The sequence below is a fragment of the Pleurodeles waltl genome, chromosome 2_2 (genome assembly GCF_031143425.1).
Source record: "Pleurodeles waltl isolate 20211129_DDA chromosome 2_2, aPleWal1.hap1.20221129, whole genome shotgun sequence".
Classification (NCBI taxonomy): Eukaryota; Metazoa; Chordata; class Amphibia; order Caudata; family Salamandridae; genus Pleurodeles; species Pleurodeles waltl.
In genome coordinates, this window is record NC_090439.1 from 22,730,326 (window position 1) to 22,802,414 (window position 72,089).

The 72,089-nt window shown below is 46.5% G+C and overlaps 1 long non-coding RNA gene across 1 annotated transcript; it reads right to left on the bottom strand.

Moving 5' to 3' along the window:
• Positions 1 to 20,284: 20,284 nt before the first annotated feature.
• On the bottom strand, positions 20,285 to 22,962 carry LOC138272836 (uncharacterized). Its single transcript, XR_011200261.1, has 3 exons — positions 22,689 to 22,962; positions 22,003 to 22,058; positions 20,285 to 21,602 (listed from the first exon to the last, which is right to left on the bottom strand). It is a non-coding gene; the product is annotated as an uncharacterized lncRNA (long non-coding RNA).
• Positions 22,963 to 72,089: the final 49,127 nt, after the last annotated feature.

Here is a 72,089-nt window from a genome sequence, read left to right on the forward strand (position 1 = left end):
AGCACTAATCCTACACAATCCATCAATAGCATTAACTATCATGTCACTACTGCACCTACTCTGCGCATGGTGCACCATATATTGAATGGGGAGCACATATGGTGGCGGTAGGGCTGCACTAAGGGTTGCAAGAATAGTGGCTCTGCTTTGGATGCTGCACCACTTTTCTAACATGTGGCCCTCAGTCCCTTAACTTTAGACTTGCTGGAGAGTGATGTGAGGTAAATTTGTACCTATTTTGTGTGTTGTGTGCCATGAAACTGGTGTTGCGCCCTGTGAGTTGCATGCGAATCCCAACCTTTTTCCCTTTGTAAACTTGGTGCCTCCCTTGCACAAAGTGTTGTTGTTGCTTATTGCTGACTGGCATGCATATGTGCATGAGTTTTATATGCAGTGTGACTCAGTTATAGGGGATGTATTGTGATGTATGCAAGAGTTTGCAGACACCTGTGGTACAGGACAGGGCATGGTGGGCTTTTCTGCACTGCCCTGCATCACCAGTCCATCCCTGCTAAGTCCTAGGTCTCCTAAATCATATGCATTTCTTGCCTCTACCAGTACATTGGCAGTAATTCAGCTGCACAGTCCACTGTCAGTACCCCTCTGTCATGGTAAGGAGATGTGGGATTTTCAGCTTTTATTGTTGGTGTGCTGTGAGGTGTCCATTTCTATACATGATCTTTCAATGATCACGATGTTGTATTTCAATGCGTGCTGCACTATGTACCACACAAGTCAAAGGTGTATAGAATGAGTACATCAGGTATGGTGATATGTGGACGGTGATGGCACCACTCGTGTCACATTAAATACGGGGTCTGCTTAAGGTTCCTACATCATGGTAAATGTGGGGCAGTGCCAATATGTGATTTGTTTGAAGGTGGTGTGGCCAATGCAAGACACATATCAGAGCTATTCCTTGGCAAAGGATCTGTATTTTATTGTCAACCTGTGGACACCTTTAGTGGTTTGGGCCCAGCTTTTGTATGCAAAGGGAACAGAGCTCCACCTGTCCATCATAGAAAATGTCAGTCAGGTGGTGCAAATAACTTGTATATATATGCGTATGTGAGGGTGATGTGCATTGAAAGCGGTGTAGTATGACTTGTGACATATGTGTTTTCAAAACATCTGTGTTTTCCTGTCCATGTGTGTTAAGTGTGGAGTATGTATTGTTTGTTACACACGTTTGGTGTGTTGTCTGTGTTATGAATTGTATGCTGACCTACCTGCCAGTAGGACATTGCCATATTGTTCATCCTGGACTAGTTGGTTGATTGTTGAGTGTCTGAAGATGTAGGCATAGTGTGCGCTGCCGGGATATTTTGCAAGAATGTTGGAGAATATTCCATGGTGGCCCACAATGGTCTGCACATTGATAGAGTACTGTGTATGTGGTTCCTGTAGAGGTGTTCCATTGCAGCAGGAGGGACAAGTTGGACATGGGTGCAGTCCAATGCACCCAGCAATTTGGCAGAATCCTTGCTTGGCTCCTGCTGCAGTTGCTGGGCATTGGGGAACTGGATGTGGTGGGGTGTGAGGCAAATGATGGCGTCCAGGAACATAGGAAGGAAGTCAGAAAGGGATGGTTGGGAGATACTACCCACTTGTGCAGCAGTGGTCTAGAATGATCATCAGCATGTGTAGGACAGCCAGGAGTCTGGTCATGGTATGGTTGTGTGGCTTGCCACTCTTGCAATGTTGTCAGGAGCAATGTGGTGGAGTAGCTGTACAATGGACTCCTGCTTCAGATGGTGGAGTCTGATCACCTCTTATTCCCAGAGGGCAAGGATGGATGCTCATTGGTGAAAAATCCTCTCCCTATTTCTGTGCTGCCTTTGCGGCTTGCCAGTGTTCCTTCTATGTGTTTCCCTTATGTAGTTGTGGATGGGCCTCTTTTTAAGGCCTGGTCTGACCAGGTGTTAAAATGTTGATGCTAATCGGAATTACTGGTCCTATTCGTGCATCATTTTTCCATCAGCTTGTAAATATGGAGCAAGCGGGCTAGCGTAATTCTTTTGGGAGAGAGCGCCTGCCTTGCATATCATTGTTGTTATACCACACAGGTGAGGTGGCGCTCTGAACAAATGACGCCAAGTCAGAGATGTTGTCGCTAGACTGCTGTAGCGACAAAATCTTAATATGCCACTGGGTTAGCTCCGCTTTTGCGTAAAAAAATGGTGCAAAGGCAGTTCGTACTTTTCTTAAATCTGGGCCATAGAGTGACACAACCCAAACATCAACTACACCTATACGTAAACTAACTACATATACAAACCTAAAAAAAAGATATTTTTGTATTTTGTTTCTCTCTCTCTCTCTCTCTATACTGTATATATATATATATATATATATATATATATATATATATATATATAATAATAGTTAGGCTCACATTTTAAAAATACAAAACCATGGAAACCAAGAGAGAGAAGAGAGTGAGAGGGAGAGAGATAGAACGTTTTTTAGGCTTTGATGGATGAAATGTTTAGAATGAGATTTTTCTGCACAATTTGAAAAGAAAAATGTAGTTGTCAATTAAAAAGAGTAAGATCACCGTTTAGTATGAACCTTAAACATTTTCACTTGAAAAAAAAATAAAGGAGGAATATTACCAAGGATACACCTGGACTTGAACCCTCAGCGCGAAGGTTTGTGACTTTCACCCTTGAGCTATTAATATATCTTTTTTATTTTGGCATTTTATTTCTTGCCCTTTACAGGCTAGCTGGGACTGCCGAGGGAGGCTCAAGGTCTCCCCGTGGTCCCACCCCATTTCTTTTGTTCTTTATAGGCTATCTTGGACTGCTGGGGGAGCCTCAAGGACTCTCCATCGTTCCATCGCTACAGCAAGCAAGGAGCTGCTTTTAACAGCAGCTCACTGGTTGCTGGAGCAATGTTTTAATCAGTCTTCAAAAAACAAAGGCAACAATGACTTATGATTGAAAAAAGAGTCTTTGTCTGCTCCACTGTATTTTGTTGTTGTTTTAAATCAGTCTTCCACCATATCTGTGTGCAGGAAGACTGATGAAAACTCTGCTTTCTGACGGCAGGATCTGTTTGACAGGTCCTGCTGTCAGAAAGCAGAGTGTTTGCTGGGACTTGGTTGCAGCTGTAAAGCTGCCGTTAAGCCACAGCAAACAGCTATGTCCCAGAGGTGGGTACACTGGGACATAGCAGGAGTTGGTCCTTAGGGGTGGCAGTCCCCAGGGCCATCTGTGGCTCCTCAAGGGGGGCTGCATGGCCCCCTCTAACATGGAGATAGCCCTGTGGAGATGATGGAACCCAGGGCTTGAGGGGCTAAAACTGACCCCCTATCATTATTTTCACTATTGTCTTGGGAAGGTGGTGGTCCCTGGGGTTGTGGAGGGGGGCTGGGTATCCCTTCGCAGTTTAATTGTTTAAAGCCCTGGGGAAGTGGTAGTTCCCAGGGCTGTGGAGGGGGAGCACAGCCCCTGCATTAATATTGCCAAAAGCCATGGGAAGGTGGCAGTGCCCGGGACTGTGGGGGAGGCCAATGGCCCTCCCCCACATAATTTAAATATAGCCCTGGGGTGGTTGGGGTCCCTGGAGTATGGGGGGCATGCAGCACCCTGCACATATCTCTTGCATTGTCTCAGGGAGGTGGCAGTCCCTGGGGCTACAGGGGGCAGGCAGCCCCCGTTACAAATAAACTTTGCCCTTAGAACTTGGCCTACATTGGACTAGCCAGCACATTTTTTAAAGTAATGTTCATAGGATCCACGGATCCACCATGGATCGCAGTAAATTAAAAAAAAAACAATGCCTTTTAGCCTTGTGGAGGGGGGTCCCTTTAGGACCCGCAGAGCTCAGGGGTCAGGGTGTTTGTATCCTGGCCCCTTTTGTATTTTTTCATTCTTTTTTTCTGGGACTCAGCTGAAGCCAAGTCCCATCATGGCTGCCAAAACTTGAACTAAATGGGCTACAACTTTAAAACAAGGACACTGTTCCAATATACATTGTGGGGCATATTTATACTCCGTTTGCGCCGAATTTGCGTCGTTTTTTTCGACGCAAATTCGACGCAAAACTAACTCCATATTTATACTTTGGCGTTAGACGCGTCTAGCGCTAAAGTTCATGGAGTTAGCGTTATTTTTTTGCGTGAACACCTTCCTTGCGTTAATGATATGCAAGGTAGGCGTTCCCGTCTTAAAAAATTACTGCGATGCATATGCGTCGTATTTATACTCCCGGGCAAAAATGACACCCGGGAGTGGGCGGGACTAAAAAACCCGCATTTGCGCCGGATTTTAGCGCCTGGGTCAGGACAGGCGTTAATGGACCTGTGGGCTCAGAATGAGCCCAGAGGTGCCCTCCCAAGCCCCCAGGGGCACCCCCTGCCACCCTTGCCCACCCAAGGAGGACACCCAAGGATGGAGGGACCCATCCCAGGGAACAAAAGGTAAGTTGTGGTAAGTATTTTTTTTAATTTTTTTGTGTGGCATAGGGGGGCCTGATTTGTGCCCCCCCTACATGCCACTATGCCCAATGACCATGCCCAGGGGACATAAGTCCCCTGGGCATGGCCATTGGGTAAGGGGGCATGACTCCTGTCTTTGCTAAGACAGGAGTCATGTTAATGGCGTCTGGGCGCCAAAAAAAAATGGCGCAAATCGGGTTAAGACGATTTTTTTGCCTCAGCCTGACTTGCCCCATTTTTGGACGCCCAAACGCCATTTTTCCCTACGCCGGCGCTGCCTGGTGTACGTGGTTTTTTTTCACGCACACCAGGCAGCGCCGGTCGGCTAACGCCATTCAATAAATACGGCGCCCGCATGGCGCTTCAGAATGGCGTTAGCCGGCGTGAATTTTTTTGCCGCAAAACTGCGTTAGCACAGTTTTGCGTCAAAAAGTATAAATATGGCCCTGTATCTTTGGTGCCCATAACACTATTTTAAGCAGTACAATGATTCAGCACCAGAGTTTAAGAACACAGAATGGTGCATCTTGGGACATGGAGTTTGTGATTATCAGGTCACATGATCAACAATTCAAAAAGCACTGTCTTTGTGATCACTTACATTGTCTCACCTGTGATCAAGGCAGTTGAAGCCGAAATGCCTCAGGAAAAGGAGAGCTGTTTTTCACTCTTTAATAAAGCATTTGGATGGTTCCCAAACTGGTGCCTCAGCTATTCTGTTGTGTTTTATGTGAAGATGGGATGCTTCACCCTCATGTGGAGGCTGCCCTGCAAGGGTCTGTGGCCTCTTTACGGAGCGTGTTGTGCAGAAATTTCATTGAAGGGGCTCGACCCACTTTCCTCAGTGCAAACCACGGCATTTATCGGAGACAGAAGGTTAGACAGAGGTGAGCAAGGGATGGGAAAGGGGTATTTTATCTCCCTTGTAGCTGTTTGGGACCTCCTTGTGGCAAGAGGAATATGGACAACAACTTTAAAATAAGGACACTGTTCCAATATACATTGTAACTTTGGTGCCCATAACACTATTTTAAGCAGTACAATGATTCAGCACCAGAGTTTAAGAACATGGAATGGTGCAGCTTGGGGCATGGAGTATGTGATTATCAGGTCACATGATCAGCAATTCAAAAAGCACTGGCTCTGTGATAACTTGCATTGTCACACCTGTGATCAAGGCAGTTGGAGCTGAAACGCATCAGGAAAAGGAGAGCTGTTGTTCACTCTTTAATAAAGTGCTTGGATGGATCCCAAACTGGTGCCTGAGCTATTTTGTTGTGTTTTATGTGAAGATGGTATGCTTCGCCCTCATGCGGAGGCTGCCCTGCAAGGGACTGTGGCCCTTTTACAGAGCATGTTGTGCAGAAATACAGAAATATATATATATATATATATATATATATATATATATATTTGTCACTAGGTAGTTATAGTTGTGGCCTAATATAGAAAAAGTGTTTTTTTATTATGCTAATAACTTTGGCACAGTTTGATCAATCTTCACGAAATTTTCCAAGAACATACGATGTTCATTTCAGCTGCTGTCTGGAAAGTTGATCTGTCAAGTGGGGGCCAAGAAAAAGGGGGGATCCCAAACACGTTTTCCCCACTCATTTTTCCTTAGGGATTTTGAAGAGTTATAGAACCCAAACTACTGGATGGAATTACACCAAATTTGGCAGAAAGGAACCTCTTGGTCCAGAAAGAGCCTTTTTTAGGTTGATCGCGCAAGCGCTTTGACCTGCTGTAAGTATTGTGGGCTTTTAACCATGCCCATCTCACGCCCATCACTTTCATTCATTCCTGGGCTTGCCTTTCAGAAGTCACTTTATGTAATTGGAAAAATGCTTTACTTTTGTCCTGCCTTGAGGCTGTTTTTGTCATGCCTTTCAGACTGCCTTTGTTACACGGATTATTTCACTATTGCAAATATACTTCAGCATGGGTGAACTATTTGTTTTCTTTTGTCTCTCCCCATCATGCTGTATAACGGCCATGGTGCTCACAGCACAAACAGGCACAACGGCATGAACTCCATCAGGGGTGTTGTGGAGCTAGTTACATTGTTCACAGTTACCTAATCAGAGTCATTTCTTGTGGCTTTCCCCTTAAAACACTTTAATTGGTAAATGCTTTACGTAAAACAGAAATCCAATGCCAGGAGAGGCGATACTGCAATATGCACTGCACTCAGGAACTTTTCTCCATAATGCTTTGCAGGGCATTACTTTTACAAAACACTTTGGCCCATAACTCAGCCTCTGGTGGTCGTAGAAACATGGGACCACCACGAAAACATTCAGCACAATGCACTATTTCTGTCTAGGTCATCTTTGGGTCCCCACACTAGGTTAGTGGAGACCTCATAATAATAACCCTTCCCACTCTTCAGTGTCTTTTAAGTTTTCCCATGGCTACAACTTTTGTTTTATAGCTGGGAGAAGTTTTTTTTGAAGGCTTTGTTTGTACTTTTATTGTACTAGGTCTGTTCTCTCTAAAATTGCCCACTATGGACTACGTATATAGTTACACTGCATAGGGCTATGCTCTACAGGAGCTAACAATATGGTTATATGACCATGTTTCTTACAGATGACATTTTTGTTATGGTGCTGTTTTAAGCACAGTCTTATGCCAAACGTTTATTTCTGATAAAGGTTTATATGATAATTGTATTTGTTTTTATAATCTCTCCTTATTACACTTATGACCATGATTCAGCCAACTTAACATCTTTATTGCGCTATGACTGTTTGAACACTCTTGACATGTTTGGGTGACCCTTTTAGTTTATTTCTCCTCTGTGGCTGCTTTGTGTCCTTTTTGGGGGAATTGTGTTAGCCAACAAATATGCATGCAGGGAAGACAGAGAAAAACATTACTCCTACAAGCAGGGAGCTGCTGCTAAAGGAAGTTCCTTGCTTATGGGAGCAATGCTGCCTCTCACAAGACATGAGGAGCCGGCTAGGGTCGCAGGGGCCTTGAGGCTCCCCCCATGGTCCTGACACTCTCTGTCTCTCTCTTGCATCCCATAACGGGATGGAAGAGAGAGAGAGAGAGAGAGAGAGATGGTCATTGCATTGGTCTCTCCAAGCAATGACTTAAAAAAGTCAGAATAGCAAGTTGTTTGCTTCGCATTGTAGAGTTACATCTTAATGCACACTGCACTAGAGTGACTTCTGACCTAATGGTCAAGATCTTGGACTGTCACTTGGAAGGCTGAAAGTTCAAATCCAAGAATTGCATTAAAGTGTGTTTATTCACAAGTGTTTTGACTGATAATGCATGTCCTCCCAATCAAAATCTTTGAGTTGACTGTCATAGGTATGTCTGGACACAGCACAGTGAGGAGTCACCTGTGGCATAATGATTAAAGTCACAGACCCTCACACTAAGGCCCATATTTATACTTTTTCATGCAAAACTGTGCTAACGCAGTTTTGCGTGCAAATGTTTACAGCCGGCTAGCGCCATTCCAAGACGTCAGCTGGGCTTCTTATTTATGGAATGGGGCAAAGGGTGGGCTAACGTCATGGACAATCGGGGTGGTGGTATGGGATGAAGGGGGTTTTGCACCAAAAAATGGCAGGCTGGTTAGAGTAAAAAAAGATGACTCTAACCAGCCTAGCGTCATTTCTTGATGCTAAACCTACCATACCACATGACTCCTGTCTTATAAAAGACAGGAATCATGCCCACCAACCCAGTGGTCAGCATAGGGGACAAAGGTCCCCTGGGCATTGCCATTGCACCAAGTGTCATGTTTGGGGGCCCATTACAGGGCCCCCAATAGCACTTTTTAAAAAAATTCTAAAATACTTAACTCTACTTACCTATACTTATCTGGGATGGGGTCCCCATCCCCTAGTGTCCCTCTGGTGTGGGTGGGGGTGTCCCTAGGGCATGGGGAGGGCACCTGTAGACTTATTCCATGGTGTTCCACCATAGAAATAGGCCCATAGGTCCCCTAACGCCTGCCCTGACTCAGGCGTTAAATAATGGTGCTAAGCTTGCTTAGCACCATTATTTAGGCCCACCTCCCTCCCGTGCACCATTTTTGTACGGGAGGACATATAAGGGGCTAGGGTCTTAGAGTAATTTTTTGCCCGGGAACGCCTACCTTGCATCTCATTGTCGCAAGGTAGTTTCCCGTTAGCAAAAAATTACTGTAACTATAAAACTTTGGGGCTAGACGGATTTAACACCAAAGTATAAATTTGGAGTTAGGTTTGAGCTGAGTTAGCGTAACAAAAATGACGCTATTTCAGCACAAAACAGTATAAATATGCCCCTTAATGTTTAGAGTTCTAGTCCAGGTGTGTCTGTGATAATTCCTCTATTTTAATTTATTTAAAATGTTAAACATTTAAGGTTCACACAAGAAGGTGATCTCACTCTTTTTAATTGACTAATACATTTATTTTCTCTATTTGTCCAGAAGTATTTCATTCTAAGTATAGCATTCACCAAAGCCTAAAAAATCACTATCTGTCTCACTTTCTTTTTCTCTCTATTAATTTCTCTTTTTCAGTCTTCTCCCACTCACAGAACCACTCAAACACTCATGCACCCACTCACAGATACACTCAGACCCTCATACACCCACTCACATCCCCACTCATACACCCACGCACCCACTCACAAACCCACTCAGACACTCACACACCCACACACAGACACACTGAAACCCTCACACACCCACTCACAGACCCACACAGACACTGACGCACCCACTTAGCTACTGATGCACCCACTCTCACACCCAGACAGACACTCACACACCTACTCACAGACCCACTCACACTCTCACACACCCACTCACAAAGCCACAGAAACTGTCACACACCCATGTACAGACACTGATGTACCCACTCTCTCACCCAGACAGACACACTCACAGCCACTCTCACCCCCTGATATACTCTCTCACACCTATTCTCACACCCAGAGAGACAGGCTGTGGGCAACTCCTGTCGACACGACCAAAGGGGTGTGCGCAGCACATGGGGTTGGGTGCTTAGGTGGGTTGGCCACAGGGTCTGGCTGCAGGTCAGGCCGTACAACTCACTGATTCTGCACACAGCCAAAGGCCGTGTGTGGCAGTGGTTGGATTCTTGTATAGTAAAATAATTTACGTTAAAAAAAACCATAGAAATTTACTGAAAAAAACAAAGGTTACAGGAATGTTATAGTTAGGAAATAGAATTTAAAAATCCATAGCAATTCACTTAAAAAACATAGGTTACATGGATGTTATAGTTAGGATCGCATTTTAAATACACCAAACCATAGAAATTCACCAGTTATAGTTAGAGTTATCTCAAGTAACTATAACCTGGGCCCCAAGGTAACTAATAACTCGGACTATCGCTATGCACTGCTAATTGCTGCACAAATTACAGCACTGGGCCTTCAAACTGAATTAGACACAGGATTTTCTGCGATCAGGGGTTTAGAAATAAACCCTGCCAAATCAACGTTTATGGCATTAAATCCACACAAATCATTTAGGGGATCATGGCCATAGGGTGAGTCTCTATTGAATAGGTTAAGCAGTTTGGCAACCTGGGGATAAGGTTGGCAGACAACTTAATGTGGGCCGCTCAAATTGAGAAAAGCAGCACTATCCTCAAGCAGTGGACAGTGGCGATTGGGAGGAAATATAAGTCTTCAATGGAAGTGTCAGACTTGAATTGGCTCTTAACCAAATTCATTGTGTAACATCATTTACACCATTACTGTACTGGGTATGATTATGGACATCTGAAGATTCGAACTCGTATGGGAATGCTCTGTCAGAGTTATTCACAATAGATAAAGATCTTTCTACTCCATGGCTCAAGCGTGTCAAGCATATGTGCCAGTGGATGAAAATGGAGGACTTTCCCCCCGAAAATAGCTAAAGATGTATCACAGCATATAAAGAAATTATATTGGGAAGCCATATAATCTCAGATTTGGTGTGATCAGACAGTGAGCAGTATAACGGACACATTTTTAAATCATAAGTGCTCTCTGAAGTATGAGCATTACTTCGATAGACTATATCCAGCCCAGGCTAAACATCTGTTTATAAAATTTAGGCTGGGTATTCTTCCGTTGAATTAGGTTACAGCTGTATGGGCAAATGGTGGTCAAGAGAGCAGTACTTGTATGCCTTTCCCATTGGACAATGAGACTACTGCACATTTTATTTTTCTGTTCCAAATATTTGAAGCACCGTAGAAAGTGGATTGTTCCCTTGTGTAGGGTTCTTAGTGCTCAGAATTAGTGTGAGATGCCTAGGATTTTAATAAGTGACACAAGTGAATAGATTGTTTTCACAGTCCCCCGGTATTTAGAATGGGCTTGGAACTTGAGAATGAAGGAGGTCTCTCTCTTAGGTGATTGTCATCCATCATGCCCTGGCAACCAGCTGCCCTTCTTCTAAAGTGGTTCTAATTGTCCGTTATGTTCAGTGATTAATTGCCTTCTGACTGATTCAATTTTTGAAGTTCAACTGCTGAAGCTAAACTTGTTGTAGCGGGTTTTAGATTGTTTATGAATTTTAATATCTATACTTCTGAAAGAATATGTGTGGTGCCTGCATAATGCACCATTTACAAATCTCTTTGCCTATTGTTTGAAAATAACAAGGCCAGCTCGAGTACCCAAGACAATTGTCATTACTCACGAGTGTCACATTATATTGCAATTCACTGCATTGCCTTACTCTGCACCAGAGTGAGGTTCCTTGATATTTGCATGTGGGTAGCCATGCACATCAGATGGTCTTAGATTCATTTACAATCAGATGACACCTGGGAATCCTGCCAATGTGTCAGTAAGAAATAACTTCCCAGACAATGCATGGAGTTAGACCTTAACAAGTTAGACTTTAACATTTCCTCATTACTCATAAAAAAAACCTTTATGCTCACATACATTCCTGCTTGTAGTAGTTGCATCCTAGTCCCATGGTGCAAGGGTGCCTGAGTTGGGCCTTAGGGGAAAAAGCTATATTTTAAAGTGTTTTCCTAGATACAGCACATTTCTTGCAAGTTGCTTTTAAATATATCTGTGGTGTTGGGGGACTATCTTTGCTGTACTGGGTGTGCAGATCCATTATATGCCCCTCACTTTACAGTCAGGGGACATTATGGAGACTATACTGTGATCCACATATGCAAAACAGAAACAAACATCATGACGTGCAGCACACACACTCAGTCATTGCATACTGTTTGGAACTACATTCTCTTTGGACTGTTCTAGAGGGTCTGAAGGTGAGCACACTGTAGCAGCACACACTCTCAGTATGTGCACACTGTTCCACATTGCAGCCTTTCTGTTGTGTATGTCTTGCATAGGCACATGTGTTTTGCACATCATGTCATCATTCACACATATTTCAGAAAACATGATGTTAGTCAGGGGTAACTGTGTCACACAGCAACAGACCTTTGGAATAGATGAATGAGCCATTAGGCATGGCCGCAGTGAAACATGGTCAAATAGTTAATTTAACTAGTAATTTTAAATTAACAGAATGCTGCAGAACACACGTGATCTCTGTTTGACTCCTGTCAACGTTAGTAGCAGTACCTCTACTCTGAGGGTCTCATGGTCCAAGGATACTACATTCCCTGACACAATCATATGTAATGGCACACTCTAAACTTACATTTACTCTTTGTGATAATACAAGATGTGTGATCCCCTCAACTATGTACTTGTGCAATCAGGTCAGGTTTAAACATCTCTTGCCATGCAAAGGTAGATTTATTTTCAAATTCCTCCATCTGACCATGTGCAACAAGTTAGTGTGTATGTACATACAGTTTTGTCAGACTTTTGACATAGTGATATCACACTCTTGACATCTCTGTATTCTTCAGTGTTCAGATGTTCGCATAAAATATATCCAATGTCATACTTCTCTGGCTATTTATTCACTGTTCAATGTAATCTGCTCATATTGTTGTTTTACAAACCTTTGTTCCTCATTACATTGCTGTTCCATGCATGGCAAATGTGTCGCTTATCTACTGTAACATGATGTGGTATATGTGACAATGTAGCCAAGCATTGGGTCACCTGTGCTGTATTTCGCAGAAAGGTACACATGCATGTATTTGTTCTTTACAAGTGATGGCATTTACATGTTCACATGACACTAGGCCTTTGTCCATGACAACTGTGACTCATTCTCTCTGATGGTACCTGCAACAACATTAGTTCCTGCAAAACGCTGTCATTCTGCATGCTAGTACATTGGTAAGACACACTACAATGTGAGGTTTGTCTCAGATATAGTTGTTGTTGGTTTGTGTTCCAAACTTCACTGAGTGCCATTTGTAACACACTTTGCTGCTGCAGAACATATGTCTGCTAGCTGTACAACTCTGTACAGCTCAAGTTTGAGAGGAAAGTAATGATCAATTTGAAATTGGAAATGTGGCATGCTTGGCCTGTCCCTTTAATGCAGTACACTGCACCACACTGCATTTCTGTATAAGTGGAACTGATTAATGAGAGGCTTGGCCCTTTTTGCTCAATGGGTCTGATGACATAATTGTCACATGTTGAAGTCTACTTCTAGTTCACGAGATGTGGGTGACTTGATGTTTACTTGTGACATAAAAGCCAACACAAAAGAATGGATTCAAACATTCCTTTCCATGTTGAACATATATATTACTTCGGAAAATGTGTCTATCAAAGGACAATTATTTTAAAAATAATTTTGTACAATGTGTTTGTGTCCCTGACTACCAGCCATCATGTGTTGGATCTCTCCTCCACTTTCCCCTCCTCCTCCATCCTGCTCATCATGGTCCATCACCCACGGGACATTTGTACGTACACAGATGTTGTGGAGGATGGCATATATTAGGATCATCTTGCAGATCATAAGGTGCGAGTATAGCAGTCTCCCCTCTGAAATGTCCAGGCATCTGAACCAGGAGTTCAGCACACAAAAAGGTTTGCTCCATGAAATTCCAGGTCTTGACCAGTGCCTGTTTGTACTGTCATTTTGGCTCAGTCTGAGGATGTGCAATTGGATCATGGCCCAGGGCTGGAACCATATACTAGGTCAGCTGAAAGTTAAAAAGAAATTACAACTCTCAATGATTTTGCTCTTTGTAACAGCAACATTTCTGTAGTTGTGTGTGTATGCTGAATAATTCATACACATTTTTTTACAGTATTTCACAATATGTTGCATATACAGTTGGACACAGGTTTGGACATGTCTCTTCAAGTTCTTGGTGTAATAGCAAATGATGAGTATGGACTGATACTTTGGACACTTCTACATACTAACTTTCATGTTTATCCAGTAGCTTACTGTGATGGGTATTTAGAGACGTTCTTGATCACTTTATGTTATGTGCACTCAATATATGTGTAAAAGTGACAGAATATTGGTAGGTAGTGACATTGCTAGCATATCTTACACTCACACATTCATATGTCCATGTAAAAACATTGACGTTGGTGGCCTACATGACAGTGACAGTTGTTTTATAGTTCACTTACTTTAGTATGTGATTTAGGTGCATATATGTGGTGAGGTTCAAACAGGTAACATGGATTGTTATACAATTTATGATCAGCCTTCAGCTATTACATTTGAAGGAGAAGTTATCATGGTGCACTTTGATTGACACATATGTCTTGGAATGTGAGCCATCTTTAGGCAAAATAATAGGGTTTTCAACATGTATGTTTATTCCTCTAACTTACAGGATATTATGTGCTTCTATGCCTTAACTCTGTCATCATTGTTGTGACCACTTCATGTTCACAATGCTATCCTGAGTACAATGTGATGCCTTTTAAATGCTGCATTTTAATCTATGTTCATAACTGATGTATCACATGTTTGACATCATTGTGTTTAACTTTATGATATGCATTTCATTTGGGCAACTTACACCACAAAACTGGTGAACTATCACATTGCCTATTTATGCCAATGAGGCTTAATCCCTATGTATATGTGTGAACCTAGACAGACAAATTAGTGTTTTGTACTGTCAGTATCACAATGTTACACAATACTGAAATGTTAACCATTCTGGAGCCTACACGTACATTGCATGCCACACATGGATTTAGGATATACTTCTTCCAGAATTGCTCTAGAAAGTTTGGACGACATACAAGTATTCTGCCATGTGTGACACACTTATTAATTTCCACAGTATTTGTTATCACACCATTAAATTTGGGGACCTTTGATACCGATGGTAGATGCACCATTGAAGAGAGGCTCATCTAACACTAATCTATTGTGTAGCCTTTGTACTCATATGGACTTGTCTGGCATGCACATGGTTTTTGTTGTGATACGTTGACCAGTGTAGATGATGAGGTTCAGTTCATTCACACAGAGTGGAGTGAAACATTACTTCTAACAGATGTTGTAAAGGGAAACATTACTGCTCACAGATATTCTGTAGCTACTGACATTGATAGATTAGTAATAGAAATGTCAAAAAGTGAAATCATTAGCTACATGTTGCTGTACGTTGCTCCTACTATGTGTACATGACACTAAGGGCCAGATATTTAAGAAAGTGGCACAGTGCAGCGCATCATCACATGCACTGCATAATTGGGGAAGGGCAGCAGTGCACAGTATTATGCCCAAACAGCGCATTCCTGTCCTTTCAACCTGAACTGGCACAGAATGGGCTGCCTAGCACAAACCTAGGCACCCTTGGTGCAAGGGTGCCTGTGTTACATACGAAATTGCCTTTGTTCAGGAAGAGACACATTCATGCACATAAATAATGCTTAGAGGCATAGTCAATTATGTATGTGTGCCATTAAATGCAGCACACATAGAAGGCCGAAGTGACTTCAGGGACTACATTTATTTATCATTCTTACACATTACCAGATTTCATCAACCATGAAAGCTTAAAGGAAACATCCATACAAAACCCATGGAACATCCCCCTTGCTCACAGTGATTCAACACAGCATTTTGCACAGGGTTACATAAGTCCTACGTTTTTGACATTCAAAGCCACCCAATGATTTTGTGTGCCTTGACTGAACCATGATGCATGGTACCAGGCCATTCCCATATCGCCCATTCTGGAAGCACAAATTTATGATGCTCTGCCTGAAGATGTATGCATAGTGTGCGCTTCCCAGGTATTTTGCATGCATGTTGGTAATCCTCTCCAGATGATCCACAGTGGCATGGACGTTACTGGAGTATGTATGTTTTCTATTGCGGAACAGGTGTGCTGTTTCTGGTGGGGAACCAATTGCACATGTGTGCAATACATAGTACCCAACACGTGGAAACCCTGCAATGGCATAGAAGCCTTGCTTGGTCTCCATCTGTTGGTGAGTCTTGGGGAAGAAGTGGCACTGTGGTGTCAGGTGAATAATGGCATCCAGGACAGGGGGCAAGAAGGCCAGCATGTGTAGCACAGCCTTCGGCTTCATCTAGGGAGGAATGTTGTTGGGCCTAGCAGTTGGTGGCAGCAGACTTGGCCCAGTCTTCTGCAGCTATTCTATATTGGACTCCCTCCTAAGCCTATACAATTTTATCATCCAATCCTCCCTGAGGCAGATGAGGGAGATGTGGTAGTGGAACACACGCTCCCTCCTCTATCGCTGCCTACATGGTGGTGATAGTGGTAGTGGTCTGCTCAGTACGCCTAATTGCAGAAAGATGACCTCCATGGCATAGTTGAGCTTGCCAAAGTGTTTGTGGATGTTTAGGTTTATATAGCACAGCCACTGCATAATTTCCTTTGTTTGGGTTACCGATGCTCAGAACTTTTGACGCATTTCAGGCTTTGTGTCCTCATACAATGCGTCACATATTGCCAAAGCAATAAATATCACTCCATTAGTTTTCTGTGACATTTTAAGGGGAATGCCCACATTGCATATATTAATTTCAGCGTGGTGCAGCTTTTATACCACGCAAATCCAAAAAAATGACATATTTGGGCCAATGTGTTGTCTCATAGATTTGGAGTAGTGTTTGAGTGTCATAAATATGTCCCTAAGAGTCTTCCTGGACAATCATTTTCAAGGAAAATGTTGCCAAAGGATTCACTGATGACAGAGGGGTGTTGAAGGTCTGAGGTTAAAGTGCATCACTGTTGTCATCCATCGCAGTGAGCAGATTCAGCTGCGGACACAGTATTAGGTTCATTTACAAAACTAGGTTTATTATCATTCAGTAATCACTTTTTCAATATGTTTAGGTTCTCACTGTTGACACTTAAATCTGTCCAGTACTTGATCAAGGCTTCATAACAGGTGACTGGCACTCTTGGGGCATATTTATGCTTTTTGGTGCAAAACTGCAATAACTCAGTTTTGCATCAAAAGGTTTTGCACCGGCTTGCACCATTCTTGAGTGTCAGACGGGCATCATACTTATGGAATGGTGCAAGCCGGCACAAAGGTTAGGCTAGCGTAAAAGACACATGATTTTAGCCGGCTGAGGGTGGCGGTATGCGAGAAGGGGGTTTTGCACCATAAAAGACATTGGGCAGGTCAGACTAAAAGAAAAAATCACTCTAACCAACCTAGCATCATTTTCTGATGTAAAACCATCCATAGCACATGAATCCTGTCTTAGAAAAGACAGGAGTCATGCCCACCACTCCAATGACCAGCACAGAGGCCCAGGGTCCCCTGGGTATGGCCATTATGCCCAGTGCCATGTAGGGGGGCCCGTTTCAGGGCCCACAATGGCACTTAAAAAAAAGAAGACTTACTTGTACTTACCAATACTTACCAGGGATGGGGTCCCCCAACCTCCGCTGTCCCTCTGGTGTGGGTGTGGGTGGGGGTGTCCCTGGGGCCTGGGGAGGGCACCTGTGGGCGTATCCCATGGTGTTCCACCATGTAAATAGGCCCACATGTCCCCTAACGCCTGCCCTGGCCCAGGCGTTAAGTAATGGTGCAAAGCAAGCCTTGTACCATTATTTGACCCCTCCTCCCCTTGTGCGTGATTTTAGCATGGGGGATAAATATGACGCTAATGCCATAGAGTAATTTTTTGCACAGGAACGCCTACCTTGCATCTCATTGACGCAAGGTAGGCTTCCATGTCCAAAAAATGACTTTAACTCCATAAGGTTGGTGCTAGAAGGGTCTAGCGCCAAAGTATAAATATGGAGTTCGTTTTGCACCGAATTTGCGTAAAAAAAAACAATTACGCAAATTCAGCGCAAAGCAAGTATAAATATGGCCCTTGGTTTTTATAATATTTTAACCTTATTTCTACCCTTTCTTGTAACTCAGTCTCCATTTGCTTTGTTCCTTCATTTTCCTGAGTTATTCAGTAGCTAATCCACTATCCTCTTACTGAAGTCCTTTTTTTTAGTTTTACTTTGTTGTGTTCAGTTTAGTATACTTTTAAAACCCTCAATCTTTTTTTTGTTCTTTTTACTCACGTTACTTTATTTACTTGTTCTTGGAAAATTCGTGCCTTATCCGATCTGTACTACTATTTTACAACACCCAATCCCACATCTTTGTTGTTTAACTCACCAGAGGGGTGTTCTGCGGTAAATACGGTATCACCTTCCATGTGAGATTCATCAACAACCAAAAACTCTCTAGGCCCCGTATCTAATTTAACATTTTGCAATTTATACTGCACTTTATACTGCACTTTATGTATCAAACCGAGCTCAATTTGCTAATCTCAGAAGCAGCAACAGTTACAAATTTCAAAGCTCCTAATCTGTCACAAATACCATGGATCAAACTTGAAAAATCTTCTGTGTCCTTAGATTTGGCTCCTTTGTCAGCTAATCTTTTCAAAAGAGAGGTCTAACTATCATTTTTTTTTTAATTGCCACCCCAGTGCTATTATAATTGTAGTCCACACATTGACATTGATGTAATTAAGGGTAAAGAAACAGGGCTAGACTGGGAACCCAAAGCAGCCCTGGCAAATTTTGTCAGCCCACCCCCCTTAGGGTGCACAGCGAGCCAGTGCAGCGAGTGAGCCTGACCCCTAGAAGGGAGCTCTGGGTTTCTTTCTCCCCAAGAACATCAGGTAAAAAATGGAAAAAATGGTGCATTCTACAACACATTTGTTATTATATATTCAATTGAATTCGTTCTTAAATCATAGTAAATGATCACTTTACAGCACACCAGGCTACGGCAATCTTTACTGGGGTTCTTCAATGATTCCCTCACTATCACCCTCTAACAGTGCCTCTCATCTCCACATAGCTCCTCTCTCACGTGTATTTTGTTTATTTTATAGTGCCTCTCTTACCAGTGTAGGGTGTTGGAGCACTTTACATCACACACACATACAGAGACATGAATCATACATGTGTTAATCAGTGTATAGAAAACGTCACATAAGACAAAGGGGACTATAAAGTGGTCTATACTAGACCAAGAGTGCTTGGTGTGAGGAAGCATAAACTCAGGATTCAGAATGTAACGGAGTGGCTATTGTTGACTTTACTACTAAGAATTTGTTTCTAACCAAATAAACCCATTTATCAAAATTAGGATAATGAAAGACTGGGAAAAAAGTAACTTTCCAATCTATACCATGCTGTTTGTATGCAGTTCTTCGATGGAAGTTCATAGCTCAATGTGCTAGATTATGATTGAAACTTACGAACTGCACAGCAACAAAAGGATCTGTGTGACAAAAGCAGTAACCCACTGAGCTATGCACATAGAAAACTGTTCTGTGATCTGCATATTACACCTTCTTTGTAGCAGGCATATTAACCATCTGCACTAGCTTAGATGATTCAAAACTGCCACTACACAAACCATGACCTCTCTCCAGCAGGTACATTAGTCCCCAGAGCTATCTTGACACTTTCATTGTTCCCTGAAAACTGTTGGATATACAAAAAACTCTGCCATGCCTTTAATGCACAAAACCAGGCCCAGTATTAAAAGCTGCCCCCCCTACCCTTCCAGCCTCCCAGGGAAATGCCTGATGCCTCCCGGGGAAAGGCTGATGCCAGTCCGGCCTTGTAAAGAAACAATATGTTGGAGTTTTTAAATAATTTTCTCATACTAATGAGGCACAAGAGGAAAACACCAAAAAGTAAAACACCTGATATCATCTTGTGGCATAATTTGCTGTATTGTAATATTACTGGGTAAAATAAAAACAACCACTAGCACAGTAGACCAACAATGTCAAAAGTAAAAAGTGACACCTATCATGCACAATACTGCATACCCACTTACAAACTAGCCTATCAGTACACTTACCACACCCCATGCCCCGCTGATGGTAGACTTGAATAGCAAAGGGTTATGTAGGCATTGGGTAGAAGGAAGACAGAGGGGACATTGAGCAAGAGGCTGCATGTTCTCATCGAAAACGACATTCCCTAGTATCGGGCATATTATTGAGTTAACAGCAGCCAGTGCTGGAATTGGAAAATATTAACTCCAGGAACACATAAATGTGGGGTCAAGGTGTGGCAGAGGAAAGGGGGTGGAGTCACGAGGGGTAGAGCTTGCAGTGTAGAGTCTGATAATCTTCTTATTCATTTTTTTTAAATCTGCTGAAAACAAGTTGGGGACAAGGACATGTATGACAGTAATTCTAATCTAGAGTTCTTAATTGTTCACAAATAGGTTTCAGTGTAAAATAGTTTACAGGGTTAAGTCATCTGCTGCACAGATCATAGTGTGCCCAGCAACTTTGAGGAATTATAATAGTGGTAAGATAGTTCAAAAGGTTTACCCAGTTCTGGGAGAGTTCTGTGTTTTGTTTGGTCACAGTTTTGACTCATAAAGTACCACAAAAGGTTAATGTGCCTGCTGCAAAGGACATTGCATAACAGGCATATTACAAATGTGTTTTGTTTCAAAACGTAAGTGAGCTACTACCTTTGACACCAAGATAATTTTGTCACATCCAGTTCATAAGTTGCAAATCTACTAATATAGCACAGTGACCTACTCACTGGCCTCAATGATTTTAATTCAAACTGGAAATCATGGAATTAGATCCTTATGTCTTTCCTCAATCTCTTGTTATTCTAAGATTGCAAAGAAGGATTCCTTTGGAAAAAATAAAGTCTTATTAGTGCAGACAATCAAAAAACACTGCATTAGGTGGTATATCATAACTTTATGTTTCTCCCGACTGTTCCCTCTTAGCATATAATGTCTACAAGTATGGATCATGTGTGATTCCTAAACCTTTCAAGTGATAACCATCATTGTCTTATGTAAAATTTCTTGTACATTGATTTAGAAAAAAATATGATTTTTTGTGCCTCTGTGTGTGATGTAAAGCTGACACCCTACATAAAAATGAATAGCACTATAAAATAATTACACAAAAGGAGGCATCATTTACATCAATATTTTAGTAATTACCCATACAGACAGACATGTCTTGCATTATTGTAGTGCAAGCACATCTATTACACAGGAAGTTGACCGAAGTTAAAAACCTGCCTCCAAATCATATTCTTTTGAGTACAATCGAAGTGATACCATGTTATAAATAACTATGAAAACACCCCAGGCCACCTATTGTCATAACGTGAAGATCAACAGTCTGGTATATCAAGTATACATATATGGCTCCAAACATTTTGTTTGATTCTTTATCTTTCAATTCAATAAAAAATAGCAATACATCATAGGCCAAATACAAACTATAATTATACAAATCATTAATCCTCTTATGACAAAATCACATAAACTAGGATTAAACCCCCCCCCCCCGTATATTCATTCATGTCATTGTCTCAAAACAGCCTCCAATCTTCTTGCACAGATGCGGTTTATTCGTATCCTCTTATATTCCCTTCACACATTCCAATAAGTGCTTGTTCCACACGAGCTACAATCTAACAATTGACTGCCAAATTTTTTTTTTTTTAAACCATAAAGTTCTTTCACAATTCTTGTTGTTGAAAACATGACATTCCATGACTTCCTTTGGGCTTTAATGAGCTCCTATTGACTAATTTGATTATGATTGCAATTCTCTTACTATCCAAATGTATTTTCAAAGCATCCACTTCCAAAACATTTCTTAAGACTAGAGATGATTCCCATTCACTTGCTGTGGCTAAGATTCAGTTTATTCCAGTTTCAATGTGTGTTTTGGCACAGCACCGTCGTCAGGAATGCCACAACCATACGTCTCCAATCAGTGTAATGGCCTGACCTGTAATGATATGTATAGTAATCTTACTGAGTTGTACATGTAAAATAAATTACTATCATTTACTCGGACAATAAGGCATGCTTGTTAAATCTTCACCACAACATCCTGTTGCCTTCTCACCATGCGGTGTCACTCGACCACCACCATGTCAATTGTTGTTATTCAAATGTTATTTCATAATTTTGTTCTTTGGATCTAAATATCTGGACCTGCACTTCTTGTGTATTCATGCAAAGTGATGGTTAGTATTTTGCCTTGGTGAAGTTAATGCCTGCAACCAGACTGCTACATTTCAGCTTACCCTTTTAAGTGCGGAGACTCTGCACTCGTAAAGATACTACTCCCATATTCCTTTTTGAATAGCACACAATTGTAAACTTACAGAAAATGTAAAGTTTACCTTCACGAATCAGGTCCTAGGCATCAGGCTCCAGATAGCTGCCATCCAGTATTATACTGAAAAAAGGAAGGATGATAGCCCTTTAAATCACGCCTTTGTTTTGGACCCAGCTGGAAATATGAATAGGAGAGTCCCCTCACCGCCTGGATGTTTGTACTCTAAATGAAATGCAGACAACATGTGAGTGCTGCTGAAATGTGTCTTGGTGTTGTAAAACGGCACCGGGATAAATTCGACATGTTTCCGTGGGTTAGCTGTATCCCAGATCCAGCGAAAAATAGCTTCCAGAACCGGGATCTGGTGTGATTCCCCTACTTTCCAGCACATACCAACTTGATACAGCCCCTTCAGCAGCAGCACATATGACTTTTTAAAGCAACACTGGCTGCAAACTTCAGACGTTAATTAGCAGCAAGGATTTAAATACTGTGGTGCATATAGAGAACTCCATCTTTCTCAAATCCTGGGTCAGGTGGCTCAGTGGACTAGTGAGTCCAGAGATTTGTGTTTGACCTCACCACCACAGGTCCACTCATGCTTTCATCCTTCTGTGGATGATAAATAGAGTACCGTTACTTGAAAATCCTGTTGTTCAGTGCAGTTGTGGCTTCTGTCAGGAAGGTGTAGCGGGCCAACGTGCGGAGCGGGGGCATTGGGGGCAGTAAAAAAAAAAATAATAAACTTACCTGCCCTTCTGATGATCCGCTGCTCCAGCTCGAGCCGCCTCTTTCTTCTTCCCTCCTCAACCAATCCAGACGCTTCACTCATGCTGTTATACAGCATGAAAGAAGTGCCGTGATTGGCCTGAGCGGGCAGAAATGCCGCTCAGGGAGAAAGTAGGGCACTGCACTTGGTCTCAACCTGGCTGTGAAATACAGCCGGGTGGACAGTTTCTAAGTGCGCATGCCGGTTTGGCCAGTCTCGGGCAGCCGGCCGGCCGGCCAAACTGATACGGGCACTTAGAAGTGCACCACTACTCCTCCTCTACTTGATGACGTGGAGGAGGCTGGCCTCGCCCCACCCTACAAAAGACGAAAAATAAAGGGATAGTAAAACACTATTTCACCACAGACTACGTTATTTATTTCATAGTTACTTTGTGCACAGAAAGTAATATATTTTTCACTGCAGCAGGATTTTGGATGTTTTAGTCAAGTTTCAAAATGCAAGCTAATGAAATATAGAAATACACATGGTCATTAAAATCCGATGCTTGGTGAAAATTGTTAGCTGTTTTTGGTTTGTGAGATCAGATTTAAGTAGTTCCAGAAATGAAGGGAAAACAGGGGCTGAAAGAGACACCATGACACAGTTAATTTCAATACAAAAGTGCTGTCGATCTCAAAATGATAATTATTATAGTGCTCCAGAGAAACAAACCCAGCCACTGGAAAGAAGAGGGGTGAATATTGAGATGAGTCGTAATTGTTGGATAGCTCAGCTCTGTGATTTAGTCAACATTGCCGTCAAGGTTTTTTGTTTTATCCCAGTGAGCAATTGTCAAAAAGACGCTATGCTAGACACCATTTAGCTCACACAATTAGGGGATGTTAGGACTGGCAACAAGATATCTGAGGAAACGTCAGATTTATTGAAAATCAATAATAATAATAATTTGAAGCTTTCCGCGTGGAGACAGAATAATGAAGACAGCTGGAATAAGTCACATACCCAAAAATCGGTTTAAACGCTAGTCTTGTTGGTGATGTCTATTGCACACATACCTATCACAAATAGGGTCACGGGGCATCATGTATTCACCTGGCCTGGTAAATAACTACACTTAGAGCTAAGGTATGTATGGGTCCAATAAATACCTTCTCGTTTGATTCCAAACTTGGAAATAGGGCATAAAGTGCGAAATTCTTTGGCTAGGACACCAAATGTAGCAAGGCCAATGTCTTTTTCACTGGAGGTTTGGCCTGTTGACATTTACCTGGGGTAAACTGCTGGGAATCGGAGTTTATTGCCCCCTTATAGTGCCGGTTAAGCAGTGGGTATTGTAAGCTCTCCATTGTTTGGAATGCAAGTCCCTGCACAAACTGAGGATTTCCGAGGGACTCGTATGTTATGGATCACTAGTGATCACGGTCCATTTATTTTAAACAGTAAAACTGTCTTTGGCACATACCTAATCTGTGAGTTTCGTAAACATGTGCCCACGGTACACTGATTTGGTTTCCAAAAAGTAAACAACAACAGTCACGTAGGGCCTCAAAATACATTTATATATTTTTAAAGTCTGTTATAGTGGGTTTTCACCTAAGATTTAGAGTAAAGTTTCAAATTTATGGCTCTTTCAAAGGTTTCCAAGAGTGTTCTTTAAGAGCACTCCTGGAAAACGGTACTGCATTTATTTTTTTGTTCATGCATCACCAATTCTCCTTGTGTTAAATGAAATTAGTGTATAATTAGGTATGCAAAAAGGATTCTAATTCGAGTAATTCCACTTTTCTCTATTGGCAAAATATTTTTACACGGAGAAATTCCATGCTCCATCCCACACCTATTTTGAGAGTGTTCTCTGCCCGTTCCCACTATAGAAATAGATTTACGTCTGCCTTTGATAGGAGTATGTCTCTGACAGTTTCTAAGGCTGGAGCTGATTGTGGAAGAGTTTGTATATCCCTACTTGTACATTAGTTTCAGGGTGTGCACAAACTTTCCAAGGCATCTCTGTCCTGAAGGACCCACTTCCTGCCATTGAGAACAGATATATTCTAACACCATTTTATTCCATTTGGGGTAATATTATGTGTGAGTAAATAGATACGTGAGTACAAATTGTGAATTGCAAAGTCAGTTTTGACTCAGATCAAACCATTTGAATGTGTAAGTATGCAAATTGTTTGGACATGGACACATGATATGTGGAAGTGGCTTTATGAAATGGACCTATGGGATGCAGTACAAAGGGCATCCATCACTGACAAAAATAAAAATGTTACCCAATAAACCCATGCTTCCTTGCCCACACTGAGAATCATGCCTAAACCTTTTATTGAGGTACCTGACATAACAGTACCTGATAGAATGCTTACTCAGTTTAGGATGATGGCGAGAATGAATGGGGATGCTGAGAATTGCCCCTCGCTCCTAAGTTTTCTGTCTCTTCGTTTGACACTCTCGAACAATGGGTCTGTGAAGCAGTCAGGGCCATCTCTGGATCTTTCATTGGAGGCACTCAATGGCTACATGCTCAGTGACATCATATCTGGGAACCGTCAACGGGTTGTTTGCAAGAATTGAAGCTATGCTGTCACACACATGTATAATTGGGGAAAACCAACCACATCACAGGTAAAGCACTATTAATCTAGAACTCCTGGCCTGTTCCTCGTCCGATGAAATCACAGATCTTGATACTCCTGCAAATAATATGGGAAGAACACTGCAGAAGAGCAGACAGTGGTATCAATTATTGACTCTTGGCCTTGTGCCTTTCATTGTGTTGTGGCCATTACTGGAGAAAGCAAAGTGTCTCAACAAGGCCTTCTGGCTACCAGGACTGCCACCAGTTGTATGTTCAATGGACCTTGAGAGAGGGTTATATGATGGAACCACGCATGCCTTAACAATGCGGTCGGAACAACGACCGTGTAGTTTCCACGCATGCCTTTACAACGAGTTTTTGTTGTAAAAGCATGCCTAATAACGGCATGTGTAGAAACAGCATGCAAAATCATACCAGCCCCCACCCGCCCTGAGGTCAAAAACTAGCCCTACCCCTAATACCTAAACTGCCCTGATCCCCCACCTGCCCCCCAAAAAAACTATCCCAAAACCCCCACATTCACCTCATAAAATAAAGTACCCGACCCCACCACCCTAAAACTAAAAGAAAAAACTACCTGACCCACCACCCCTAAAAACTAAACTACCACAACATCCCCCACCTGCCCTGAGCCCTAAAACCTTGTCTCCTAATATGTAAACTACCCGAGCCCTCATCCACCCTTAGGCCTAAAAAAAATAAAATAATAAACTATCCTGACCCCCACACCCCAGCCCCTAAGAACCAGATTACCCCAAAATGAGTTGAAAAAAAAATACTCCTTACCCCCACCCCTACAAACTAAAGCTAAAGTACCCCAACACCCCTCACCCACCCTAAGTCCTAAATCCGCCCTACTGCTAAAAACTACCCATCAACCCTGCCCCAACCCCACTTACTTCACTGAGTCCTCTCCCGATCCCCCCTCCTCTTCTCTCTTTCCTCCTCCCTCCCTTAAACCTTCCCCACCCCTTTAAAAATAAACTACCCTGCACCCACCCTGAATAACAAATATACCCAAACCCCTCACTCCCCCCTAAAAAAAAAATAAACCAACCCCCACCCTAAGTCCTTAAAAAAAATACCCAAACACCCACCCCTTAAAAAAAAAAAATTGCCCGCTGTAGGAAAGTACCATCTTGCCTGGCATGTTACCCCCATATTTCACTGTATGTATGATGTTTTAGTCCTTGTGTGACTGGGACCCTGCCAGGCAGGGCCCCAGTGCTCATAGTATGTGCCCTGTATGTGTTCCCTGTGTGGTGCCTAACTGTATCACTGAGGCTCTGCTAACCAGAACGTCAGTGTTTATGCTCTCTCTGCTTTCCAAATTTGTCACTACAGGCTAGTGACTAAATTTACCTATTCACATTGACATACTGGTACACCCATATCATTCCCTTGTATATGGTACTGAGGTACCCAGGGTATTGGGGTTCCAGGAGATCCCTAAGGGCTGCAGCCTTTCTTTTGTCACCCATAGGGAGCTCTGACAATTCTTACACAGGCCTGCCACTGCAGCCTGAGTGAAATAACATCCATGTTATTTCACAGCCATTTACCACTGCACATAAGTAACTTATAAGTCACCTATATGTCTAACCTTCACATAGTGAAGGTTGGGTGCCAAGTTACTTAGTGTGTGGGCACCCTGGCACTAGCCAAGGTGCCCCCACATCGTTCAGGGAAAATTCCCCGGACTTTGTGAGTGCGGGGACACCATTACACGCGTGCACTATACGTAGGTCACTACCTATGTATAGCGTCACAATGGTAACTCTGAACATGGCCATGTAACATGTCTAAGATCATGGAATTGTCACCCCAAAACCATTCTGGTATTGGGGGGACAATTCCATGATCCCCCGGGTCTCTAGCACAGAACCCGGGTACTGCCAAACTGCCTTTCTAGGGTTTCCACTGCAGCTGCTGCTGCTGCCAACCCCTCAGACAGGTTTCTGCCCTCCTGGGGTCCAGGCAGCCCTGGCCCAGGAAGGCAGAACAAAGGATTTCCTCTGAGAGAGGGTGTTACACCCTCTCCCTTTGGAAATAGGTGTGAAGGGCTGGGGAGGAGGACCACTCCCCTGACCAGTACCTCCCAGGGGAGGTGCCCAGAGCTGCTCCAGTGTGTCCGCCACCTCTGCCATCTTGGAAACAGAGGTGTTGGGGGCACACTGGACTGCTCTGAGTGGCCAGGGCCAGCAGGTGACGTCAGAGACTCCTTCTGATAGGCTCCTACCTGTCTTGGCAGCCAATCCTCCTTTCTTGACAGCCAAACCTCCTTTTCTGGCTATTTAGGGTCTCTGCTTTGAGGAATTCTTCAGATAACGAATGCAAGAGCTCACCAGAGTTCCTCTGCATCTCCCTCTTTGCCTTCTACCAAGGATCGACCGCTGACTGCTCCAGGACGCCTGCAAACCCGCAACAAAGTAGCAAGACGACTACCAGCAACATTGTAGCGCCTAATCCTGCTGGCTTTCTCGACTGTTTCCAGGTGGTGCATGCTCTGGGGATAGCCTGCTTTCACCCTGCACCAGAAGCTCAGAAGAAATCGCCTGTGGGTCGACGGAATCTTTCCCCTGCTAACGCAGGCACCAAAAGACTGCATCACTGGTCCACTGGGTCCCCTCTCATCCTGAGGAGCGTGGTCCCTGGAACACAGCAACTCTGTCCAAGTGACTCCCACAGTCCAGTGACTCTTCAGTCCAAGTTTGGTGGAGGTAAGTCCTTGCCTCCCTACGCTAGACTGCAAAGCTGTGTACTGCGTGATTTGCAGCTGCATCGGCTCCTGTGCACTCTTCCAGGATTTCCTTCGTGCACAGCCTAGCCTGGGTCCCCAGCACTCCATCCTGCAGTGCACAATCCTCTGAGTTAGCCTCCAACGTCGTGGGACCCTCTTTTGTAACTTCGCGTGGACTCTGGTTCACTCTTCTTCTAAGTGCCAGTTGGGGTACTTCTGTGGGTGCTGCCTGATTCTGTGAGGGCTCTCTGAGTTGCTGAGTGGCCCCTCTGTCTTCTCCTCCAAAAGGCGACATCCTGGTCCTTTCTGGTCCTCAGCAGCACCCAAAAACCTCTACCTCAACCCTTGCAGCTAGCAAGGCTTGTTTGTAGTATTTCTGCGTGGGAACACCTCTGCAAGCTTCATCGCAACATACAACATCTGTCTTCTAAAGGAGAAGTTCCTAGTCCTCTTTTTTCTTGCAGAACTCCAAGCTTCTTCTATCCGGAGGCAGCCTCCTTGCACCTTCATCCGGGGTTTCCTGGGCTCCTGTCCCCCCTGGATACTGTCGCGACTATTGGACTTGGTCCCCTTGCCTTGCAGGTCCTCAGGTCTGGAAATCCGTTGTCATTGCACTGCTGGTGTTTCTTGTTCTTGCAGAATCCCCCTATCATGACTATTGTGCTCTTTTGGGGTAGTAGGTGTACTTTACTCCTACTTTTCTGGGTCTTGGGGTGGGGTATCTTGGACACCCTGACTGTTTTCTTACAGTCCCAGTGACCCTCTACAAGCTCACATAGGTCTGGGGTCCATTCGTGATTCGCATTCCACTTTTGGAGTATATGGTTTATGTTGCCCCTATACCTATGCTTGCCTATTGCAACCTATTGTATTTCTACACTGTTTGCATTACTTTCCTTGCTCTTACTTACCTGATTTTGGTTTGTGTACATATAACTTGTGTATATTACTTACCTTCTTACTGAGGGTACTCAATGAGATACTTGTGGCATATTGTCATAAAAATAAAGTACTTTATTTTTAGTAACTCTGTGTATTGTGTTTTCTTATGATATTGTGCATATGATATAAGTGGCATAGTAGGAGCTTTAGATCTCTCCTAGTTCAGCCTAAGCTGCTTTGCCATAGCTACCTTCTATCAGCCTAAGCTGCTAGAAACACCTCTCTTCTGCTAATAAGGGATAACTGACCTGGCACAAGATGTAAGTACCTTTGGTACCCACTACAAGCCAGGCCAGCCTCCTACACGCGCCCCCACCCCCCCACCCACCCCAATCTCTTAATCCACCCGCCTCTTCCCCAGCCCCACTTACCTCACTGCGTCACTCTCGGCCCAAGCCCAAAGTCCCCAAACTAATTCCTTAAAAAAATACCGAAACCACCCAGAAATTTTGAAAAAAATAGCCCGCCCCCAGCCCACCACCCACCCCAATCCCTTATACCACCCCTCACCCCTGCCTCAGCCCCACTCACCTCACTGCATCCTCTCCCGAACAAAGCACAGCTGTTTCTGTGCCTTAACCACGCATATGCTATGTTCAGCACATGCATGGTTAATGCACAGAAACAGCAGGCGTTTACAACACGTGGTTGAGGACGTTTCCCCTGAGAGAGACCAGATGGCTCGGAAAGCACTGGGATTTTGAATGAATATTATAACACAAACCTGGGGTTTTGAAAGAAGAACGAATAGGCAATCGGTATAAAGTAATATTTAATTTGAAAATTGCAACGATTGAAATTTAATTTAGGGAGTAACAAAATAAATATTTTCAAAAATAGTATAATCACAGGTCAGCTGAAGTTATTAAGATACTGAGCACGTTTATTAAAAGCAGAAATCAGTGGTCTGGGAATCACAGCATCAGGTGACAGGTGACAAGTGGTACCTAACACCCAGTGACCATAAATGTTACTGCTCACACATCCATAGAACAAGGGAACTAGCCTGGCTGAAACTGAAACAATTACAATATTGACGGTGCAGACAGAATTCGTGGGACGAGCATATTCGATCAAAAAGAAGCTTGAAAATAGTAACCTTTCCAGCTGCTCAAGCTACATGGGAATTCTCATTTTTTGCCAAGTATGATAGTGAGGCTTTGTACATAAGAAGCGACATGCTTGACACTACGGTTAATATAGACAAAATTACGTTATGTTCACAGTAGCATTAGGGCAAGTTTGAAAAAATGCCACAACGCTTATACCCTGTACAGTGTCTTGACAGAAGCAAGCCACGTGTTTTTTTACTGATTGGGTACCTTTGTCAGGAAGTACCAGACAGAAGGCACGCAAAATCTCAAATTAATTATATAATTATAATATTATAGTTGGGGATTCTGTTACTTAGGAACCAAGGTTTGAAGGTGGGTTCTTTTCAGTTTGTTCAAGGCACTACTTTGGTCATTACTGCTACTGCAAGAGTGAGTCACACCTACTCAGAGCACAATCTTTGTGGATGGTACCCAAAGTTAGGGTCAGACTAGAACAGAAAATAGGCACAGGCACCAAAATAAAAGTGGTCCCAATAATGAATTAGGTAACTAGGGAATTGGCCCATGTTCACGCATTGGTGCAGTTTTGAACTACTAAGCATACAGTGTGTACGTGCTTTTCAAGGCGTGGAGAACTGCACGTATTTGAACTTGCTAGAAGCAGTATATGTTTTACTATCAGAGAAATCAACAGTAAAAGCTGACTTAAAGAGGATGCTTTCGGGGATTTCATTTACTGTAACTTTGCTGAGGAACTTTGCATTAAGCTCTAGGCATAATTTGTGGCATGCACTGGACACATTTTTTTTTTTTGTATATACGTATTAGGTACTTTGCCAGATGTTGTGGAGTGGGTGTAGGGCACTTTACCTGATATTTTGGAGCACATTCTGTGCACTTGGTGGGTATTATGTGATAAGGGCTGGAATTTTCCCTCACGTTTGGAAGTATGTGCACTTTGCTGTTTAGTTTGAGGATAACAGTTGGTACTTAGATATAACAGGGTAGGTTTTGAGCCTTTTTGCTCGGTGCTATGCATTCAATACTGCTCCCTTAACTTCACATTTTGGGGCCAAGCAATGTCATTTTATTGTGTGTTTTAAGGTAATCTTTGAAAAATGCAGGCCACTCCACCTGAACCTGCGACTCCGGGACCATATTATCTAAATAGTCTACCATGGTAAGGAACTGCAAAATAAATACCAATACACCTGCCTCACTTCACGTCAGTATGCAGCATTAACAACAAGGGTAGTGGGTAGATACGCTGCCTGGCATCGCACCAGGAAACCTTCCACTGATGTTGGAATGTGGCCAGGCCCAACCCCAAAGTTCCTGCAGGACCATGCCCTCTCTAAAGGTAACAGTGCGTGATGACCACTTTAGAGTCCTTCATTCAGTACTTCCCTTGAGTGGTGGCTTGGCTCAGCCCTTCTTCTTTGTGGCAGTGCCGAATTGGCCTTTTATTTCGTTGGCACTCTCCACAGAGCGGCTGGAACCACTTGCAGTCGGGTTTTAAAGCTTTGGGCAGCTGCTGGTGCCCTTTTCACTTCCCCAGCTTTCAGATGTTAATTGCAGCTGGCACAGGGGCTTTCAGAGAAGGAGGGTAAGATGTAGAGAGAGATCAAAGAGGGAGAAAAGGAGACAAAGAGAGAAAACAGATAGATGGATTGAGAAAGATATAGGGGGTCATTACAACCCTGGCGGACGGTGTTAAAGTTGCGGTAATACCGCAAACAGGCCGGCGGAGAAAAAAAGGGAATTATGACCGTGGTGGAAACCGCCAACATAGACAGCCACTTTCACACTCCGACCGCCACGGCGGTACAGACAAGCAGCGCGGCGGTCACCGCCAACAGACAAGCGGAAGACAAAGTACCGCCCACAGTATTACAACCCACCAATCCGCCACCTTTTCCGGGGCGGATTCACCGTGGATAAAAACACGGCGGAAACAGCTTTTGCAATGGGAAAACGCTCACCTTAACACACTCCACGAGGAAGGAGGGCACCATGGAGCCCGAACTCCAAATACTCCCTGCGCTTGTCTTCCTGCTCCTCTACGAAAATCAGCAATGGCGGCGCCGAAGACAACGGTGAGTACTGCACCCACGACATAGGGGAGGGGGAGGCAAAATTCAGGGGGACACACACGCAACACCCCCACCCCCACCCCGAACCTCACCCACTACAACACACACACCAATGCATATCCAAACATCACAGGAACAACCCACAACCCCCCCGGAAGAATGCAAAGACAAAAGGGAATCAGTATAACTATTGTAATGAATAAAAATACAGTAAGCTTATATATACAGAAATATATACTCATTCCAAATATATACATCACGATTAGTAGTGCAGGTATGCACAATTCAATGTCCGTGGACCACTGGGCCCAAAATGCATGGGCGAGGCCCACACACCATACCTGTCCAGAAACGGAGAGAACGCTGCAGGGGCATCAGATAGAAATACAACAGGCACCTCAGGGGGAAGGGAAGGGGGGGCACCTCAGCCGGATGAGTGCAAATCCAGGTCCACGACGGGGCTCCATGCCCATTGATGTATCCTGGGGAGTGCAAAGCCACAGTCACTCAAGTCTCTCCAGTGGGTGGTTTGCCCACTGTACCATCCTGGGGAGTGCAAAGCCACAGTCTCTCAAGTCTCTACAGTGGGTGGTTTGCTCACTGTACCATCCTGGGGAGTGCAAAGCCACAGTCTCTCAAGTCTCTCCAGTGGGTGGTTTGCCCACTGTTCCATCCTGGGGAGTGCAAAGCCACAGTCTCTCAAGTCTCTACAGTGGGTGGGTTGCCCACTGATCAATCCTGGGGAGTGCAAAGCCATAGTCTCTCAAGTCTCTACAGTGGGTGATTTGCCCACTGATCAGTCCTGGGGAGTGCAAAGCCACAGTCTCTCAAGTCTCTCCAGTGGGTGATTTGCCCACTGTACCATCCTGGGGAGTGCAAAGCCACAGTCTCATAAGTCTCTACAGTGGGTGGTTTGCCCACTGATCAATCCTGGGGAGTGCAAAGCCACAGTCTCTCAAGTGGATAACAGTCTCCACTGGTTCTGGAGGGGGACTGGTGCTCACAGTGCTTCATCCTGTGAAGGACAGAGGTAGTGGATGCAGTACTCCACTGGTTCTGGAGGGGGACTGGTGCCCAGAGTGCTTCATCCTGTGAAGGACAGAGGTAGTGGATGCAGTTCTCCGCTGGTTATGGAGGGGGACTGGTGCCCAGAGTGCATCACGCTCCTCGTGACGGTCCCAGTTCCGTCACTGTCCCAGCCACACATGGGCTAACGATGCTTGAGTTGGCGGTGCTTGCCCTGTTCAGGGGTGCTTGACTTTGCAGTTTCTGACCTGTTCAGCGGTGCTTGCCCTGTTCAGCGGTGCTTGCCATGGCGATCTGTGCCCTGTTCAGATGTGCTTGGCATGGCGGTCTTTGCCCTGTTCAGTGGTGCTTGACTTTGCCGTTTCTGACCTGTTCAGCGGTGCTTGCCCTGTTCAGTGGTGCTTGCCATGGCGGTCTTTGCCCTGTTCAACGGTGCTTGCCATGGTGGTCTTTGCCCTGTTCAGCGGTGCTTGACTTTGCCGTTTCTGACCTGTTCAGCGGTGCTTGCCCTGTTCAGCGGTGCTTGCCATGGCGGTCTTTGCCCTGTTCAGTGGTGCTTGATTTTGCTGTCTGTGACCTGTGCAGCGGTGTGTGGCATGACGGTCCCTCAGTGCCCAGTGGGGCTGTGGGGGCCGGGGCCCTCCAGGGCACTGACGCTGGCAGTGGTCTCCGGACCAGTGACGATAGTGCTGCCCTCCAGGGCACTGACTCTGGCGGTGGTCTCCGAACCAGTGACGATAGTGCTGCCCTCCAGGGCACTGACTCTGGCGGTGGTCTCCGGACCAGTGACGATAGTGCTGCCCTCCAGGGCACTGACTCTGGCAGTGGTTTCCGGACCAGCGACAATGGGGTTGGCGGTGGCGTCCTGGCCAGCGGGGAGGATGGCGGCTTCTCCACCGTGCTGCTCTTACCAGACTTTGGAGACTTCGTCTGCCCCTTCACCACCTTGGGAGGGGTCACAACTGACTCGACACTCCCCCCGGGACCCTTGTGGGAGGCTTTGCCAGCAGGAGTCTTCACCCTCTCCCGTCGGGCACTGTCCAACTTCTGGTGCTTTACAGGGGGTGGACTGGCAGTGCTTTGGCTCCGTGTCACACTGGCTGCCCTGGTGGCCGGTGCACTCCACATACCTCTAACATGCACCACTGGTACCGGACTTTTTTTGGCTGAGGTGCTACTACGGGACCTATGAATTGGAGGGGTGGGGGTGGTGGGACAGAGGTCAAGGTTGCTCAGGAAAAGTTTCTGACGAACACTGGGATGGGTAGCTGGAGGGGGTCTAGGAGTGGAGGATGAGGAGGTGGTTGTAGGAGGTGTAACTTTAGATGATTTGGGTGCAGGTGCAGGTTCTGGAGGCTGTCGTGAGGTGGATGGATGTTGGGTGTGTGGGTGTCCGCGTTTGTGTACTTTTGGAGGGGGCGTTACAGACACACTGGGAGAGGACACAGGGGACGTGTAAATGGTAGAGGGGGTGGTGAGTGCAGGTGAGCGGGGTCTGGTGCTGGGTGTTCTGGTTCGAGTCCTAGTGGCTGTAGTGGTAGTGCATGCAGGTGAGAGTGTAGACGAGACTGGGAGGGAGGAGGGAGACGACGAGGAGGAGGACACAGTGGAGGCAGTGATTGTTGCTGTGTCTGTATGTGGGTGATGCTTGTGTGAGTGCCTGTGGGATGTGTGGTGCCTATGTTTGCTTGAGATGCCCTTGTGTGTTGAGGTGTGTGCAGGCTGGTCTGATGGTGTGCTTGGGATAGGCTGGGGTACAGGGGATTGGGTCTGGGTGGAGGAAGTTGGAGGGGGGAGGCTAGACACAGGTACAATGGCTGCCATCAGTGCTGAGGCCAAAGATTGCAGGGTTCGATGATGGGCAGCCTGACCAGAATGAATGCCCTCCAGGAATGCATTAGTGTGTTGCAACTCCCTTTCTACACCCTGGATGGCATTCACAATGGTAGACTGCCCAACAGTGAGTGACCTGAGGAGGTCAATGGCCTCCTCACTGAGGGCAGCAGGGGTGACAGGGGCTGGGGCTGAGGTGCCTTGGGCGAAGGTGATGCCCACCCTCCTGGATGAGTGGGCATGGAGCGAAGGCTGAGGGGCTGCTGGGAGGGCGGTGCTGGTAGGGGGGTGGCTTGCTGTACCTGTAGAAGTGGGGGGCACAGATGGTGCCGCCACCACAAGGGAGCTCCCATCGGAGGATGAGTCTGTGTCGCTGTTTGCTGATCCGGTGACCGACGTAAGGCTCCCCTCGCCCTCCGTCCCACTGGTGTATTCTGTGTCCGTGGTGTGGCCCTCCATGGCCATGTGGGATGCAGCCCCCTCGTGCTCTGGTGCCACTGTACCTCTGCCTGATGATGCTGATGCACAAAACAACAGGGAAAGCACAAAAAGGGGTGGTGAAACAGAAGAAAGACATGTTGAGTGCATGGCTTACCGCTACCGTTGGCGGACAATACAGACACAGCAGCCCACTGCACTACGCCGTACTCTTGGCCTCTACAGATGCAGTTCATGGGATATGGCCTACATGGCTATGAGTGTCATCTACCCACATAGCTGACACAAGGCCATGTATACCTGTACTTGGCAGTCTACAGAGGTGGGGTGGAGTGGCACATGACCTGGATTCCGGAGGGTCCTTGCCTACGGAACTCGCCCTGGCCTACGGAAACCCACAGCCCTCCTCCCCCACCAAGACCCCTCCACTGCGCGCAAAGTCTCACCCCCTTGTGTCTGCTGTGATGCCCTCATGCACCCATCCAACTCAGGGTAGGCCACCGCCAGGATCCGGAACATCAGGGGGGTCATGGTTTGACGGGCACCCCTCCCACGTTGGGAGGCCATCCCCAGCTGAGCCTCCGCCGTCTTCTTGCTCCAGCGGCGAATGTCCTCCCATCTTTTACGGCAGTGGGTGCTCCGTCTCTGGTGGACCCCCAGGGTCCGGACGTCCTTGGCGATGGCACGCCAAATATCCTTCTTCTGGTGGGCGCTGACCTACATGACATGTACAGGGGAAGAAGAAAAGTCATTTGCAACAGCACCGTCGAAGTGAGTGGCCCACATCCCTGCCCTTGCCATGTGGCAAATGCAATCACACTTCTACATGCTTGCAGGACTCTGCCCCCTTCCTACTGACATCCAGCCCTCTCCACCCTGGCATAGCCGATACAACTTGCTCCCTGTGTACTTACCTGTTGGTCTGGAGGACCGTAGAGTAGCGTGTACTAGGAGAGGACCCCGTCCATGAGCCTCGCCAACTTCTGTGTAGTGAAGGCAGGGGCTCTTTCCCCAGACGCACCAGCCATTGTCTCTTCCAGACCGAGGTCACAGCAGCACTTAAAGTATTGTCCCTCTCCTGTTGAAGATCAGGTATCGAGTGATTGAACAGATAGAAAATGGCGGTCACGCCGGCGGCGGTGACGTCCGCAGCGGTGCGTATCATCACGGCCGACGCACTTCATCATTGGCTCCTGGGACCCGTAGGGTCCAATGTTAACCAATGCAGCATTGCGCTGCGGTCTTTGACCGGCTACTGCGACGGTGTACAACGCCAGCGCAGTTACCTCACATCCCATTGTCCAACTTTAGAGGTCAGGCAGCCGCCATTTCAGGGGCCCACATGGCTTCATTTATAACTGCGTCAAACATACCTAGGCCTACACTCAACACACATACAGGAAGGATATTGTATTTAGAGTCGTGTTCTGTGTAGCTGTGGGTACATACCTCCGAATTTGTTGACTCTATGCTCGCTGTTGTCCTTCCTAGGCACTGTCAGCGGGGACATGTGAGGAGATGGCGGAATCCTCCGGTGTACCGACCGCTGGTGGACCTGTTCACAATGGAGGAGCGACATTTAATCATCACCTACAGGTTTGACCGTGCCACAATCTAGGAACTGTGTACCCAGTTGGAGCCAGACCTGATGTCACCAATCCGCCATCCCACAGGAATCCCCCCTCAAGTGCAGGTGCTATCAGTGCTCCATTTCCAAGCAAGTGGGTCATTTCAGACAACAGTGGACATAGCATCAGGGATGTCCCAGCCTATGTTTTCCAACGTGTTCTCCAGAGTGTTGTCTGTCCTTGGCGATGGCACGCCAAATATCCTTCTTCTGGTGGGCGCTGACCTACATGACATGTACAGGGGAAGAAGAAAAGTCATTTGCAACAGCACCGTCGAAGTGGGTGGCCCACATCCCTGCCCTTGCCATGTGGCAAATGCAATCACACTTCTACATGCTCGCAGGACTCTGCCCCCTTCCTACTGACATCCAGCCCTCTCCACCCTGGCATAGCCGATACAACTAGCTCCCTGTGTACTTACCTGTTGGTCTGGAGGACCGTAGAGTAGCGTGTACTAGGAGAGGACCCCGTCCATGAGCCTCGCCAACTTCTGTGTAGTGAAGGCAGGGGCTCTTTCCCCAGACGCACCAGCCATTGTCTCTTCCAGACCGAGGTCACAGCAGCACTTAAAGTATTGGCCCTCTCCTGTTGAAGATCAGGTATCGAGTGATTGAACAGATAGAAAATGGCGGTCACGCCCGCGGCAGTGACGTCCGCAGCGGTGCGTATCATCACGGCCGACGCACTTCATCATTGGCTCCTGGGACCCGTAGGGTCCAATGTTAACCAATGCAGCATTGCGCTGCGGTCTTTGACCGGCTACTGCGACGGTGTACAACGCCAGCGCAGTTACCTCACATCCCATTGTCCAACTTTAGAGGTCAGGCAGCCGCCATTTCAGGGGCCCACATGGCTTCATTTATAACTGCGTCACACATACCTAGGCCTACACTCAACACACATACAGGAAGGATATTGTATTTAGAGTCGTGTTCTGTGTAGCTGTGGGTACATACCTCCGAATTTGTTGACTCTATGGTCGCTGTTGTCCTTCCTAGGCACCGTCAGCTGGGACATGTGAGGAGATGGCGGAATCCTCCGGTGTACCGACCGCTGGTGGACCTGTTCACAATGGAGGAGCGACATTTAATCATCACCTACAGGTTTGACCGTGCCACAATCTAGGAACTGTGTACCCAGTTGGAGCCAGACCTGATGTCACCAATCCGCCATCCCACAGGAATCCCCCCTCAAGTGCAGGTGCTATCAGTGCTCCATTTCCAAGCAAGTAGGTAATTTCAGACAACAGTGGACATAGCATCAGGGATGTCCCAGCCTATGTTTTCCAACGTGTTCTCCAGAGTGTTGTCTGCCCTGCTGAAACACGTGAGGAGCTACATTGTTTTCCCTCAGGTGGAGGATTTGGCTTCAGTTAAAGGTGACTTCTATGCCCTGGGACATATCCCTAACATCATAGGTGCCATTGATGGTACCCATGTGGCTTTGGTCCCCCCCCCACAGGAGTGAACAGGTGTACAGGAACTGGAAGAGTTATCATTCGATGAATGTACAGATGGTATGTTTGGCAGACCAGTACATCTCCCAGGTAAATGCTATGTTCCCTGGCTCTGTGCATGACGCCTACATCCTGCGGAATAGCAGAATCCCTTATGTGATGGGTCAACTCCAGAGGCACCGGGTGTGGCTATTAGGGGACTCTGGTTACCCCACCCTGTCATGGCTATTGACCCCAGTGAGGAATCCCAGGACCAGGGCAGAGGAATGGCACAATGAGGCCCATGGGCGGATTAGGAGGGTGATCGAACGCACCTTCGGCGTCCTTAAGGCCCGGTTCAGGTGCCTCCATATGACAGGTGGTTCCCTATTCTACTCACCAAGGAAGGTGTGCCAGATCATCATCGCCTGCTCGATGCTTCACAATCTTGCTTTGCGACGCCAGGTACCTTTTCTGCAGGAGGATGGTCCAGATGACGGTGTTGTGGCAGCTGTGGAGCCTGTGGACAGTGATGAGGAGGAAGCAGAGGAAGAAGACATTGATAACAGGGACTCTGCCTGGCCTAGGGAAACCCACAGCCCTCCTCCCCCACCCAGACCCCTCCACTGCACGCAAAGTCATGAAAATGTGAGTGTACTCACCCCCTTGTGTCTGCTGTGATGCCCTCATCCAACTCAGGGTAGGCCACCGCCAAGATCAGGAACATCAGGGGGGTCATGGTTCAACGGGCACCCCTCCCACGTTGGGAGGCCATCCCCAGCTGAGCCTCCGCCGTCTTCTTGCTCCAGCGGCGAATGTCCTCCCATCTTTTACTGCAGTGGGTGCTCCGTCTCTGGTGGACCCCCAGGGTCCGGACGTCCTTGGCGATGGCACGCCAAATATCCTTCTTCTGGTGGGCGCTGACCTACATGACATGTACAGGGGAAGAAGAGAAGTCATTAGCAACAGCACCGTCAAAGTGAGTGGCCCACATCCCTGCCCTTGCCATGTGGCACATGCAATCACACTTCTACATGCTCGCAGGACTCTGCCCCCTTCCTACTGACATCCAGCCCTCTCCATCTAGGCATAGCCCATACAACGTGCTCTCTGTGTACTTAACTGTTGGTCTGGAGGACCGTAGGGTAGTGTGTACTGGGGAGGACCCCGTCCACGAGCCTCTCCAACTCCTGTGCAGTGAAGGCAGGGGCCCTTTCCCCAGACGCACCAGCCATTGTCTCTTCCAGACCGAGGTCACAGCAGCACTTGCAGTATAGGTCCCCTCCTGTCAAAAATCAGGTATCGAGTGATTGAACAGATAGAAAATGGCGGTCACGTCCGCGGCCGTGACGTCCGCGGCGGTGCGTATTATCACCGCCGGCGCACTTCGTCATTGGCTCCTGGGACCCATAGGGTCCAATGTTAACCAATGCAGCATTGCGCTGCGGTCTTTGCCTGCCTACCACGACGGTGTACAACGCCAGCGCAGTTACCTCACATCCCATTGTCCCACTTTAGAGGTCAGGCAGCCACCATTTCAGGGGCCCACATGGCTTCATTTACAACTGCGTCACACACACCTAGGCCTACACTCAACACACATACAGGAAGGATATTGTATTTAGTGTCGTGTTCTGTGTAGCTGTGGGTACATACCTCTGAATTTGTTGACTCTGTGGTCGCTGTTGTCCTTTCTAGGCACCGTCAGTTGGGACATGTGAGGAGATGGCGGAATCCTCCGGTGTACCGACCGCTGGTGGACCTGTTAACAATGGAGGAGCGACATTTAATCATCACCTACAGGTTTGACCGTGCCACAATCCAGGAACTGTGTACCCAGTTGGAGCCAGTCCTGATGTCACCAATCCGCCATCCACAGGAATCCCCCCTCAAGTGCAGGTGCTATCAGTGCTCCATTTCCTAGCAAGTGGATCATTTCAGACAACAGTGGCCATGGCATCAGGGATGTCCCAGCCTATGTTTTCCAACGTGTTGTCCAGAGTGTTGTCTGCCCTGCTGAAACACGTGAGGAGCTACATGGTTTTCCCTCAGGTGGAAGATTTGGCTACAGTTAAAGGTGACTTCTATGCCCTGGGACATATCCCTAACAGCATAGGTGCCATTGATGGTACCCATGTGGCTTTGGTCCCCCCCCACAGGAGTGAACAGATGTACAGGAACCGGAAGAGTTATCATTCGATGAATGTACAGATGGTATGTTTGGCAGACCAGTACATCTCCCAGGTAAATGCTATGTTCCCTTGCTCTGTGCATGACGCCTACATCCTGCGGAAAAGCAGCATCCCTTATGTGATGGGTCAACTCCAGAGGCACCGGGTGTGGCTATTAGGGGACTCTGGTTACCCCAACCTGTCATGGCTATTGACCCCAGTGAGGAATCCCAGGACCAGGGCAGAGGAACGCTACAATGAGGCCCATGGGCGGACTAGGAGGGTGATCGAACGCACCTTCGGCCTCCTTAAGGCAAGGTTCAGGTGCCTCCATATGACAGGTGGTTCACTATTCTACTCACCAAGGAAGGTGTGCCAGATCATCATCGCCTGCTCGATGCTTCACAATCTTGCTTTGCGACGCCAGGTGCCTTTTCTGCAGGAGGATGGTCCAGATGACGGTGTTGTGGCAGCTGTGGAGCCTGTGGACAATGATGAGGAGGAAGCAGAGGAAGAAGACATTGATAACAGGGACTCTGCCTGGCCTAGGGAAACCCACAGCCCTCCTCCCCCACCCAGACCCCTCCACTGCACGCAAAGTCATGAAAATGTGAGTGTACTCACCCCCTTGTGTCTGCTGTGATGCCCTCATCCAACTCAGGGTAGGCCACCGCCAGGATCCGGAACATCAGGGGGGTCATAGTTCAATGGGCACCCCTCCCACGTTGGGAGGCCATCCCCAGCTGAGCCTCCGCCATCTTCTTGCTCCAGCGGCGAATGTCCTCCCATCTTTTACGGCAGTGGGTGCTCCGTCTCTGGTGGACCCCCAGGGTCCGGACGTCCTTTGCGATGGCACGCCAAATATCCTTCTTCTGGTGGGCGCTGACCTACATGACATGTACAGGGGAAGAAGAGAAGTCATTAGCAACAGCACCGTCAAAGTGAGTGGCCCACATCCCTGCCCTTGCCATGTGGCACATGCAATCACACTTCTACATGCTCGCAGGACTCTGCCCCCTTCCTACTGACATCCAGCCATCTCCACCCAGGCATTGCCCATACAACGTGCTCCCTGTGTACTTAACTGTTGGTTTGGAGGACCGTAGAGTAGCGTGTACTGGGGAGGACCCCGTCCACGAGCCTCTCCAACTCCTGTGCAGTGAAGGCAGGGGCCCTTTCCCCAGACGCACCAGCCATTGTCTCTTCCAGACCGAGGTCACAGCAGCACTTGCAGTATAGGTCCTCTCCTATCGAAGATCAGGTATCAAGTGATTGAACAGATAGAAAATGGCGGTCACGTCCGCGGCCGTGACGTCCGCGGCGGTGCGTATTATCACCGCCGGCGCACTTCGTCATTGGCTCCGGGACCCTTAGGGTCCAATGTTAACCAATGCAGCATTGCGCTGCGGTCTTTGACCGCCTACCACGACGGTGTACAACGCCAGCGCAGTTACCTCACATCCCATTGTCCCACTTTAGAGGTCAGGCAGCCACCATTTCAGGGGCCCACATGGCTTCATTTACAACTGTGTCACACATACCTAGGCCTACACTCAACACACATACAGGAAGGATATTGTATTTAGTGTCGTATTCTGTGTAGCTGTGGGTACATACCTCAGAATTTGTTGACTCTGTGGTCGCTGTTGTCCTTTCTAGGCACCGTCAGTTGGGACATGTGAGGAGATGGCGGAATCCTCCGGTGTACCGACCGCTGGTGGACCTGTTAACAATGGAGGAGCGACATTTAATCATCACCTACAGGTTTGACCGTGCCACAATCCAGGAACTGTGTACCCAGTTGGAGCCAGTCCTGATGTCACCAATCCGCCATCCACAGGAATCCCCCCTCAAGTGCAGGTGCTATCAGTGCTCCATTTCCTAGCAAGTGGATCATTTCAGACAACAGTGGCCATGGCATCAGGGATGTCCCAGCCTATGTTTTCCAACGTGTTGTCCAGAGTGTTGTCTGCCCTGCTGAAACACGTGAGGAGCTACATGGTTTTCCCTCAGGTGGAAGATTTGGCTACAGTTAAAGGTGACTTCTATGCCCTGGGACATATCCCTAACAGCATAGGTGCCATTGATGGTACCCATGTGGCTTTGGTCCCCCCCCACAGGAGTGAACAGATGTACAGGAACCGGAAGAGTTATCATTCGATGAATGTACAGATGGTATGTTTGGCAGACCAGTACATCTCCCAGGTAAATGCTATGTTCCCTTGCTCTGTGCATGACGCCTACATCCTGCGGAAAAGCAGCATCCCTTATGTGATGGGTCAACTCCAGAGGCACCGGGTGTGGCTATTAGGGGACTCTGGTTACCCCAACCTGTCATGGCTATTGACCCCAGTGAGGAATCCCAGGACCAGGGCAGAGGAACGCTACAATGAGGCCCATGGGCGGACTAGGAGGGTGATCGAACGCACCTTCGGCCTCCTTAAGGCAAGGTTCAGGTGCCTCCATATGACAGGTGGTTCACTATTCTACTCACCAAGGAAGGTGTGCCAGATCATCATCGCCTGCTCGATGCTTCACAATCTTGCTTTGCGACGCCAGGTGCCTTTTCTGCAGGAGGATGGTCCAGATGACGGTGTTGTGGCAGCTGTGGAGCCTGTGGACAATGATGAGGAGGAAGCAGAGGAAGAAGACATTGATAACAGGGACTCTGCCTGGCCTAGGGAAACCCACAGCCCTCCTCCCCCACCCAGACCCCTCCACTGCACGCAAAGTCATGAAAATGTGAGTGTACTCACCCCCTTGTGTCTGCTGTGATGCCCTCATCCAACTCAGGGTAGGCCACCGCCAGGATCCGGAACATCAGGGGGGTCATAGTTCAATGGGCACCCCTCCCACGTTGGGAGGCCATCCCCAGCTGAGCCTCCGCCATCTTCTTGCTCCAGCGGCGAATGTCCTCCCATCTTTTACGGCAGTGGGTGCTCCGTCTCTGGTGGACCCCCAGGGTCCGGACGTCCTTTGCGATGGCACGCCAAATATCCTTCTTCTGGTGGGCGCTGACCTACATGACATGTACAGGGGAAGAAGAGAAGTCATTAGCAACAGCACCGTCAAAGTGAGTGGCCCACATCCCTGCCCTTGCCATGTGGCACATGCAATCACACTTCTACATGCTCGCAGGACTCTGCCCCCTTCCTACTGACATCCAGCCATCTCCACCCAGGCATTGCCCATACAACGTGCTCCCTGTGTACTTAACTGTTGGTTTGGAGGACCGTAGAGTAGCGTGTACTGGGGAGGACCCCGTCCACGAGCCTCTCCAACTCCTGTGCAGTGAAGGCAGGGGCCCTTTCCCCAGACGCACCAGCCATTGTCTCTTCCAGACCGAGGTCACAGCAGCACTTGCAGTATAGGTCCTCTCCTATCGAAGATCAGGTATCAAGTGATTGAACAGATAGAAAATGGCGGTCACGTCCGCGGCCGTGACGTCCGCGGCGGTGCGTATTATCACCGCCGGCGCACTTCGTCATTGGCTCCGGGACCCTTAGGGTCCAATGTTAACCAATGCAGCATTGCGCTGCGGTCTTTGACCGCCTACCACGACGGTGTACAACGCCAGCGCAGTTACCTCACATCCCATTGTCCCACTTTAGAGGTCAGGCAGCCACCATTTCAGGGGCCCACATGGCTTCATTTACAACTGTGTCACACATACCTAGGCCTACACTCAACACACATACAGGAAGGATATTGTATTTAGTGTCGTATTCTGTGTAGCTGTGGGTACATACCTCAGAATTTGTTGACTCTGTGGTCGCTGTTGTCCTTCCTAGGCACCGTCAGTTGGGACATGTGAGGAGATGGCGGAATCCTCCGGTGTACCGACCGCTGGTGGACCTGTTAACAATGGAGGAGCGACATTTAATCATCACCTACAGGTTTGACCGTGCCACAGTCCAGGAACTGTGTACCCAGTTGGAGCCAGACCTGATGTCACCAATCCGCCATCCCACAGGAATCCCCCCTCAAGTGCAGGTGCTATCAGTGCTCCATTTCCTAGCAAGTGGGTCATTTCAGACAACAGTGGCCATGGGATCAGGGATGTCCCAGCCTATGTTTTCCATCGTGTTGTCCAGAGTGTTGTCTGCCCTGCTGAAACACGTGAGGAGCTACATCGTTTTCCCTCAGGTGGAGGATTTGCCTACAGTTAAAGGTGACTTCTATGCCCTGGGACATATCCCTAACATCATAGGTGCCATTGATGGTACCCATGTGGCTTTGCCCCCCCCCCCCCACAGGAGTGAACAGGTGTACAGGAACCGGAAGAGTTACCATTCGATGAATGTACAGATGGTATGTTTGGCAGACCAGTACATCTCCCAGGTAAATGCTATGTTCCCTGGCTCTGTGCATGACGCCTACATCCTGCGGAAAAGCAGCATCCCTTATGTGATGGGTCAACTCCAGAGGCACCGGGTGTGGCTATTAGGGGACTCTGGTTACCCCAACCTGTCATGGCTATTGACCCCAGTGAGGAATCCCAGGACCAGGGCAGAGGAACGCTACAATGAGGCCCATGGGTGGACTAGGAGGGTGATCGAACGCACCTTTGGCCTCCTTAAGGCCAGGTTCAGGTGCCTCCATATGACAGGTGGTTCCCCATTCTACTAACCAAGGAAGGTGTGCCAGATCATCATCGCCTGCTCGATGCTTCACAATCTTGCTTTGCGACGCCAGGTGCCTTTTCTGCAGGAGGATGGTCCAGATGACGGTGTTGTGGCAGCTGTGGAGCCTGTGGACAGTGATGAGGAGGAAGCAGAGGAAGAAGACATTGATAACAGGGACTCTGTCATACAGCAATATTTCCATTGACACACAGGTGAGAATTTATTTTTTACTATTGCATTCACTTTCACACTTCTACCTCTATCCTGTCTGTCAATTTGAAGTAGTATCTGCTGAGTGATACATTTCCATTACGGTTTCACAGGTGTGGTTACCAACGTGTGTCATCTGCTTGCATCCTTCATGGACTTGTGATGTGTGACATAGGTATGTTGACATTACTATTGAGAACAGATTTTGTCACTGTCATAGCTAATACACATTTTCTAAATCACAGGCTGACTCCAGATTGTTTTGGGTTCAAGGGTGTTTATTGAAGTGCTAATTATTGGAGGGGGTGGCAAAATGGTGATGGGTGATGGTGGAGGAATGTCCATGGCAGAGTCCAGTTTATTAGTCTCACAGGTGCATTGCCCATATGGGCATAGGAAGTGGAGCTGGGGCAGTTCCAATCTGGACAGGGTAACAAAGTGGGACAGTGGGAAGACAATCAGGGTGGTCTCATTTCCTGGCGGGGGTCTTGCCATCTTGCTCTGTCCTGTTCCTGGATCTCAGGGACCGCTTGCGGGGTGGTTCTCCGTCTGCAGGGGGTGGGGGGCTGGTGTGGTGGTCCTGTGGCGGGGCGTCCTGTCCACTAGCGCTGGCGGAGGTGGTGGGCAGTTCATCATCCACGCTAGTGTCAGGGGCCCCTGGGAGTGCCACAGTGTCCCTCATGGTCTTTTGTATGTCCTTCAGCACCCCTACAATGGTGCCCAGGGCAGAGCTGATGGTTCTGAGCTCCTCCCTGAACCCCAAATACTGTTCATCCTGCATGCGCTGGGTCTCCTGAAACTTTGCCAGGACCGTTGCCATCGTCTCCTGGGAGTGGTGGTATGCTCCCATTATGGAGGAGAGGGCCTCGTGGAGAGTGGGTTCCCTTGGCCTGTCCGCCCCCTGTCACACCGCAGCCCTCCCAGTTCCCCTGTGTTCCTGTGCCTCCGTCCCCTGGACTGTGTGCCCACTACCAATGCCTCCAGGTCCCTGTTGTTGTTGGGGTGGTGGGTTATCCTGGGTTCCCTGTAGTGGTGGACACACAGCTGACTGACGTATCCTGGGTACGGAGGTATGGGCCTGCTGGGTGGGTGCTGTGCTGGTGTTGCCAGAGGGTGGAAGGTCAGTGTTGGGCTGTGCCTGTGCGAGGGGAACCGACTGTCCCGAGGCCCACGATGGTCCGGGCTGGTCATCTGGATCCAGTTGGCCAGAGCTGCTGTCATCACTGTGGGCCTCTTCTGGGGGTGGAGTGGACATGTCTGGACCCTCCTGTCTGGTGACGTTAGGTAGTGGTCCTGCAGGGGTATAAAAGCATGATTATTGCATCTGTGTGTGTCATGGTGTGCAATGGGTGGGTGTGCGTGTACCCCAGTGCAAGGATTCCAGTGTGGGGGCTTGTGTGATGATGGTTCGGGGTGTTATGGGTATGTGCAGTGAGCATGCTTTAGTGATGGGTGTCCGTGCTTAGTTGGGTCATGCAGGGATTGGTGTTGGGATGGGTGGTTTGTGTTATAAGTACATTAGTGAGGAGTTAGAGTGATAGGAGAGGGGGTGAGGGTGGGGTGTGTGATAGCATGCAGGTAGGGTGGGGATATGATAGTTAAGATTTGACTTACCGGTGTCCATTCCTCCACTGACTCCTCCAAGGCCCTCTGGATGCATAATGGTCAAGACCTGCTGCTCCCATGTTGTTAGTTGTGGGGGAGAAGGTGGGGGTCCGCCGCCAGTCCGCTGAATCGCGATGTTGTGCCTGGAGACCACTGAACGTACCTTCCTCCGTAGGTTGTTCCACCTCTTCCTGATGTCCTCCCGATTTCTTGGGTGCTGTCCCACTGCGTTTACCCTGTCGACGATTCTTCGCCATAGCTCCATCTTCCTGGCTATAGAGGTGTGCTGCACCTGTGATCCAAATAGCTGTGGCGCTACCCGTACGATTTCCTCCACCATGACCTTGAGCTCCTCCTCGGAAAACCTGGGGTGTCTTTGGCATGCCATGGGGTGGTGTAGGTGATGTGTGGGGTGGTGTATGTGGTGATGAGTGTGTTGATGTGTAGTGGTGTGTGGAATTTTGTGCGTGGATGTGTGGGTGATGGTGTTTTGTGCCTCTGTGTGGTGTTGTTCTCTATTGCTGTGCTCGCTCTCTGTCGCCTTCGTCTCTGATTTTGGGTCGTAGGGGTTTGTGGGTGATGTGGGTGTGTGTTTTATATAGTGTTGGGTGTGTGGGAGTGTTGTTTGTATGTGTATCAGGTGTGTGTATTTCGAATTGTCCAATGTGGCGGTGTTTTGGAGATGTGTGTGTATTTTGAGCGCGGCGGTGTGTACCGCCAATGGAATACCGCGGTTGAAAGACAGCTGCGTGAATTCGCAGGTCGTAATAGCATGGGCGTGTTTCTGTTGGTGTGACGGTGGAAGTTTTGTTTTTGCCAGTTTATCACTGACCTTTGGTGTGGCGGACTTGTGTTGGTGTCTGAATTTCAGCGGATTCCGAGATGTGGGTCATAATAGCTGTGGCGGAATTCCGCAGCCGCAGCGGTGTATTGGCGGTCTTCTGCACGGCGGTAAGCAGCTTTTACCGCAAATGTTGTAATGACCCCCATAGTGAGCAGAGGAAAGGTTCAGGTCAGGTTTGGGTATTTTTTCCAGCACTGCTTTTATTTCTCTGTCCAGCCATGATGGGAGGCCAATGGGAAATTCGCTGACCTTTGCAGGGAAAATGGCTATGCTAACTTCTCGAGACTCCGTTTTGAATGTTGGGCATTATGCAACTGTCATTGGATTATAAACTGTGCGGACAGTACATTATTTACTCCAGTGTGAACAATTACACCTTTCATTCCATCACAAAGAAGGCTCAAAACCTTACAGTGGTTTAGAACCATTGAAAGCACAAGAAGATCCTACAGAATAAATGTGTATCATCATAGATTAATGTAGACGGCTGCAACAATGAACGTAGCCTGCTGCCTATCGTTATCACTGCAGCTGAACTAAAAGGCGTAAGAAAAAATCAGTGAGGCAAAGTTGGAAATGCTGATTGATTAAATACTCAGAGTTATGTTAAAGATATTTCACAGGCAAACAGGTAACACAACAGCCTAGGAGAAGGTAGTAGCAGTGGCATGTCCTGTAGGGAGGAGGGGTCACATCTCCCCCCCACATTTTGCCAGGCCTAAAGACTGTCTGTCAGGCTGACCAAGGACTGAGTGTATATCATGACATCGGTCACACAGTGGGGTGAAGTCAGCACCTCTCATTGACCCCATCCCACTCAGTGACAATGTAGGGACTGCTGAATGCCCCCATTGGCTAATGTAAAATCAGTCAATAAGTGTAGGCAGCAGTCCCAACCCTGCAGGATCCTTGAAAGCTTAACTGCCACCACCCAAGATCACTGCTGAAGAGTGTTTTTTAATATTTGGGGGCAGATTTAAGAGCCCCTAGCTCCATCTTAGCGCCGCCATGGCATCATTTTTGTGACGGTAAGGTGGCACTAAAGTGGTATTTTCTCCATGCCATATTTACAAAGTGGTGCAATACATTGTGCCACTTGATAAACTCTTGTGCCACATTATGACTGCACCAGCTATAATGTATGCAAGGGGGACATTCCCCTGTTAAGGGGGTGGAAAAATGGTGCAAGAGATTTCCTAGCCCCATTTTCTTCGCCACTATTAGCACCTGCTCAGAGCAGGCGTTAAAAGGGGGCTTCCATTATTTATAATAGGCCCATATGTACTCTGCAGGAGTAGCGCCATCAATAGTGTAAATAAAATGATGCTATTGCCTCCTTCCCTGTGCCTTATTTAAAATACAGTGCACACATGGTGGCAGTAGGGGTGCTAAGGGGCACAAGGAAAGTGGCTCTGCACAAGGTGCAGCACCACTTTTCTTAAATCTGCCCCTTGGTGTGTATGTATGATTGTATGTGTACTTGTGTGTGCATGCTGTGAATGGGAGTGTATATGTATGTAAATGGTGGGTTTCTGTTTGCACACTTGTGAATGCATGGAGAGGGTGTAATTTACAAATGTGAGAGTATGTGTGTTCATGTGTGTGACAAACCCACCTCTCCTCCTATTCTTATTGCCGGCTGCCACTGGAAGGCAGATCTATGGATGCACATTATCAGAAGGACTAATGCAATGGCTGTCGCAAAGTGAGCAGAGGGAGTACTATGGAGGATTCCTGTCATGGTTTGAAGCATGGGTTCTGTGAGCAAGTCTTTTCTACACTTTGGTCTGAGTGCCCTTGATCCTAGTTTATATCTTGTGTTACAAGTAACTGAAGGCCTGAATTAGTGTTTGGCCTATGGGCTACTTCATTACAAATGTAACGGATATCGCATCTACACATTACAAGTTCATTACATCCTAAGGCACTTGTATTATGGTGAGCAGGATATCCTTCATGTTGTGACAGAGTATGGCATCAGCCCCAAACTAATTAAATGGCTTCATACTGAGCAGAGCAGAATAGCAAGTCCCTGTTCCCTGGCGTGAATGGAGACTGCAAATAAAATAAAGATTGAAAAAGCCAACAGTGTATTTATTTTCTTTCTGTAATGTCTTGCAAATGAGGTAAAATAAGAAGAATCTTTGTTGTCATAAAAGTTTGCAATTGTTTTGAATTTTTCTGTTCTATTTTGTAGAGTTTTTTAGTAGTTGAACTGGCAAATGAAATATCTATGTCATTTATTTTTCTAATTGTTTGTATTGTTTAAAAGTGCAGAAATAGGTTTGTTCTTTTAAATTAGTTTCCAATAACTATTAAAGCATAGAGATGTCTAAACAAAATGTAGATTTTCAAAATGTAAATGTACAAAAAGCAAAATGTGTTAGCTACTCTATTTTATGTAAGCATGGAATAGCACTGTTAGTAGATGGAAGGTTAATTAGATGAGATAAAAGAATAGAAAAGGTGGTGGAAAAGGTTCTCACAGTCTTCTTGGATTTCTTTAGCACTCCCAAATCACAGGTGCCTCGCGATGATCTTGTCAGCCCAATACCTCAATAACTGAAAGAGGACACATTTTCTGAAACCCGTGTCTACAGATACACAGCACTGGTTGCATCAACAGTGCTGATCATTGCAAAGACTTTCAACTAGTGAGTGTTATCAAGTACTGCATTTACCACAATTCATCCAGGTTAGTTGAAGGTTGGTATGACAGGCATTGTGCCCCCCTCCACCTTTTTTGATAGGCTTTATGTAAGTTATTGTGCTGAGGAGCTCATTGGAATACACCCACTCTTAAGGTGTGGGAACAAAACTGAGAAGATTGTGAGCAGCATTTGCAGCACCCTCAAATGCAAGTCTTACTCTCTACTGAAGAAGGACAAATATCCTGAAACATGTATATAGAGAGTCACCACACTAGCTTTGCATACAACACTGCACAGACTTTCCTTTCAAGGGAGTGTTATCATACACTGTAATCACCACAATGAATCTGGGTGAACCATGTTCTGATATAACATGCGTTGTGCACCACTTGCATGTTTTGATTGGCTCAGTGAGAGATAGGGACAGGTGGAGATAGGGAGAGATGAATAGTAACACCTTGATATATATATATAGAGAGAAACCAATAGACAGAGACAGATATATAAAGGCATAATACCGAGATGAATAAAAGCAGAGCTGGACGGAGACAGATAGAGACTGATCATGATAGACAGAGGCAGAGACAGATAGAGACATCTAGCTAGATGTAAAGGCAGATTCAATGAAATAGAGCTAAATAAAGAGACAAATCTAGAAAAACAGTGAGAGACAGATAAAGGAGGACAGCAACACATAGGAAAGGATAGGCAATGACAGATTGAGACAGAAAAAGTTGTAGCTAGAGGTATGTAAATATAAAGAAATCTAGCAGATGGCAACCGCTAAAGACAAATACAGAGAAACAGAGATTAGAGAGTAGCACATTTGATCAATACTCAATATGTGGTCTTGATCTAACTATCTCATCCATGATCTCCATCTGACCTTAGTGATACAATCTTATGCAAAATACAGCACAATTGGAGGTCCCCTAGACCCTTTGGCCAAGTGCAGGCCTAATGCACACTTACCAACCAGATAGAGAGAATCGGGTGCACTATGACCATGAGCCACCTCTACATTAGATGACAAGGATGCGTTCTAGGGAACAATCTTTCCTGTTATACTTACATGTGTGTTAGTGAGTTCTAATGCCTTGTACACATAAGAATCCACACTATAGATGTATTTACAGATGTTAGAAATGGGATCTCTTGTTGGCAGTCAGTTTGCACTCTGTCCAAGAAGTGACCCTCACTCTAGTCAGGGTATGGGAGTTACACTCCTCAGACAACCCCTGCTTACCCCCTTGGTAGCTGGGCACAAGCAGTCAGGTTTATCTCAGAGAAAATTTGTAAAGTATTTATTTGTACCAATACACACAGTAATTCAGTGAAAACACTACAAAAGGGACACAGCACCAGCTTAGAAAAATAGCCAATATTTATCTAGATCCAACAAGACCACAACAACAAAAATCCAACATACACAAGCAAAGATATGATTTGTTTTTAAAAGAGTCTTAATCCAAGAAATCAATGGATGCGTTGTCTTTGCACACAGTATGTGTCAAAAAATGAAGCGACACAGTCAAGCGTGCATCAGAAAAGTAAGCAATGCGTAGATTCCTGACTCGCAAGTGAGGTCGTTCATTGATTCTTCTCCAGTCGAGCAGGCGATCTGTTGTTTTCTCTCCTGTAGAAGAGCGGTGTATCGATTTTCCAGATCCTCAATCTGAGGTCTGTGCAGGTTTACTATGGTTTTGACGCCCAGCTATGATGCATGCGAAATCCGGGCGCACGATGGTGAAGAACCGCGCTGTATGGGTGAGTATCACTTTCGGCAGCCACAAGCAGGTGGTGCATTGATTTTCCAGCCGCAGTGCAGGTGCTAAATCAATTTTTGTTTCTACTCGCCTCCGGTGTGTGGATTTCTGCCTTGGTTCCACAGCTTCTCCTTTCAAGGGCCCAGGGACACTTGGCAGGGTACGAGTCTCAGCAAGAGAATTCAGGTGCTGGCAGAGGAAGTCTTTGATGGCCCTGAAACTTCAGAACAGGGGGCAAGATCAGTCCAAGCCCTTGGAGACATTTCACAAGCAGGAAAACACAGCAAAGTTCAGTCTTTGTCCTCTCTCAGGTAGAAGCAGCAACTGCAGACCAACCCAGCAAAGCACACTCACAGACAAAGGGGCAGTACTCCTCTTCCAGCTCTTCTCCTTGCAGAGGTTCCTCTTGATCCAGAAGTAATCTAAAAGTCTTGGGTTTTGGGTCAACTACTTCTAACCAGTTCTACCTTTGAAGTAGGCAAACCTCAAAGGAAAGTCTCTGATGTTCACAACAACCTGCCTTGCCCAAGCCTGGCCCCAGACACACACAATGGGGTTGGAGACTGCATTGTGTCAGTCTCACCCAGAAGTGGATTACACAGGCAGGAAGAGGCACAGAATAGTTAAGCAAAGAAATGCTCACTTTCTAAAAGTGGCATTTTGAAACTGACAATTTAAAAAACAACTTTACCAAATGATGCATTTTTAAACTGTCAGTTCAGAGACCCCAAACTCCACATCTCTATCTGCTCCCAATAGGAAATTGCACTTAAAGATATTTAAAGGCAATTCCTGTATTAACTTATAAGAGAGAGATAGGCCTTGTAACAGTGACAACCGAATTTGGCAGTATTTTCTGCCTTGTATCCACTAGCTTCTCCTTTCAAGGGCCCAGGGACTGGATAGGGCACCACTTGGCAGGGTAGGAGTCTCAACAAGAGAGTCCAAGGGCTGGCAGAGGAAGTTGCTTTGACACTTCGGAACAGGGGCAAGCTCAGTCCAAGCCCTTGGAGCAGGAAACACAGCAAAGTCTAGTCTTTGTCCTCACAGGCAAAGGGGAAGAACTCCTCCTCCAGCTCTTCAGCTCTTCTCCTTGGCAGAGGTTCCTCCTTATCCAGAAGTAATCTAAAACTCTGGGGTTTTGGGTCCATTACTTATGCCCAGTTCTACTTTTGAAGTAGGAAAACTTCAAAGGTAAGTCTCTGTTGTTCACAAGATCTTGCCTTGCCCAAGCCTGGCCCCAGACACACACCAGGGGATTGGAGATTGCATTGTGTGAGGACAGGCACAGCCCTTTCAGGTGTACATGTCAGCCCCTCTCCACTCTAGCCCAGGAGACTCATCAGGATATGCAGTACACTCTTCAGCTCCCTTTGTGTCAAAATCTAGAGGGAATTCACAAACAGCCCAACTGTGAGTCTGACGCAGATGTGAATTCCACAGGCAGGCAGAGGCACAGACTGGTGGAACAAGGAAATGCCCACTTTCTAAATGGCATTTTAAAGCTGACAATCTAAAAACCGTCTATACCAAAAGATACATTTTTAAATTGTGAATTTAGAGACCCTAAACTCCACATCTCTGTCTGCTCCCAATGGAAACTGCACTTAAAAGATATTTAAAGGCAGTCCCCATGTTAACCTATGAGAGAGATGGGCCTTGCAACAGTGAAAACCAAATTTGGCAGTATTTTACTGTCAGGACATATAAAGCACATCAGCACATGTCCTACCTTTAACAGATTCGATGCACCTTGCCCATGGGGCTACCTAGGGCCTACCTTAGGGGTCACTTACATGTTGTAAAAGGGAAGGTTTGGGCCTGGCAAGTGAGTACACTTGCCAGGTTGAAATGGCAGTTTAAAACTGCACACAGACGCTACAGTGGCAGGTCTGAGTCATGTTTACAGGGCTACTCATGTGGGAGGCCCAATCAATGCTGCAGGCCCACTAGTAGCTTAATTTACAGGCCTTGTGCACCTCTAGTGCACTTTACTAGGGACGTACTAGTAAATCAAATATGCTAACCATGGAAAAGCCAATTACACATACCATTTACACACTTGCACTTTAGCACTGGTCAGCAGTAGTAAAGTGCCCAGAATACTAAAACCAGCAAAAACAAAGTCCAACACACATTCAAAAATGCAGGAAGCAGAGGCAAAAAGACAAGGGAAACCATGCCAATGATGCCGGGTCTAACAAGAGATTTTATTTAAATCAACTTCCTATTCTAGTGCAGATGATGTCTATTGATATAACAATGAAAACAAACAAAACAGTGGTCGGGAAAGCAATTAATTGGCGAAATATTAAAAAGAATTGCAAATTTGTTATGGTGTTCAGAAGCTCATTTCATTGAATGTGAGAATCAGTGTCTGTTGACCAACTCCTCACTTCTAGCTAAGCTGTCTTAACTCCAAAAGTGCCTGTGTGAGATTCTTGAGGTGGAATCTATCCTGCATACTTAAGCAGAACAATGTGCCTGTTGTTCTGTAGTTTGAGGAGGTCAGACTTTGTCTCTATGTCTCTGTTGTGGTATTCCCAAAGGAGCTCTTGGAGGATTATAGCCTTCACAGATGACTTTACAGCTTCAGTTCCTATGAACCAAGTCTCCCAGGAATCTGAAGATTCCACTCTTCCTAACACTTCTCTGTACCAAGCTTCAATACCGCTTTTTGAATATTTTCAAAAGGACATGCATCGCAGTCAGATGCAAGAATTAACATGTTAATCTTGTGACCCCTTCGGTTAATTCTATCATACACTATAAGTCATATGAATACATATAAATGAATAATTGACGTACTATCAAACTATTCTAACACCAATGCTACATGTTGTACATGTGCAAGTAATTTTATAAATGCAAAGGTGAACTCAAATAAGTTAATATATGAATGCATGGAATGCAGAAGAGGTTTCTTAAACAGAAAAACGCAACATTCACATCACCCCAAGAATCATAAAGTAATATTTCTAATGATCGGATGTGTATATTTGTCTATGTGCAGTGACGAATGAATAAGGTAGCAAAACGCCTGGCATGATGCAAAAACTAAACATTAATCTAAAAGAGATTAAGAGCAAAAAGGTTGATTTAAGATGACTAAACAGCAGCAGCTTCTGATTGTCTTTCTTTTGTTTTACTGACTTCCTGTCCTTATGAAGACAGATGGGAACTTTCAAACATGCTGCATCAAAGAGAAAATTCACAGATGTAGTTAATGGTGTTCTTAAAGTCTCATTTATAAAAGAAATTTCTGAAACATTAAAGCTAAGTGAATTGATACTGACACTAGACATGTGTTGATGATGATGAAGCTAGCATGTGATTGAACATTAAAGATGTTGAAATCGCAGATGAGTGTTGCATCATAAGCCGAGCCAAAGGTGCAGCTATTGGTGCATTCTGTGAGGCAACTCTGAGCCTATCTGATAAAAAGGCAATAGTCGGTCCCACGCATATGTAACCGCATGGGCGAGAATTCATACATAGCAACTTTAAAGACTGGCAATTGCATTGCATTGCAGAATGCCGTGATGGTCTCTGATTGGTCACATTACTAGCCAGCAAGTATAGTTTATCGCTACAATACAAAGTTCATGATGACAGTTTTAAAACAAGTCTCGCTCGAGAATCTTGAGTTTTGTGCTTAGTCCAGTATGCACTAAGGGCCATATTTATACTTTTTGATGCAAAACTGCACCGGTGCAGTTTTGTGGCAAAAATAATACCACCGGCTAACGCCATTTTGGTGCGCTGTGCGGGCGTCAAATGTATACTTTGACGCACAGCAGCGCAAACCACAGGTGTGAGTCATTTTTTTTACGCATACGGCAGCGTCAAGTCGTAAAGCAAAACGACGTTAACGTGGCGGAAATGACTATGGGTGGATTTACGACCCCGCAAACCGGATATGCAGTGTTTTTTGATGCAATAGCGTCAAAATTCCCCGCGAACACAGCCATTTCAGCAGAGGAGAGCCAAAATGGATCCCAGATGCCTCTACATACCCCAGGAAGATGACAACAGACCAGGAACCAGCCAGGAGGACCCACACAAGAACCAGGACACTTTTAAGAAGAAAAGAAAGTGTCGCTTTAGTGCAGAGGAACAGGAAATTCTGGTTAAAGAGGTGACGGAACACCAGCACCAACTGCTTGTTACCTCAAAGTTGCCAATCAGTAGGAGAGAGGCTATATGGCAACAAATTGTTGACAAGATTAACAGTGTGGCAGAAGTACGCAGAACAGTAATCGAGTGCAAGAAACGCTGGCATGACCGCAAGCGCAGGACCAAGGAAAAGATGGCCAGGAACAGGAAGGCAGCACTGCAGACTGGAGGTGGGAGTCCAGCACACCAGAAGGCCTTGGACCACATGGAGGAGATGGTCACAGCTGTCATCCCTGAGAAGATCGTCACAGGGATTCAAGGACAGGACAGCGCAGACTACCAGGAGACAACGCACATGCAGGGTAAGTCTCATGGGGAATTAAAAATGCACTAATGTTAGCCGGAAGGGGGATACCGACCACAAAATGCATGGAAGTCATCCTATACATGGAGTGGCATGGGTAAAGGGGTAGGCATGGGGGCATGGCCTGCACAGACAGAAGTTGGGGCAGACCATTACACTACACCAACAACAGTCCCATGGGGGCATGCTGCCATGCCAACGATGGAGCAAAGGTAAAGCCACGCCAGGAGGGAAGAACACAACGTCAGACTGACATCCTGGCACATGTCAGCCACCATACCCCCTACATTAACTATGGCCCAATTAACAACCTCTAGCCATACCGACAACTGGAATGTAACTGTGACAACAGTTGTCACTACCAATGTACCACACATTCCCAACATCAGCTGTACACATTACCAATGCCAACATCCATATCGTGCCATAACAATGCTATGCATAGGATACGCTACATGTCAACTACATTAAGTGGATGTGAAAGATCAGAGACTGGGGCAGGTCCAGATTGTCAAGTGTGCTGCCAGTGCCATCAGAGCACCCACAGCCAGTGAAAGGCCTCACCATGAGAATGGATGTAGACGGAGGGTTGAGTAGGACAAGAAGGTGGCAATTCACTATTTGGCCAGAACAAACACCTAGAGGAGATGATGCCGACAAGTCTAATAACTTACAACAATACATGTGACATGCAGGTGGGCCATAGGCCTGGGAGAATGCCCATCTGAAAGACTGGAGCAATGAACACGAAACAAGATCACAATGTGAATTCATCACAAGGCAGGCATGCCACATCACTAATGCCACAACACACACACACTAATTGTACCCCATTTCATTGCAGAGGACGATGGATCTCCTGCGGATATGCCTGTCCCAGAATACCCTGATGACATGGATGATGAGCTGACAAACATTCCCCAGCAGACCATCCAAGAGGTCCTTGGAGCCCTCCAGACCCCACCTTCAGTCACAAGGAGGAGCACAGAACAAGCAGCCATCACAGAGGACCCACTCACCACCCCAATTGTAAGACCTGCCAGCTCCAATACAGCTGAGGGCTCAGACAACACAGGCACCAGCTTTGAGAAAACTGTAGTTGGGGTACAACGGGAGCTGGCCAAGGAGGTGCGGGTAGGGATGCAAAATATGGTAGCCAGCCTAGAGGGGGTGCGTTCGTGCATGATGTCATCAGCAGGTCAGGCAGCAGCCATGTAGGCGCTAACATCCATCCTGCAAGGACTACAAGAAACTGTAAAGGAATTCACCACTGCAGTAAGGGAGTTGCCACAACATCTTGCACCCCAAACCTTCCACTGCATGCACGAATGCAATCATGACCCCCTCAGGGCCGACCTGGCTGCCTACCATTGTGATGTGGCTGCTATTCTTAAGAATCAGCAGATCCTCCTTGCTGCAGTACTGCCCTTAAGACCTTCACAGTTAGCAGTGACCGGGACGTCTGACTCCATGTCTTCTAACACTGAGGTGTGTGTTGCCTCTTCACAACCACCACCAACAAGGACAGAGGAGGCAACACACACATCAGAAGAAGAAGACATGGAACAGATCACATTCACACGGAAAAGTACCCGGAAGCACTAGTCCCTGCCACATTACCAAGGTCTTGCGTTTTGTAACATGCCAGTCTCCTCTACTCAATGACTGTTCTGCTAACCACTGTATATCTTGTCAGCCTGCCCAGTGATTGTCTCTCTCTTACTCATTGGCAAATCCTGTCCCTCTGCACTGTCTGAAACATCACCCCAGCATGCCAAAAGCATTTCCTTAACCCCTTGTGTAGGATCACAATGTAAGATGCCACTATAATGGACTAACAATCATGGACAATGTACATATAGCACTACAGCACTTTTCAATAAATAGCACTTACACAACAAATCTGTCTCTGGGTAATGTGACACATCAACTGTGCAGTAGATAACTGAAATGTGCCTACTGTCAAATAAAGTAGCTTGTCAATACAACTGTCCTGAAATTATGTAGTCAGATTTTGTGCTTTTGTGTCCTGTGTGCTATCTTAATTGTCATTTTGTGAAATAAATATTGTTGTTGTATAGTGTCCTAGTGTGTTTTGTTTACATTTGTCCAGTATTCTAGTGTTTTTGTTGTTTGTAGGAGTCTGTTGTGGGTAGAGCTAGTTTGGGGATAGTTTGGCTCTTTTAGTGGTTAAGTTTACTTTTCTTCTTTTTTTGTACCCCTACTTTCCCCCTTTTTCCCTTTCTACTTATTTATCCCCTATTCCCCTTTTCATTGCCGAGTTTGATGACAATCTCAGACGCACTAGATGGCCATATGTGTGGCCTACATATACGTATTGCACAATTTGGGCATGTTTGGCATCAGGAGAGGGTAGCAAGGTGACGGACATAAGTACAATACCTCAATGCCTATGGCTCAATGTGTGTGCAGTGGCACCTAATGTAGTTGTTGACCGAGTGTGTGTGCATCACAAAATGCATTATTGAACATATGCTTGTATGAATGTGAAGTCAATGCCTTAGATGCAAGTCATTGTGGAAATGAGAGGACATGTGTTAGTAATACATGTAGCAACATCCGTTATGTGCACTTCCAAGATTTTGGTTAACGTAGACACCACAAATGACAAAGCATGCACCAGATAGATGGCAGACGCTTGTTAATGTCAATGGTCCACAATTTCTCCATCCTGTGTCCTAGATGTTTGGTAACAGCTTCCTAGGCAGTTGTTGGTGAATCCCACAGTGAGTCAGGCACATGCATTGAGGAAGTGGGTACCATGTAATTGGCCCAGACAGCCAAAGGCGAACCACAAATGTATGATGACGCCACAGTTGAGGTCATATAACTCAGCCGCAACTCTCCAGTGGCTGTGGTGGACCAGCAGACGAGGCAGCATCAATTGCACAGAGGTGTCTTGTTCATGTGTGTGGTCCAATGTTGATCCTGTATATTTTAGGGGTGTATGTTGTCACAGTTAGGTCCAGGTCTCATCGTGAGTCAGTGGCAGCTATTCCTGTATCTACTGAGTATCCTTTGTTGATCAATGTGAGTAAAGTGGATGAGGACATGAGAACCTACATGGGGATTGTCCCACCCTGTCACTGAAGACGTGTAATGAGACTGTCAACTGGGCAACTTTGGTGTGCTGAGTGAGATAATGTCTCAGGTGTCATGTTCCGGCAGGTGTCATTACATTTGTATACAGGTTGGCCTCTGCAATTCCCACTGCATCTGGGAACATCATAGCCTCTGTGCTGATTATTCTCGCAGTTAATCACCACACACGGCCCATCAATATGTTGTGAGCAATGTCATTCTGTGTGTGAACTGTCAGGGTCCTGACATGTGTGGACTTTTCATGGAAATTATCAGAGGTTGCTGGTTCTGCTGAAGGCCCGGTACCCAATCCCTGCATACGGCCCTGGGACACTGTCACACTTTGTCGTTGTCTTATCCAGGTGACTGGTTGACACCTGTTCGGTATAAGTCAATAAGGACGCTCAATGAAGGACCACACGCCAATTATGAATACAATTTAGCTTTACTAGAATTTCAGGTAAATGTATGCATTTAGCACGTCAACAATAGTAGAATAAGAATAGCAATGAAAAGCATCTATTTATATATGAGTACACTACAAAGAGCATCTATGCATATATGTATATATATATATAAGAGTTCATTGACAGATGTAAGCTTTGATTAACTGTATACCAAAATGCATCACACTACGATGTTCAGGAAGCAAAATATAAATGAGTTGAATGCTTCAGATAAGCTTTGATTTACTGCACACCAAAATGCATGTTTCAATTACTGCAGGAAGCTCACACTCGATGTTCAGAAAGCAAAATATAAATGAGCTGAATACTTCAGATTATAAACACAGTGCAAGCATAATAATCAATCATAAAAATAGAGCAGAGAAACAAAGGCCTTTCATCCCTGTGTGAAACTTAACTTAGTCCACGAAATGCTGGGAAGCCCTCTACCGCCCGCTTGGACCTCTCCCCCTCTCAAGCATCACGGTCTCTGAACAGCAAACAGGGAGGCAGCACTGGGTCTGGAGATGACAGTCTTCACAACTCCATCTGCGAGCTTCAAATCCCTCACCCGCACTTCAGTGCTTAAATAACTCGAAGCTTGGATTCTATCTCTTTCTGGCATTTTCTAGCTATGTTATCAGCACTTGTCTCTTGGCTGCTCTGCCCTTCCCCAGCCTTTGTTTTCATTCCATCTTCTCCCTGTACTCTCGTTCTCAAGGTTGAGACGGAGTTTCCTACACAAACAAGCTTGAAAATAACATCATGAACTTTTCCACGTTGTTCGGGGGTTTCAGCAGGCATCACGCTCATCTACACTGCTCAAGCTAATTAACCCTTCACGTCACAATGTCTTCCGCACCTTTCCCTATACTGATCAGTTGTTCATGCATAAATTAGACCCAGACAAGGGATGGGCCATGAATTTTGGTATTCACAGAGGATATAACTCATATGGTACAATTAAAAGGCAGATGATGCTATGCTATGTATTTGGGTATGCATTGATGAAGCACATGACCAAATACCCTCTGAGGAATGAGAGGTTTGGTAAAGCAAGTGTGGTACATATCTAGCCAGAAGGAAACTTTAGGGTGACGCACAGACTGATGCCAGTCAGGCTGACAGGATGCAGGGTGAATCAGGATCCAGCAATTTCACAAGTTACATAATCAGTGGTCTGATTAAGACTGTTTAGAGGACGAACTAGACAGTTGACATGTAAAACTGTGTATGTCCTGTGTTTTTGAAGGTGACACATGAACCCAAGGGCTGTGTTACACAGCTTAATTAGTAGCAATGCTTAACGGTGTATTTGACAAAATGGCAACTCCTATGCTGTTCCAGGCATCAGCAGGGTCAGTGCATGTTGAAATGGGTGGTGTGCATGGAGGTGATCACAGGTGTGGGCTGCATCAGTTTCTCACAAGTCCTGTAGGTGCGATTTGCATTCTAATGGCCAACAGACGTTTTCACGCAGGAAGCAGTTTACAGGTGCTAACAGGGCTTAGAAACTAGAATCCAGTGTATTAATTGACCTGACGTCCATGCAGTCAGATGTACTATGACAATGGTATACCATAGGAAAGGGTGTAGCACGCTGGATTGCTATTGTTAGTCTGTGTGTGTAGAGGAGAGAATATCGGGGTACACATTTTAGTATTCCAGGGACCTCTTCAGACAGGTGGGTTGTGACCAGGGTGTGTCAGGAGTTAGGAAATGGGCTGACATGTCCATGGAATGTCATGTGCGCAATGCTATTCATATGCGTGGCACTTGTGCTGAGTATGTTCTGATTCTAGGGAACTCTAGTCACAGATAGTCCTTGCAAAGATAAGATGCAGTTGGACTTACTGCTGTCAAGGGTCTGGTCATACATTCCTGTTACTGATGCAAAAGCACATCAACTGCCTCATGTATGAGGCGTGTTTTCCCCTTATTGAGTGATGATGTCTTAGTTGTGTGCCATATGCTGCGATGAACCATGTTTCCAACATGTATGTGTGAAATAGGTGTGGTCCTCTGCTATTGTCCTTCAAAGGTGAAATGTACAGGATGTATGTCATTTACAGTGTGTGTGTATGTGACCGTTGTATGGTATGCATAACATTTGCTCTGGGATTTTCAGTGTCCTAATCGGTGTATCAGCAATGCTCCATGAGGCAACACTCTTATTCTGATAGTTAGAGATAAAGGTGTGCAAAAATGAATAGCCTAACCATGATAAGGTGATTATTATAGGTGTTTATTTAAATTAGTTCATAAAGTGGTGATAGTGATTATATTTAAAATAAATTGTTGACAATATGTTGCCACCTACGCAAACCAGCGGCCTTGTTTTGTTGTTCCCCCTCATGTTGCAGGCCACCATCCTCCTCTTCCTCCTCTTCAGGCATGTGTGGCTCTGGTTCCAGGAGGGGAATGTTCCTTTTTATGCAAATGTTGTGCAGAATGGCACATGTTAGAACGATCTTACAGACCATTTCCGGGGAATATAGGAGGCTACCACCAGTGATGTCGAGGCACCGGAATATCAACTTGAGGATGTCGAAGGTCCTCTCGACTATGGTGCGTGTCCTCCTATGTGCGTCATTGTAGGGACGCTCTGCTGCAGTACTCGGGTTGCCAATAGGTGTCATTATCCATGGCTGGCTGCCATACCCCTGATCAGCTGCAAGAGAAAATGAATGGGATCATGTTGATGTAGCTAGCCCCATTGAAATCACCTTGCATGGCAGTAGTTGTCTTGTGTTGTCTGTGACTCTTTTGTGTTATTGTGTCTACAGGCTTGTAGGATGTACCATCTACATTGTGTTGTTTCCTTGGCTGGATGAGTGTTTGGCTGCTGACCAGTTGTCAGCAGTATGTTTTGGGATTTGCAGTACAATGTGCCCTCCCTAGCATTGTGACTTGTGATACAGGTGTTCCTGTGTCTTCACTATGGGTGAGATGATAGTTCCATACACAGGTTAAAATTGAGAGTGTTGTTAACACATTCATATCAATGTACCCTGGACATCACATACCTTTTGACTTATGCAATGGATTTATGTAAACATAATTGAGATGCTTACAATTTGCAAGGTGACATTTAGGCAACGCACTCCAAACGTTGTGATCATTGACGTCTTAATATTAGGCTGTACAGTAATTTCAGATGTGTGACAGGTTCAATGGTGACCTAAGAAACATGGCTATCGATGTCACAACCTCAGTGTGTTCCTGTCGACATGTTGCTGTTGTGGTGTATGTGTTGTGTGTCCTAGAGGGTTGCTGTGCAGTGTGTATATGAGTAGGTTTCTGAACTTACCAACAAGTAGTCCATTGTCATACCGTTGATCCTGGAAGTGCTGATTGATGGTGCTGTGACGGAAGATGAATAAGTCATAGACACTCCCAGGATATTTTGCCACGATGTTGGTGATCAATCCTTGGTGATCGACAATGGCCTGCACAATGATGGAATGTGTGTGCTTCCTGTTGTGGTAGAGGTGTTCAGTTGCAGCAGGTGGCACAAGGCATACATGTGTGCAGTCGATTGCACCAAGGACGTGTGGGAAGCCACTAATGAGGCAGAACCCCTGTTTTGTTTCCTGCTGCTTCTGCAGTGTGTTAGGGAAACAGATGTGGCGGGTGTGAGTCCAATGATGGCATCCAGTACTTTGGACAAAAAGGCAGTGAATGACGGCTGTGATATTCCGGCAACCAGGGCACCAGTTGTTTGGAAAGAGCCACTTGCCAGCATGTGAAGTACGGCAAGCAGCTTGTTTTCTGTTGGGTTGGTGCGGGGTGTCAGCAAGGTGGGTGCCAACTGTGGCTCTATGTTTCGCAGCAGCTGCTGAATGGCCTGCCAGTTCAACCAGTACCTCTGGATGATGTCATGTTCCCTGAGGCCATGAAGGGTTGTTCTGGGGCGGAATATCCTTTCCTGCCTTCTGCGCTGCCTTTGGGGTCCCTGCTGGTGTTGTGGTAGCTGCTGTTGTTGCTGCTGGGCTCTGCGTCTGCGTGCACGCTGGATGAGAAGCATCTCCATGTCTCCCTTTTGCTGCTCTGCTGCTCTGTTGTTGCTTCTGTGTGTGCTGATTAAATACAGGTGTGTTTGCCCCATTTTAACACCTGCCCTGACCCAGGTGTTAAATTTTGACGCAAATTGGGCTGTGCGTCATTTTACGGCTCCGCCTCCCGGCCGTGCGTCATTTTTGCCCAAAAGCATAAATACAACACACGGCCGTTTAAGTCATTTTTTGGACGGGAACGCCTAACTTGCATATGATTAACGCAAGGCGGGTTGCCACATCCCAAAAATTATGCACATGGCAGAATTTTGTTGTCCGCGGGCATCAAAGTTTAAATACAGGGCAAGGTTTGCGCTGAATGTGCGTCAAAATTTTTGACGCACATTCGGCGCAGACGGAGTATAAATATGCCCCTAAGTTTAGCAAGCCATTCTCCTTTGCGATAGAATACAATAGGCTTCCGACAGTGATATTCAGTTGGATAGGGTATGTTTCAATTCATATTGATTGTATTTAATCAGCTGTAAAAAAAAATTGAGCAACCTGCAATGAGGAGGAGGTTCTCCACACAGGTTTGAATAAAAAGACCCAAAAAAGGAAGGGGTGAATCCAAAAAAAGATTTAAACCAATCGAACAAGCCTAAGCCAATTTATTTTTACAAAATGGCCCATGCCCCTTTAGTTGGAGACATCGAATACAATGTGCACTAAATAAGCAAAAAAAATTTGACTTTGCAAAAGTCACTGAGTTTCAGATGCAGAATACGCTGTTTGGTGAGTGAACGTCTCAGCTACAGGGATTATTGGCACCTATTTCTGAGGGAGGACTGTTGTATGCTGATTTACTTTATCAAAGTGTGCATGTATCACATCTACATTTGGTCATAAAACGCCTTCATAGATTTTCTTCGGGGCTGGATAAAGTGTCATTTCACAAAAGTATACTTGTTTTTGAACAGTTACCAAATAACACAGGGCCCTGGGGCAACCCACAACAGGACATATATTTTCGAATTTTGGATCTGGTCCTTTTTGCAGGGTTACCCTAAACAATTTTCCTTCCTTCTGCTATTTTTCTGACCTTCTTTTTATTGACTTTAGGACTCTGGGCACTTTACTTCTGCTAGTCAATGCTAAAGTGCATGCGCTCTCTCCTCTAAACCTGGCGTGATTGGCTTACACCTGTTTGGCATATTTCATTTACTTGTCAGTCCCTTGTAAAGAGGTATATCACATACCCAGGGCCTGTGAATTAACTGCTACTGGTGGGCCTGCAGCACCGATTTTGCGACCCACTACAGTAGGCTTTCAAACCCATCTCAGGCCTGCCACAGCAGAGTCACTTTGCCTTGCCATTTAATACTACCTGACAAGCCTTAAACTCCCTTTTTACTACCCATGCTTCACCCTCTAGGGTAGGCCCTAGTTAGCCCTATGGACAGAGTGACGTGTAAGTAAAAGGTAGGATTGCATTGCCACTCATACAAGCCGTTCAATGCATAGCGATTCGTGTACTGTGCAAGCTGTGTGAACGAACCTGTGGGTTGCTTGACTCTGTGCTCCATGTTGTCCTTCCTAGGCACCGTCCGCTGGGACTTGCGAGGAGAAGGATGAATCCTCCCGTGTACCGACCGCTGGTGGACCTGTCGACAATGGAAGAACGACATAACATACTTACATACCGGCTTGACAGAGCAACTATACATGAACTATGTGCCCAGCTGGAGCCAGACCTGATGTCCCCCATCCGCCAACCCACAGGGATTCCCCCTCTGGTGCAGGTTCTGTCAGTACTCCATTTTTTGGCAAGTGGATCTTTTCAGACAACAGTGGCCATATCATCTGGGATGTCTCAGCCTATGTTTTCTAAGGTTTTGTCCAGAGTGTTGTCTGCCCTGATGAAATACATGCGGAGCTACATTATTTTCCCTGAGGTGGGCGAATTGGCTACAGTGAAGGGTGATTTCTATGCCCTTGGACATATCCCCAACATCATCGGTGCCATTGATGGGACCCATGTGGCTTTGGTTCCCCCCAAAGAAAGTGAGCAGGTGTACAGAAACAGAAAAAGTTATCATTCGATGAATGTCCAGGTGGTCTGTCTGGCTGACCAGTACCTCTCCCATGTAAATGCCAAGTTCCCTGGGTCAGTGCATGACGCGTATGTCATGCGAAATAGCAGCATCCCTTATGTGATGGAACAGCTACAGAGACACCGTGTGTGGCTAATTGGTGACTCTGGTTACCCCAACCTGTCGTGGCTACTGACCCCAGTGAGGAATCCCCGGACTAGGGCAGAGGAACGGTACAATGAGGCCCATGGGCGATCTAGGAGGATCATAGAAAGGACCTTCGGGGTCCTGAAGGCCAGGTTTAGGTGCCTGCATATGACAGGGGGATCCCTCATGTACTCACCAAAGAAGGTGTGCCAGATCATCGTCGCCTGCTGTATGCTTCACAATCTTGCATTGCGACGCCAGGTGCCTTTTCTGCAGGAGGATGGTCCAGATGGTGTTGTTGTAGCAGCTGTGGAGCCTGTGGAGAGTGAAGAGGAGGAAGACGACAGGGACGACACAGACAACAGGGATACAGTCATACAACAATACTTTCAGTAGCACACAGGTAAGAATCAGCCACCCCAATTTACATTTACTTAAGGCCTCATGCGTCTCCACTGTCTGTGTTTCTCCCCAGTTCCTGTTAACTGATTTGTGACTTTCCCTTCCCTTTTCAGAGCTGTATGACCCACTGCCTGACTTCAGCTTTGTTTGCCCATGGACTAAAGCTTATTGAAATTGGTATGTTGTCATCACAAAGTAACTGGACATTATTGCACCGTTATGTGTAATACATTTGTTAAGAATACAAGCAGACTCCTGTTTTTTTAAGTGGAATAAGTGATTTATTTTAAGTGATACATATAGGTACATGATTGGGAAACGGTGATGGGTGGGGGTGGAGTAATGTCCATGGCAGAGTCCAGTTCTCAGTCGCACAGGTGCATTGTCCATATGCCTGGGGAAGGATGGAGCAGGGGCAGTTCAAGGTTGGACAGGGTGACAATGTGGGACAGTGGGATGACATCAGGGGGTATCTTAGGCTGGCGGGGGTCTTGCAATCCTACTCTGTCTTCTTGTGAGATCTCAGGTTCCGCTTGCGGGGTGGTTCTTCTTCTGCAGGAGGTGGGGTTCTGGTGGCCTGTCGTTGTGTGGGGGCCTCCTGTCCACTAGCGCCGGCAGAGGTGGTAGGCTGTTCCTGGCCTGGGCTAGTGACAGGGGCCCTTTCGGGTGCCACATGGTCCCGCAATGTGGTGACGATCTGGGTAAGGGCCACGACGATGGTCCCCATTGCGGAACCAATGTTCCTCAGTTCCTCCCTGAACCCCATGTACCGTTCCTCCTGCAGTTCCTGGATCTCCTGGAACCGGGCCAGTACCGTCGCCATCGTCTCCTGGTGCGGTGGTATGCTCCCATGATGGAGGAGAGGGCCTCTTGGAGAGTCGGTTCCCCGGGCCTGAGCCCCCCCTGTCGCACAACAGCCCTCCCAGTTCCCCTGTGTTCCTGGGCCTCTGTCCCCTGGACGGTGTGCCCACTACCACTGCCCCTAGGTCCCTGTTGTTGTTGGGGTGGTGGGTCAACCTGGGTGCCCTGTAGTGGTGGACACACCGCTGATTTACGTGTCCTGGAGACAGAGGCATGGGCCCGCTGGGTGGGAGCTGTGCTGGTGTTCCCAGAGGGGGTTGGGTCTGGTGTAGCCTGTGGCTGTCTGTGGGGAACCGACTGTCCAGAGGTCCCCGATGGGCCGGGCTGGTCGTCTGGCTCCAGGGAGACAGAGCTGCTCTCATCGCTGGGGGCCTCTTCTGGGGGTGGGATGGACATCTCTGGACCCTCCGTGGCGGTGTGGTGGCGTTCGGGTCCTGCAGGGGTATAAAGGTATGGTTATTGCTTCTGTGTGTGGCATTTCGTGTGATGGGTGGGTGTCCGTGTACACATGTGCAGGCATTTCCTTGTGGGGGCTTTTGTGAGGGTGGCTTGTGGGGGTGATGTGTGTGTGCAGTGGGCATTCTTTGGTGATGGGTGTCCATGCTTTGTGGTCGCATGCAGGGCTTGGTGTTGGGATGGGTGGGTTGTGATGGTGAGCCTTTTGCTAGGGGTTGGTGTGATAGGGCAGGGGGTGAGGGTGGGGGTATGATTTGGCATGCAGGTGGGGTGGGGGTGGGAAGCAGTAGTGAAGATTTGCCTTACCAGAGTCCATTCCTCCGCCTACTCCTGCGAGGCCCTCAGGATTCAGGATGTGCAAGACTTCCTCCTCCCACGCGGTAAATTCTGGGGGAGTAGGCGGGGGTCCGCCGCCAGTCTTCTGCACCGCAATGTTGTGCCTTGATACCATGGAACGCACCTTCCCCCGTAGGTCGTTCCATCTCTTCCTGATGTCCTCCCGATTGCGTGGATGCTTTCCCACCGCGTTAACCCTCTCCACTATCCTTTGCCATAGCTCCATCTTCCTGGCAATTGTGGTGTGCTGCACCTGTGGCCCGAAGAGCTGGGGCTCTACACGGACTATTTCCTCCACCATGACCCTGAGTTCGGCATCACTGAACCTGGGGTGTCTTTGGGCTGCCATGGGGTGGTGTGGTTGAGGTGTGGGGTGGCGTTTGTGGTGATGAGTGTGGTGCGTGTGGTGGTGTGTGGTGTTTGATGCGTGGATTCTGTGTGGGTGATGGTGTTGTATGCCTCTGTGTTGTGGGATTGTCTATTCTGTGCTCTCTCTCTAGCCTTCATCAATGATTTCGGGTCGTAGGGGCTTGTGGGTGATGTGGGTGTGTGTTTTATATTGTGTTGGGTGTGTGGGAGTGGTGTTAGTATGTGTATCAGGTGTGTGTATTTCAAACTGACCAATGTGGCTGAGTTTTCTATGTGTGTGTGTATTTTGACCGCGGCGGTGTGTACCGCCAATGGAATACTGCGTTTGAAAGACCGCCGCGTGGATTTGTGGGTCGGAATGGTATGGGCGTATTTCTGTTGGCGTGACGGTGGAGGTTTGGTCATCGCCATTTTTTCGCTGACCTTTGGTGTGGCGGACTTTTGTGGATGTCGGGTTTTTGGCAGTTTGCCAGTTGCGGGTCAGAATGACCGTGGCGGTTTACCGCGGCCGCGGCGGTGTTATGGCGGTCTTCTGACCGGGGGTAAGCGCCTTTTACCGCCGAGGTCAGAATGACCCCCATAGTTGTGGTTCCCTGGCTGGAATCTCCCTCTTGATGTGTAATAGGACTAGAAAGTGTTTTTATAATTAACACATCAGATGTTCTAAGAAAGTGTCCCTACGTAAGGATGTGTATTTTCTACAAATGTTGGAGACTAAACTTCTACCACGTTTATTGGCAATGTACCAGACTGTAGCCTTGACTGAAGCACAGGGTGATCAAGAATGCGTTGTTTGAGAACACAGTGCTGAACTAAGCAAAACAGTTTGATAGAAGAAATTAAAACAAGACCATAAAACTGGTTATTGTACAAATAACAATGCAAAGCTGAATAAAATATATCTGGGTCAAGGTGTGCAGCGGCCTAGCGTATTAAACTAACGTGCATGGAGCTATAATTAAAATGGCTACACAACAGTTCCATAGTGAACTGCTCATCGACTGTTGCGAAAGCTTCAGGTGGAATGTTTGAGTGCCTCCTGGCACTAGGTTTAGTGGGCTGCTTGCCTTAGTTGTTTTCTTCCATGACACAAGAGTTGTGAGGCATGTTGCCAGATTTGTACAGCAGGTGGTATCATGCAGAGTGTGTGTCTGAGCCATCTGGTGAGGATTGAAACCTACCTTTGCTCTGGTTAATACCTTATTTTACTCTGTGCTTTTTTTCTGAATCCACCACGGTTCTACGTAGGTCTCACAATAATGTTACAGCATCATCCTGTACATTGGAACTTGCTGGCCTAATTTTTTCACCCAAGCAACTCTTCTTGCAGATGCACCACCAAGTCACTTTCCATTGTCTCTATGTCTGTTTCCCAATTTCAGCATCTAGGTTTCAAATAATATTATTTAAGGAAAAATACTAGACCAAGATGAGCATTCCTTTCTCTCCCTCTAGTCCAAAACAAACTAAGTTCAATAAGGTGGTGTAGGCTCTCTTACATATCTTGAATCCACTTTTCCCTTTAGGAAATTAGGCAGATTGATGTGTGACATACATCAAAGGGCTTTAAATAAAAATATCTTGTGTACACATTACATATCCATATGTCATCAATGCCACGGCTGAACACCTTATCCCAAAGGTTGGATATCAGCATAAATTTGGTGTTTGTTGTATATCCCCGAAGCTTGGTTCCACAGTTGTTATTAACTATTAGAATCAGCGACCATGGGTATCTTTCAGTGGCTGCAATATTGTCCTACGGTGCACCCCGCTCTTCCTTTACCAGCATGCCTATCACCAGGGGCCTAATTAAGGGACGTTCCAATGGTCTAATAAGCTTCCGGACCTTCCTGTGCATGCATATCCTGACTTCCACCCATTTGGATGCTATTTGGAAATTACTATCCATTCCCAGTCCATGTCAGGTTTTTTGGAAGTCAGTCTGCTCATGCTTGCAACTGCATTACATAGAATCCCCTGCTCACTGCTTCATCTCGACCCCTGCAGGCCAAAGATGGGTGGAGGAATTCAGCTCACCTGTAGCTGGCTGCTGCTAGCCCACTCACACTTGAAGCATGTGATTACTGTGAGCTCCTTTAAGCCTCAGCTCCCTTCAGCCCAGTTTTGGTCATTGACGCTGTTTTCCTGTGAGGCAGAGCGTTGTTTCCTGATGTTTCTGAGTCATACTTATCCCTTATTTCCTGAAGGTCCAGAGCCTTAGTTGTTCCTCCCTTGTTTCCTGAGCTTTTGGTAATCTTATTTCCTGAATTCCTGAGCTGTTGTTAGTCCTTGTTCTGGAACAGCTGTAGCTATCCTTGTTCCTATTCCTGAGCTGTAGCAAATCCTTGTTCCTGATCTAGCACACCCTGCAGTGCTACTTGACTACTGAGCCTTAGCTATTCCTTGTTACTTGTACTGTTTCTGCCTTCAGTGCTTCCTGATTCCCTTGTTTCCTGCACCAGCACTCCTTGTGCCCCCTTGAAGCCTCTCCTTCTGTATTTTCTTTTTCTCAGTCCTTGCCTTTCTTTCCATTTCAGTTTTCCTGCTCTCTTGCTTCCAGTTTCCTTGTATGTTTATCACTTGCTTTCTGCCAAGTTTACCCTTTTTTCCCCGTTTTTCCTGTTAAGCACTTCTCCTTGCTAGCTCCTTATCTATCGTAGTTGCATTTAGTTCTACACCCTTCCTGCTGCTGCCTTGTGTGTGCCTATTTGATCACCAGGATACGTGGGCTCAGCTGACAACCTAGGTGGTGTTTCTTGTCCACTGTGAGCAGTCTTTGAGTTACTTTTATACCATGGGGGTCAGCTCCACGGACCCAGCCTTTCATATGTATATCCAAGATATGGGTATTAGCAGTCAGAATCTGAAACAGCAATTGTGGGTGAGGAACTTACTGAGCTTCAGTCTCACTGTGTGGAGCTCCTGAGTGCTTTACCCCACATTCCCTTTATTGTTTATGCTGACACGTTCATCCTGTAGTGTGAGTTAATCTGAGTGCCAGATTGCCTCTTGAATGCCTGTTCTTTCTGAGCCTTATCTTATTTCCTTGAATAGAACTTCC